Source organism: Cucumis sativus, chromosome 3 (assembly GCF_000004075.3).
Source record: "Cucumis sativus cultivar 9930 chromosome 3, Cucumber_9930_V3, whole genome shotgun sequence".
In the NCBI taxonomy this organism is placed as follows: domain Eukaryota; kingdom Viridiplantae; phylum Streptophyta; class Magnoliopsida; order Cucurbitales; family Cucurbitaceae; genus Cucumis; species Cucumis sativus.
The window spans coordinates 22,603,866-22,675,954 of NC_026657.2; the positions used below are offsets into that span (position 1 = coordinate 22,603,866).

General features: G+C 33.2%; 4 protein-coding genes, 2 long non-coding RNA genes and 1 other non-coding gene across 10 annotated transcripts; 4 read left to right on the forward strand and 3 right to left on the reverse strand.

Moving 5' to 3' along the window:
• Window positions 1-7,788: 7,788 nt before the first annotated feature.
• LOC116402449 lies at window positions 7,789-10,667 on the forward strand. The gene is made up of 2 exons (XM_031881697.1): window positions 7,789-8,019; window positions 8,214-10,667. Exons 1-2 carry the CDS (start codon window positions 7,789-7,791, stop codon window positions 10,665-10,667), a joined length of 2,685 nt encoding a protein of 894 aa, XP_031737557.1.
• A 9,892-nt stretch (window positions 10,668-20,559) lies between these two features.
• Window positions 20,560-26,753, reverse strand: LOC116402858. 2 transcript variants are annotated; one of them, XR_004215526.1, is made up of 5 exons: window positions 26,350-26,753; window positions 25,357-25,378; window positions 25,207-25,275; window positions 24,516-24,620; window positions 20,560-20,609 (listed from the first exon to the last, which is right to left on the reverse strand). It is a non-coding gene; the product is annotated as an uncharacterized LOC116402858 (long non-coding RNA). The 2 variants fall into 2 exon arrangements; XR_004215525.1 differs by lacking the exon at window positions 20,560-20,609 and having other exon boundaries at window positions 21,980-24,620; window positions 26,350-26,752.
• On the forward strand, window positions 21,727-23,168 carry LOC116402859. The gene is made up of 2 exons (XR_004215527.1): window positions 21,727-22,463; window positions 22,768-23,168. It is a non-coding gene; the product is annotated as an uncharacterized LOC116402859 (long non-coding RNA).
• Window positions 26,754-36,387: 9,634 nt separating the features above from the next.
• LOC101205702 (transcription factor MYB108) lies at window positions 36,388-37,904 on the forward strand. Its single transcript, XM_011653230.2, has 3 exons — window positions 36,388-36,680; window positions 36,785-36,914; window positions 37,018-37,904. Exons 1-3 carry the CDS (start codon window positions 36,563-36,565, stop codon window positions 37,442-37,444), a joined length of 675 nt encoding a protein of 224 aa, XP_011651532.1. The 5' UTR covers window positions 36,388-36,562; the 3' UTR covers window positions 37,445-37,904.
• A 3,590-nt stretch (window positions 37,905-41,494) lies between these two features.
• On the reverse strand, window positions 41,495-45,520 carry LOC101205466 (gibberellin 2-beta-dioxygenase 2). Its single transcript, XM_004150854.3, has 3 exons — window positions 45,087-45,520; window positions 42,135-42,486; window positions 41,495-41,981 (listed from the first exon to the last, which is right to left on the reverse strand). The coding sequence occupies exons 1-3, from the start codon at window positions 45,281-45,283 to the stop codon at window positions 41,727-41,729; spliced, it is 804 nt and encodes a 267-aa protein (XP_004150902.1). The 5' UTR covers window positions 45,284-45,520; the 3' UTR covers window positions 41,495-41,726.
• Window positions 45,521-52,682: 7,162 nt separating this feature from the next.
• Window positions 52,683-52,785, reverse strand: LOC116403006. The gene has a single exon (XR_004215736.1). It is a non-coding gene; the product is annotated as a U6 spliceosomal RNA (small nuclear RNA).
• A 1,658-nt stretch (window positions 52,786-54,443) lies between these two features.
• LOC101205226 lies at window positions 54,444-60,165 on the forward strand. Of its 3 annotated transcripts, none has more exons than XM_031883215.1 (6): window positions 54,444-54,880; window positions 54,985-55,103; window positions 55,181-55,369; window positions 56,145-56,196; window positions 56,290-56,440; window positions 59,758-60,165. In XM_031883215.1, the coding sequence occupies exons 1-5, from the start codon at window positions 54,587-54,589 to the stop codon at window positions 56,407-56,409; spliced, it is 774 nt and encodes a 257-aa protein (XP_031739075.1). In that variant the 5' UTR covers window positions 54,444-54,586; the 3' UTR covers window positions 56,410-56,440; window positions 59,758-60,165. The 3 variants fall into 3 exon arrangements, with proteins under 3 accessions (XP_031739075.1, XP_031739074.1, XP_004150901.1); XM_031883214.1 differs by lacking the exon at window positions 59,758-60,165 and adding an exon at window positions 58,350-59,000; XM_004150853.3 differs by lacking the exon at window positions 59,758-60,165 and adding an exon at window positions 57,648-58,144 and having other exon boundaries at window positions 54,445-54,880.
• Window positions 60,166-72,089: the final 11,924 nt, after the last annotated feature.

Here is a 72,089-nt window from a genome sequence, read left to right on the forward strand (position 1 = left end):
ATGGGTTCAGCCCACTTTGTAGTAAGTACAAACGAGGTGATCCTGAATCGTTCATGTAGATATATGAAAGTGGAGGCATCCTATGTAAAGTGTTTACATAAGACTGAACCATGAATTAGTCACTTTTACGTTATAACACCGTTTACTGTTTAAAACTGACTATCTCGATTATTGGTGATCTAGGTAACTTAATCTTAATCTTGAACTAACTATGAACTCCTGTTCACACGAGATTATCCTTAAATCTGCATAGGTGAGGGTAGCTCATCAGCGTTGGCCCAATAAGCCTCCCATTTCAAGGGTAAGATTGGGTGGATAGCTCGGGACATAGGGTGCATTACGAAATTCAATCTTATCCGCTTTAGGGTTAGTAGATAGGTTGTTCTCTTAAGCTTTAAATCCAAGTCTTGAATAAGGGACCCCTCCCTCTCATTGGCCCAAGAGAGATTAAGATTATAGGTTGGACCTTAAACCAATTGTTCAATAATGGATTAATAGGACTTAAGGAAAAAAATGTAATCTTGGGGGTAAAACGGTATTTTGACCTAGCCAAGGTTACGAACAACCTATGAAGGATTAACTTACTGATTATTATTTTATCAAATGGATATAAATATATCTATAGTGAGGGGAGTGCAACTACGGGACTTTAGTGGAATGATCAGTTAATTAACGAATGTTGATTAACTTGGTCTAAAAGAGTTTTGCTAGTTAATCTTTGAATCATTGGAGCCCATGATCTATAGGCCCATTAGGTCCTTCTGCTAGCTCATATGGAATAAACTTATAACAGTGTGATGGAATAAGTCGAATTGAGAGAAGAAAGAGAAACCGACAAATATAGTGATACAATCATCGATCTTCTAATTAGAAATAGAGCTTTATGTTTAAATAATATTTTAATATTATAAGTATGAATACGAATTCATACTAAGAAGCTCGGAATTGATGGAAATGGTCAAAATTGTAAAAAGTCAAAATGTTGACTTTTGACTTGAAAAGCCAAACTTTGACCGACCTTATATTCATGTGATTTGAATTTTAGAAAAATGAATGCAGATTCATGCTCGGGAGGTCGAAATTAATCGAGATGAACAAAATGGTAAAAAGTCAAAATATTGACTTTTGACTTCGAAAGTCAAAGTTTGACTTTTGACTTGAAAGGTCAATTGACCATTTTATCCTTGAACTAAATGGAAAAATCTAACATTTTGTTGGATAATGCCACTAACTCTTAATGGGATATGTGGCTACATGAGATGTAGACACCTAGCCCACTAAGTTCCATTAATTGTTAATGGAATATTAGGTATTGAGATTTGACAAATTAATTACATGCATTTTTGCATCTAATTAGGTTATAAATAAGGGTGTTTTCAAATTGTTGAAATTTTTTTGCCTTTTTCTAGTAATTAGAAATTACTATTTTTTCATACTCCAATATCTCAAGCAAAAATTTCTACCTTCCAATTTCCTTTTATCTCCTTTATTTTCTACACCAAATTGGGTCCCACAACCCGGTTCTTTGTCCAGAGGGATAGTAGGTGACTACTAGTGGTGGTCTCGGTTTGATTTGGTAAGGAGATATCGAAGATTTTCGAAAGTTTCAAAGGAAATATTTCCTAAAACCCTAATTTGATTAGTTTAGGGTTACATGTTAATTAGGGGCAATTATGGTAGAATTTTGATTCTATTTTCGCTGTGCATGTCATAGTTTTATCAGTTCATTGATTGTGTACTAATCAAAAGAGCTTGAACTCCGAAAATCTACTCTAACCTATCTTTAGATATTATGTCACTCAAAGGGATCATTCAAGATGGGTTTCAGAAATGGTGACTCAATTGACTCCTCTATCTTTTCCCTATATGGTTCCCTCATAAGTAAAGTAAAGTCATCTTAGCCTCAATGAACAAGGACTCGAGCCGCCCTTTTCATAATAGAAGTCGCTATTGAAACCATCAGATAGTTCATTATAGCATTTAAGAAAGAAACTCGGTTTGAAATCTAAGATTGACAACTATTTTTTCCATTAATCAGTCGTTCGTTTTTTTAGTTCTCTCATCATCAAATTTCATTGATCTATCGCTCTATATGAGCCTAATGGAGCGGTTTTGCAATATACTTTTTGCCTCTGGACCATCCGAAACACTAATCTTTCTTCCTTTGCTATGCCCATATGAACTAATAGATTTTTGGCATTTCCCGGCCGACCATTACAATGCGAGTCAAAGGATTTAAAAGTCGCGCGCTCAATGGAGACCCTTTATGGGGGATTCCAGTTAGACAACAAGTGAAAAGAAAGCAGCAACAGGTTGATCGCTAACTCATGAGCCTTTCCGCTTGGGTGCTTTCTTCATCCATCGTACAAAAGTACTTGAATTCATAGAATGTGAAAAACTCTAAATTATCCGAAAAGGAAGAACGAAAGCAGAATCCCCATCCCAGTCGAATTTCTACATAAATAGACATCTTTGTGAAAGTTATTGTTTTCTTTTCCCATTTTCGACACACAAGAAGCCAAAAATACAAATATAGTGTACAACAAAAGGAAGATGAAAAAAGAGAGACTAGTACAGAGACATAATGCAACAAACAGATACACAAAAACTTTTTTTCCAATTTCTACACATAATAAGTGAATGAAAAAAATATAAGCCACTGACAAACAAATGAAGAAAGAAAATGATCATTGACAAAGACAAACGATTGTGAACATTTTAAGATAAAACATGGAACAAAATAAAACCACTAATAATGAAGATCAAAGAGAACACATGGAATGATCGTTTCAATCAAAACAATATGATATCCAGAAAAATAACTAATCATCGGCAGACAAATAGAAGGAAGAAATATTACCTCGGCCCTACCTTGCTCGGAACCACCAAAGCCACAACCCTCAGTTAGTATCCGTCACTCATCATTGGAGGGAAGGTCGTCGCAGCCACAAAGGTTAACCGAGCGACAAGGAAAATACAATGAATAATGTCCAAGAAGCAAGTCCATAGGACAAGCCATGCAAGGAAGTAGTCACCTAGTCGACCAACGTCCGATCAAAGATAAGGCATCAGAGGCCGTTTATTTATAAGCGTAACCTGTCAACGACAACCACACCCATGGGGACATCAGAGACCGACGAACAATAGGGAAAAATGTAAGGTTTAGAAAATCGATGTAGATCAAAATACCGTGAAGAAGATGATGTTGAACGATGGAGAAAAACCAGTAAGTGCCGAATAGGGTAAAAATACTGTAAGATCTAGGGAAGTAGGTTGAGAGATAGATCGATTTTGGGGAAATAGATTTGGGCAAAATAGAGAGAGGAAAAGTGTATAGAAGAAGAGAGAACCATTGGTCGAGCGGATGTAGAAGGAATAAGGATGATTAAATTTAGTCATTTTTCGTGAGCCAATTTCTTTGGAATAACAAGAGATATATCAACGTTTTTAAGGGTCATTTTGAAAAATGGCAAAACTACTTTTTCTTTTGAATTTTAGCAAATAGCATTTTTTGCACGTGCATTATATTTTATAAAATACTAAAATATCCCCTTCTCCAACTATAATTATTTCGTTTCTACATTGCAATTAATTTATCTGCTTTTAATTATTTTTTACCTCGAAAAGATACAACAACCCATATCATAACTTTTTTTTCTTAATATCTCGGGACTCAACTAATTGATTCAACATTTTAATAACTTTATTCAATCTTTACTAATTTCAAAATAACCAAATTGACTTTGAATTTCAAAATAACGCAATTAAATTTCTAAATAACAAAATTATTATTTTTCAGAATTTGAGAATCTCAATGATAGATTTTGTATCAAAATAACCTTAATTAAATTTCAAAATTAAAAAAATATCACTTTGTTTGCTATCTTATCTCAAAATAACATTAATGGCTTGAATACCAAAATAACTCAATTATTATTTTGAAATGGAGAGAATCTCAACCTTTATTTTATTTTAAAATAAATTTCAAAATAACTAATTTAAAATTTTGAATTGGAGAATCTCAACTATTGATTTTAAAACGCAATTTCAAAATAACCCAATTATTATTTTGAATTTAGGAGAATTTCAACCATTGATTTTATTTCAAAACAACGTTTTAATACCAAAATAACATTGAGTTCAATCACAAAAATAACCAATTTATTATTCTGAATTAAAATTTTATTGTCATTTTTTTCAAGTGAGAACTTGCTTATTTGTTTGTTTCCAATGTTTCTTATTAAATTATAATTAACTTATTCTAAAAATATAGCATATTATATATATATATATATATATATATATATATATATATATATATTATATATATAATTAGTTTAATGGCATTAATACATACAATTGTGTAAATGAATTAAAATTAAAAAAACAATTACTTTAATTGTGTTTAGGAAGATTTTTAAGCCATGTTCATTTGACTTAATAACATTAATTAAATTATAATTTCTATAAATATTAGTTTAAAAGTGTAATTATTTCAATATATTGCGGTCTTATCAAAAGTATTTTTTGTGTAATTAATTTGCAATATACAGTTATGAGTGTTGAATAAGAAATTTTGAGACCAATCACAAGTTGCCACATCATTTATTAAGTTAATGATGAAAAGTACAAATAATTAAATTTGGGGACTAATTAAAATTGACACATGCTCCAAATTAAAGAGTTAAAATAAATAAATTGGTCATTCTAAGAATGCCACATGTTTTCATATTAATCGTTGGATTAAGTTAATCATTTTAGTTCAATTAAATATTATTTACTTGGACTAAGTTCAATTAAGCCAAAAAATAAGCTTAATTAAGCCCAAAGACTAAATATAACCTAAGTCCATATGGTTGAGCCCATGGGTCTGGTCCATGGACCAACCAAGTTCAAACCCATAAAGCCCACCAGTGAACTCTATAAATAGAGGAATTCTCCTCATTTGTAGAGGTTGGAAAATTTTGACTCTAGAAGATCTAGAGAGAATTCTTCCAAAAGCTAGAAGACTCCCTAACTTCTGAAGTTGACCACCCTCGAAGATTGAAGCTGTTTTGAAGATACAAACTTTCTTCCAAGACTCCAACTTCAAGAACATCACGTGCTCCGCTTCCTCAAATCAAGCGTAAGCATTCAACCAACTTGAAGAACATCACGTGCTCCGCTTCTCCAAATCAAGCGTAGACGTTCAACAAACTTCAAGAACATCACGTGCTCCGCTTCCTCCAAATCAAGCGTAGACATACAGTTGAGAGAGAATCAGAGGATCAAATTCTAGAGATTGAACCGCATCGCATCAAATCAACAAAAATACAACATCAACTCCAAGTTCAAGTCCACGAATTAAATTTCTCCGGAAATCTCGTGCGAACAAATTGGCACGCCCAGTGGGACCATCTCTACCTCTCATCTCTCTCTCATCATCTAGATCTACAAGCAAATCAATGGCATCAAAGAAAGCTGCATCCAAATCTTCAGCTGCAAGCGACACCTACACGGGACCTATCACCCGTAGTCGTTCCAAGGGGATCATCCAAGGGCAAGACCAAGGTTCCGCCATCGCGCAGAGCATCCTGAAGCAATTGATGGAATCTCCTAAAGCTGGAATTGTCATCAAGGAAAATCCTCTATATAATGATTATGATTCTGCCTCTAGCAGGTCACTGAAAGAAGCACACCCAGATGTGATGTCCGTCATGATGGCTGATGTAGCAGTCGAGACTGCCATGGCGGAGATGGAGAGAAAAATTAATCTCCTGATGAAGGTTGTTGATGAACGAGACCACGAAATTGCAGCTTTAAAGGAGCAGATGCAGACTCGTGAAACTGCTGAATCGAGTCAAACTCCTGTCGTTAAAGTTGATGACAAAGGGAAGAACGTGGTACAAGAAAATCAGCCACAACAACAATCAACTTCTGTGGCTTCTCTCTCGGTTCAACAATTACAAGATATGATCACAAGCTCCATCAGAGCACAATATGGAGGCCCATCTCAGACTTCTTTCATGTACTCTAAACCATACACCAAAAGAATCGACAACTTGAGAATGCCGCTTGGATATCAGCCTCCAAAATTCCAGCAGTTTGACGGAAAGGGCAATCCAAAACAGCACGTTGCTCACTTCGTCGAAACATGTGAGAATGCAGGATCAAGAGGAGATCAACTAGTCAGACAATTTGTTCGAAGCTTGAAAGGAAATGCTTTTGAATGGTATACTGATCTGGAGCCAGAAAGCATTGAGAGTTGGGAACAACTAGAAAAGGAGTTTCTCAATCGCTTCTACAGCACCAGGCGTACTGTAAGCATGATGGAGCTTACAAATACGAAACAAAGAAAGGGAGAACCAGTCATCGACTACATCAATAGATGGAGAGCTCTAAGTCTTGACTGTAAAGATCGGCTCACCGAACTGTCGGCTGTAGAAATGTGCACCCAAGGCATGCACTGGGGACTCCTCTACATTTTGCAGGGAATAAAGCCCCGCACATTTGAAGAACTGGCAACTCGAGCTCATGATATGGAGTTGAGCATCGCCAGTAGAGGAACTAAAGATTTTCTTGTTCCTGAAGTAAAGAAAGATAAGAAAGAGATGAAAGGTGCTGAAAAGATAGTGAAAAGCACCTCGAAAGAATCTATGGTCGTAAACACAACCCCGCTGAAATTCTCCAAAGGAAAGGAAGCGAGGGTTGAAAAGAAGGATGATGGAAGCGAAAGGCGACGTCTGACTTTAAAAGAAAGGCAGGAAAAAGTTTACCCATTTCCTGATTCAGATATCGCTGACATGCTAGAGCAACTACTAGAGAAGCAGCTGATCCAGCTGCCAGAATGTAAACGACCTGAGCAAGCAGGAAAGGTAGATGATCCCAATTACTGCAAGTATCATCGGGTCATCAGTCATCCAGTAGAGAAATGCTTCGTGCTGAAGGAGCTAATTCTAAGGTTGGCTCGTGAGAAAAGGATTGAGCTAGATTTGGAGGAAGTAGCTCAAACAAACCACGCTGAAGTGACGATAATGTCTGAGGCTTCTTCGTCGAGATTGATTTTTGAGCAAAGGAAAAGCTTGGTCCAGTTCGGGACCTTTGAGCCTATAGTTGTCCAATTCTTTCAGGAAATCTCATACGAGGATCCTCAAGGAGAGAAAAGACCAATTGAAGAAGACGATGAAGGGTGGATAGTGGTGACCCACCGAAAGAAAAGACAGTCGATCCCGACCCAAAGAGAGTCTCGCTCTTACCAAAACTATAGAAGAGGAAATAAGACTCAAAAGAATAAGAAAAAAGAAGAAGACTCATAAGCTTAAGCTCGTACATAATGAAGACATGAATTTCTCTCGACCTCAACGCTTAGTGACCTTGGCAGACTTCCTTCCAAAAAGCTTCCTTTGTGATCATCAGGATGAAGACCCAGAAGTCGTTGCGTGTCATGCTATCAAAACACAACGAGGAGAAGAAATAATCCCTCCAAGATCACTAGAAGGAGAGGGAGTATCAAAAGACCTTTCAAGGTTTAATGTAGAGGATCTATTATCACTTCCTCAAAAGAGACCAAAACCATCCTTATTGATGCATTGCTAAATTCAAGAGCATCAAGTTCGAGTACTCCGACTATGACATATGAGAGTGGTTCTTATTGTATGTCTATAGACTTCTCAGATGAGGATGGTTGTTGTTGGGATCTAAACTTCATAATAGACCTTTGTATGTTTCTGGATACGTTCGAGAACAGAGAGTCGATCGAATCCTCATTGATAATGGCTCGAGCTGTCAACATAATGCACAAAGTCGACTATGTGGCAATTAGGCATCTTGATGGACGAGCTCTCAAATAGCAAGCTAGTAATTCAAGGTTTTAACCAAGGTAGCCAAAGAGCAATAGGCATGATGACGGTTAGAACTCATAATTGGCGACCTAAAGGCCAGTGCATTGTTTCATGTCATAGACTCAAGGACTACTTACAAGTTGTTACTAGGGCGTCCTTGGATTCATGGAAACGGAGTAGTAACTTCAACACTGCATCAGTGCTTCAAATTTTATCAGGACGGTGTAAAGAAGGTTGAAGCGGACTCTAATCCATTCTCAAAGAAGCTGAGTCTCACTTCGCAGATGCAAAGTTTTATTCAAAGAATAATAATATTTTAGAAGTTTTGCCTGCAGAAACCCTTCTTACAAAAGGAGAAGATAATTCACAATTGAAATCACTCGCAACCGACAGAGACCACATGAAAGTGCGAGAACCTTTAACTCTGGAAAGGGTGAAGCATACACTAGCAGCACAAAGGGTATGATCTTGAAGGATGAAAATGCTGCAAACACACAACTAAACCAGGTTTTGCGTTATGTCCCTCTGTCAAGGCGCAAGAAAGGCGAATCACCATTCATGGAGTCTCCAAAAGGTTTGAAAGTTGGTGACATCGAAATCATAAAAGAAAGCTTCACTACACCACTAACTAAGATAGCGAAGCAAGAGGTAAAGGTAGATCTGGTGGAAGCAAACTTGCCCCAAAGGCGAACGAAAGACGGATTCGACCCCAAGGCTTACAAATTGATGGCGAAAGCAGGTTATGACTTCACAGCTCACACCGAGTTTAAAAGCTTGGAAATTCATGACCGACCTGAGCTCTCCTCAACTCAAAAGAAGCTTCTACGGGAAGGACATTCTATACCCGTGTCGAGAAAAGGACTCGGATACAAGTCGCCAGAACCGATCCGTATAACTAAAAAGGGGAAGGAAAAAGTGGTTGACATCAATCATATAACTATAGAGGAGGATGACAATACTGACGTAAAAGAAGGTGATAATCAGAGAATCTCAGTATTTGATCGAATTAGACCATCTGTTGCACGTCCCGTAGTATTTGAAAGGCTAAGCATGACAGAGGCAGAAAGAGAAAGGCTCCAGTCAGTACCAAGCCTTGAGAGACATTCGGTCTTTCGAAGGCTAACTACGACTCCCATAAAGGAAGAAAGCACATGCCATGCCTTGACAACTACAAGACCATCAGCCTTTGAAAGGCTAGGTGTGTCTAAAAAGAAAAATGTACAAGCACCCCGTGCTCCGATTTTTAATCATCTCGGGGATAAAGGATCACACGACAACATTGATTCCAACATAGATACAAAGAAGAAGGAACCAATGTCTCGTGTGAAAGTTTGGCGTCGAATTAAGCATACAGATGTCGATAATTATCGTAGTAAGAAGTTTCCTTGCGAGACAAAGGAAAATGGAGAAATTCATAGCAACGTTCCTTCTCGCATGAAAAGAAAAACTTTTGTTACTCTCAATACAAGTCAAGGTTCGTTAAAGGTAAAAAGACATGATGTTATACTAACGAATCCTGAAAAAGAAGGGTCGGAACAAGGGGAAGGTGAAACTTCATGTCATCACATCACCATTATTGAGGAATCAGAGACTGGAACTCATGAAGAAGACGCAGAAAATGCCCCACAAAGTTTAGAGGATGGTGGTCAATCTACTGTAGACGAGCTAAAAGAGGTGAACCTTGGTACAATAGAGGAACCACGTCCGACTTTCATTAGTGCGTCCCTCTCTAACGAAGAGGTGGATAAATATATGAGTTTGCTCACCGAATACAGGGACATCTTTGCGTGGTCGTACAAGGAGATGCCAGGACTTGACCCAAAAGTAGCAGTCCATCATCTTGCAATTAAACCCGGATATCGACCGATTAAACAAGCACAACGACGTTTTCGACCGGAGCTTATCCCTCAAATCGAGGTGGAAGTCAACAAGTTGATCGAAGCAGGATTCATTCGCGAGGTCAAATATCCAACGTGGATAGCAAACATTGTCCCTGTTAGAAAAAAAAATGGACAACTTCGCGTTTGTGTAGACTTTCGCGATCTGAATAATGCATGCCCTAAAGATGATTTTCCCTTGCCCATCACCGAAATCATGGTTGATGCAACTACTGGACACGAGGCGTTGTCGTTTATGGATGGGTCGTCTGGATATAATCAAATACGGATGGCCCTCTCAGATGAAGAAATGACAGCTTTTAGAACTCCAAAGGGAATATACTGTTACAAGGTGATGCCCTTTGGATTGAAAAATGCTGGCGCTACTTATCAACGTGCCATGCAGAAAGTGTTTGATGATATGTTGCACAGGTATGTTGAATGTTATGTTGATGATCTTGTAGTCAAAACAAAGAGACGACAAGACCATTTGAAGGATCTAAAAGTCGTGTTTGATCGCTTGCGAAAATATCAGCTAAGGATGAACCCTCTCAAGTGTGCGTTTGGTGTAACTTCAGGAAAATTTCTTGGCTTCATTGTAAGGCATCGAGGGATCGAAATAGACCAGTCCAAGATTGATGCCATTCAGAAGATGTCAAGACCTAAAAGTTTGCATGACCTAAGAAGTCTCCAAGGACGATTGGCTTACATCCGAAGGTTCATCTCTAACTTGGCCGGTCGGTGTCAACCTTTTCAAAAGTTGATGAGAAAAGGAGAAAATTTTGTGTGGGATGAAGCTTGTCAGAACGCTTTTGATAGCATAAAGAAATACTTGCTTACTCCCCCAGTGCTGGGAGCTCCAGTACCTGACAAACCACTAATATTGTACATTGCTGCACAAGAAAGGTCCTTAGGAGCATTACTGGCACAAGAAGAGGTAAAGGGAAAGGAGCGTTCTCTCTATATCTAAGCAGAACATTAATTGGGGCTGAAGTTAACTATTCTCCTATCGAAAAGATGTGTCTTGCACTTTTCTTTGCCATTGATAAGTTGAGGCATTACATGCAGGCCTTCACGGTTCATCTAGTGGCAAAAGCAGACCCTATAAAGTATGTTCTATCCAGGCCAATCATCTCTGGACGCTTAGCCAAATGGGCGGTTCTACTCCAACAATATGACATTGTCTATATTCCCCAAAAGGCGATAAAAGGACAAGCGCTAGCAGACTTTTTAGCAGACCACCCAATTCCTTCGGATTGGAAGTTATGTGATGACCTACCAGACGATGAGGTTTTCTTCACAGAAGTTATGGAACCTTGGACTATGTACTTCGATGGTGCAGCTCGAAGAAGTGGTGCGGGGGCAGGCATTGTCCTCATTTCTCCTGAGAAGCATATGTTGCCTTATAGCTTTGCACTTTCCGAATTGTGTTCAAACAATGTGGCTGAATATCAGGCTTTGATAATTGGCCTTCAAATAGCATTAGAAATCGGAGTGTCATTCATAGAGGTCTATGGTGATTCAAAATTGATAATCAATCAACTCTCGCTTCAATATGACGTGAAACATGAAGACTTGAAGCCATATTTTGCTTATGCTCGACAATTGATGGAAAAGTTTGATAATGTGATGTTAGAACATGTCCCTAGAGTAGAAAATAAGAGAGCGGATGCATTGGCAAATTTAGCCACGGCCTTGACCATGCCAGATGATGTAACTCTGAACATACCACTTTGTCAACGATGGATTATACCCCTAGTTAGGCCTGAATGTCAGGAAGTGAACATAGCAACATCCTATTTGATTGATGAAGAAGATTGGGGTCAACCCATCATAGAGTATCTTGAACATGGAAAGCTTCCAAAGGATTCTCGTCATAAAATTGAGATACGAAGAAGGGCAGCACACTTCATTTATTACAAGGGAACTTTATATCGCCGTTCTCTTGAAGGGCTCTTCCTTCGATGTCTCGGAAAGGAAGATTCGGTAAAAGCTCTAAAGGAAGTACATGCAGGTGTTTGTGGAGCACATCAATCGGGACCAAAGCTTCAATTCCAGCTAAGAAGAATGGGCTACTACTGGCCTAAGATGATCCAAGATTCAATAGACTATGTGAAGAAGTGTGAGCCTTGTCAATACCATGCAAACTTCATACACCAACCTCCAGAACCTCTTCATCCAACTGTGGCTTCTTGGCCTTTTGAGGCTTGGGGACTCGATCTGGTTGGCCCCATTACACCAAAATCATCAGCAGGACATTCTTATATCCTAGCAGCAACAGACTATTTTTCAAGGTGGGCTGAGGCCATTTCCTTGAGAGAAGCCAAGAAGGAGAACGTGGCAGACTTTATTCGAACACACATCATCTATCGATACGGTATTCCACATCGAATCGTGACGGATAATGGAAAGCAATTCTCCAATAGTATGATGGACAAGTTATGTGAAAAATTCAAATTCAAGCAATATAAGTCATCCATGTACAACGCAGCTGCGAATGGACTAGCAGAAGCATTCAACAAAACGTTGTGTAATCTTTTAAAGAAAATTGTCTCCAAGTCAAAGAGGGATTGGCAAGAAAAGATCGGCGAGGCATTATGGGCTTATCGGACGACTCATCGCACCCCTACAGGGGTTACACCATATTCGCTTGTTTACGGTGTGGAGGCTGTCCTTCCTCTCGAAAGGGAAATTCCGTCACTAAGAATGGCAGTACAAGAGGGATTGACTACCGAAGATAATGTGAAGTTACGTCTTCAAGAATTAGAAGCACTTGACGAAAAGCGATTAGAGGCTCAGCAAGCATTGGAATGTTATCAAGCGAGAATGTCCAAAGCTTTTGATAAACACGTTAAACCTCGCTCCTTTCAAGTCGGTGATCTGGTACTTGCCGTAAGGGGACCGATCATTACAACAAGGCATACAGGAAATAAGTTCACACCTAAATGGGATGGACCTTACATTGTTAAAGAAGTTTATACAAATGGCGCATACAAGATCGTTGATCAAGACGGACTACGAATTGGCCCAATCAATGGTAAATTTCTTAAAAAAATTTATGCTTAATTTTGTTAGGTAAAAAAAAAAAAAAAAAAAAAAAAAAAAAAAAAAAAAAAAAGTTAAACTAGTGACTTGATCCCTACATTATAAAGGGTACGTAGGCAACTTAAAGAAAACTTTAAGTTCAGTCCACCATTATAAAAAAAAAAAAAAAAAAAAAAACCTTGAACTACGTCGTGAGTTAATTCTTTTCTTCAAAGGGTGTTCATCTCTACTAAGGAATCATAACAAATTGGGGGCAAATCCCTAAATTCAAGATGTTCATCTCTAGTAACAATGAGATGAAATAAATTGAAGATGTACAAACTCCATGCAAAGACTATGTACAAGTTGAGTGCATGTAAAAAGAAAAAAAAAGAATCTCAAAATCAAGCTCAAATGCGTCATTAATGATCCCTCATATTCAAGCATAAAGGTTTCATTGATGATTCCTTATATTCAAGTTTGAAGGCTTCATCGATGCTGCAGCTCCAGCTCTTTGAGAGGATAATGATGGTACAACTTCGATAGGACGACGATCGGGCAGCTCTGCCTTCGCCTCTCCAAGATGAAAACGACAGTGTAACATCGTTTCTGCCTCTTGAAGAAGATGCATACAATGCTAAAGCTTTAACCTCTGCTTCATCTTCAACTTATTGCAACCGAGAGGATTCATCTTCATCTTCTCCTAGGAACCGCAATCGAGAAGATTCATTTTTATCTTCTCTCAGGTGTAGCAACTGAAGAGGATTCATCTTCATTTGCTCTAAGGTGTGGCAAGTGAGAGGATTCATCTTTTTCTTCTCCCATGTGTTGCAATCGAGAGGATTCATCTTCATCTTCTCTTAGGAATCGCAACCGAGAAGATTCATCTTCATCTTCTCTTAGGTGTTGCAACCGAAGAGGATTCATCTTCATATTCTCTTAGGTGTTGCAACCGAAGAGGATTCATCGTCATCTTCTTCTAAGTGTTGCAATCGAAGATGATTCATCTTCATATGCTCTAAGGTGTCGCAAGTGAGAGGATTCATCTTTGTCTTCCTCCATGTGTTACAACCGAGATGATTCATCTTCATCTTCACCTAGGAGTCGCAATCGAGAAGATTCATTTTCATCTTCTCTCAGGTGTAACAACCGAAGATGATTCATCTTCATCTGCTCTAAGGTGTCGCAAGTGAGAGGATTCATCTTTGTCTTCGCCTATGTGTTTGCAACCGAGAGGATTCATCTTCATCTTCTCCTAAGAATTGCAACTGAGAAGATTCATCTTCATCTTCTCCTAAGAGTCGCAACCGAGAAGATTCACCTTCATCTTCTTTCAGGTGTCGCAACCAAAGAAGATTCATCTTTATCTTCTTCCAGGTGCTGCAACCAAAGAGGATTCATCTTCATCTTCTTTCATATGACGTAGCCGGAAGGATTCACCTTCATCTTCTTCTAGGTGCTATAACCGAGAGGATTCATCTTCATCTTCTCTTAGGAATCGCAACCGAGAAGATTCATCTTCAGCTTCTCTTAGGTGTTGCAACCGAAGAGGATTCATCTTCATATTCTCTTAGGTGTTGCAACCGAAGAGGATTCATCTTCATCTTCTTCTAAGTGTTGCAATCGAAGATGATTCATCTTCATCTGCTCTAAGGTGTCGCAAGTGAGAGGATTCATCTTTGTCTTCCTCCATGTGTTACAACCGAGATGATTCATCTTCATCTTCACCTAGGAGTCGCAATCGAGAAGATTCATTTTCATCTTCTCTCAGGTGTAACAACCGAGAGGATTCATCTTCATCTTCTCCTAAGAATTGCAACTGAGAAGATTCATCTTCATCTTCTTCTAAGAGTCGCAACCGAGAAGATTCACCTTCATCTTCTTTCAGGTGTCGCAACCAAAGAAGATTCATCTTTATCTTCTTCCAGGTGCTGCAACCAAAGAGGATTCATCTTCATCTTCTTTCATATGACGTAGCCGGAAGGATTCACCTTCATCTTCTTCTAGGTGCTACAACCGAGAGGATTCATCTTCATCTTCTCTTAGGAATCGCAACCGAGAAGATTCATCTTCAGCTTCTCTTAGGTGTTGCAACCGAAGAGGATTCATCTTCATATTCTCTTAGGTGTTGCAACCGAAGAGGATTCATCTTCATCTTCTTCTAAGTGTTGCAATCGAAGATGATTCATCTTCATATGCTCTAAGGTGTCGCAAGTGAGAGGATTCATCTTTGTCTTCCTCCATGTGTTACAACCGAGATGATTCATCTTCATCTTCACCTAGGAGTCGCAATCGAGAAGATTCATTTTCATCTTCTCTCAGGTGTAACAACCGAGAGGATTCATCTTCATCTTCTCCTAAGAATTGCAACTGAGAAGATTCATCTTCATCTTCCCCTAAGAGTCGCAACCGAGAAGATTCACCTTCATCTTCTTTCAGGTGTCGCAACCAAAGAAGATTCATCTTTATCTTCTTCCAGGTGCTGCAACCAAAGAGGATTCATCTTCATCTTCTTTCATATGACGTAGCCGGAAGGATTCACCTTCATCTTCTTCTAGGTGCTACAACCGAGAGGATTCATCTTCATCTTCTCTTAGGAATCGCAATCGAGAAGATTCATCTTCATCTTCTTCTAAGTGTTGCAATCGAGAGGATTCATATTCATCTTCTCCTAAGAATCGCAACCGAGAGGATTCATCTTCATTTTCTCTTAGGTGTTGCAACCGAAGAGGATTCATCTTCATCTTCTTCTAAGTGTTGCAATCGAAGATGATTCATCTTCATCTGCTCTAAGGTGTCGCAAGTGAGAGGATTCATCTTTGTCTTCCTCCATGTGTTACAACCGAGATGATTCATCTTCATCTTCACCTAGGAGTCGCAATCGAGAAGATTCATTTTCATCTTCTCTCAGGTGTAACAACCGAGAGGATTCATCTTCATCTTCTCCTAAGAATTGCAACTGAGAAGATTCATCTTCATCTTCTTCTAAGAGTCGCAACCGAGAAGATTCACCTTCATCTTCTTTCAGGTGTCGCAACCAAAGAAGATTCATCTTTATCTTCTTCCAGGTGCTGCAACCAAAGAGGATTCATCTTCATCTTCTTTCATATGACGTAGCCGGAAGGATTCACCTTCATCTTCTTCTAGGTGCTACAACCGAGAGGATTCATCTTCATCTTCTCTTAGGAATCGCAACCGAGAAGATTCATCTTCAGCTTCTCTTAGGTGTTGCAACCGAAGAGGATTCATCTTCATATTCTCTTAGGTGTTGCAACCGAAGAGGATTCATCTTCATCTTCTTCTAAGTGTTGCAATCGAAGATGATTCATCTTCATATGCTCTAAGGTGTCGCAAGTGAGAGGATTCATCTTTGTCTTCCTCCATGTGTTACAACCGAGATGATTCATCTTCATCTTCACCTAGGAGTCGCAATCGAGAAGATTCATTTTCATCTTCTCTCAGGTGTAACAACCGAGAGGATTCATCTTCATCTTCTCCTAAGAATTGCAACTGAGAAGATTCATCTTCATCTTCCCCTAAGAGTCGCAACCGAGAAGATTCACCTTCATCTTCTTTCAGGTGTCGCAACCAAAGAAGATTCATCTTTATCTTCTTCCAGGTGCTGCAACCAAAGAGGATTCATCTTCATCTTCTTTCATATGACGTAGCCGGAAGGATTCACCTTCATCTTCTTCTAGGTGCTACAACCGAGAGGATTCATCTTCATCTTCTCTTAGGAATCGCAATCGAGAAGATTCATCTTCATCTTCTTCTAAGTGTTGCAATCGAGAGGATTCATATTCATCTTCTCCTAAGAATCGCAACCGAGAGGATTCATCTTCATTTTCTCTTAGGTGTTGCAACCGAAGAGGATTCATCTTCATCTTCTTCTAAGTGTTGCAATCGAAGATGATTCATCTTCATCTGCTCTAAGGTGTCGCAAGTGAGAGGATTCATCTTTGTCTTCCTCCATGTGTTACAACCGAGATGATTCATCTTCATCTTCACCTAGGAGTCGCAATCGAGAAGATTCATTTTCATCTTCTCTCATGTGTAACAACCAAAGATGATTCATCTTCATCTGCTCTAAGGTGTCGCAAGTGAGAGGATTCATCTTTGTCTTCTCCTATGTGTTGCAACCGAGAGGATTCATCTTCATCTTCTCCTAAGAATTGCAACTGAGAAGATTCATCGTCATCTTCTCCTAAGAGTCGCAACCGAGAAGATTCACCTTCATCTTCTTTCAGGTGTCGCAACCAAAGAAGATTCATCTTCATCTTCTTCCAGGAGTTGCAACCAAAGAGGATTCATCTTCACCTTCTTTCATATGACGTAGTCGGAAGGATTCACCTTCATCTTCTTCTAGGTGCTACAATCAAAGAGGATTCATCTTCATCTTCTCTTATATGTCATAGCTGAGAAGATTCATCTTCATCTTCTCTCAGGTGCTGCAATCGAAAATGATTCATCTTCTCTCATATGTCATAGCCGAGAGGATTCATCTTCATCTTCTCCCATATGTCATAGCCGAGAGGATTTATCTTCATCTTCTCCCAGGTGCTGCAATTGAATAGGATTCATCTTCATCTCTTTCCATATGTCATAGTCGAGAGGATTCATCTCCTTCCATATGTCATAGCCGAGAGGATTCATCTTCATCTTCATCTTCTCTCATATGTCATAGCTGAGAAGATTCATCTTCATCTTCTTCCAAGTGCTGCAACTGAAGAGAATTCATCTTCATTTCCTCCCATATGTCATAGCCGAGAGGATTCATCTTCATCTTCTACTATATGTCGTAGCTGAGAGTATTCATCTTTATCATCTAACAGGTGTCGCAACCCGATCGATGGAATTCATTTTCATCAGCTCTAAGGTGTCGCAAGCTAGATGATTCATCTTCATCTTCTCCCTGGTACCACAACCAAGAAAGAAAAAAAAAGAAGTATGAAGAAGAAAGAAGAAAATGATGAAGAAGAAAGAAGGAAGAAGAAAGAAAAAAAAAAGCAAAAAGAAAGAAGAAAAAGAAGAAAAAACAAAAACAAAAAAACAAAAAGAAAGAAGAAGAAGAAGAAAACAAAAAAAGAAAGAAGCAAAAGAAGAAAAAACAAAAAGAAAGAAGAACAAGAAGAAGAAAAAGCAAATGAAGATTGAAGCCCGACGATGACAGAGTCGATCTCTCCTACTAGGGCGATAGATCTGACGGCAAAAGCCCGATCGTCCCTAGAAGAAGCTCAACAAAGTCATTTCTGCAAACGAAGATCGAAGCCCGACGATGACAGAGTCGATCTCTCCTACTAGGGCGATAGATCTGACGGCAAAAGCCCGATCGTCCCTAGAAGAAGCTCAACAAAGTCATTTCTGCAAACGAAGATCGAAGCCCGACGATGACAGAGTCGATCTCTCCTACTAGGGCGATAGATCTGACGGCAAAAGCCCGATCGTCCCTAGAAGAAGCTCAACAAAGTCATTTCTGCAAACGAAGATTGAAGCCCGACGATGACAGAGTCGATCTCTCCTACTAGGGCGATAGATCTGACGGCAAAAGCCCGATCGTCCCTAGAAGAAGCTCAACAAAGTCATTTCTGCAAACGAAGATTGAAGCCCGACGATGACAGAGTCGATCTCTCCTACTAGGGCGATAGATCTGACGGCAAAAGCCCGATCGTCCCTAGAAGAAGCTCAACAAAGTCATTTCTGCAAACGAAGATTGAAGCTCGACGATGACAGAGTCGATCTCTCCTACTAGGGCGATAGATCTGACGGCAAAAGCTCGATCGTCCTTAGAAGAAGCTCAACAAAGTCATTTCTGCAAACGAAGATCGAAGCCCGACGATGACAGAGTCGATCTCTCCTACTAGGGCGATAGATCTGACGGCAAAAGCCTGATCGTCCCTAGAAGAAGCTCAACAAAGTCATTTCTGCAAACGAAGATTGAAGCCCGACGATGACAGAGTCGATCTCTCCTACTAGGGCGATAGATCTGACGGCAAAAGCCCGATCGTCCCTAGAAGAAGCTCAACAAAGTCATTTCTGCAAACGAAGATCGAAGCCCGACGATGACAGAGTCGATCTCTCCTACTAGGGCGATAGATCTGACGGCAGAAGCCCGATCGTCTCTAGAAGAAGCTCGACAAAGTCATTCCTGCAAAAAAACAAAAAAACAAAAAAAAACAAAAAACAAAACAACACAAAAAAAAAAACAAAAAAACACACAAAAGAGAATAAAAAAAAAACACACAAAAAAAAAAGAGAAATGGAGAAGAAAAGTTTTCTATACCTTTCTGCCGATTGGATGAGGAATAAGCGTTGGATGAGGTATAAGTGAGTAGGGTATGAGTCTATTTATAAGCCCAACAAATCCAATTCCTAAAAGGATTAGGAATGATATTTAATTATTTTTTTAAAAAAAAACAAATCCAATTCCTAAAAGGAATAGGAATGATTTTTAAAAAATATATATATATAAAGAAAAGATAATCCAATTATCTTATTTTATTTTAAATTATTTCTTTTTTTTTTGGATAAATCTCAAGTTTAACTTTTATTGAGATATTTAAAATATTTAAAAATGTTCAAATTTTTAAATATTTTAAATATATATATATATATAAATATTCTCAATTTCAAAATTCAAGTTAAATTAACTTGCATATATGACCTCCTTTTTATCATGAATTTAAATCGGAGCCATAAATCCAACTTTACCTAAGATTGAGGACCTGATTTTTTTTTTATCTCAAATTAAAATTGGTCATTCCAAATTCTTATGCATCCCCAAGATAAATTAAGGTACGGTAGAAACCTTATCCTTATTTCAAAATTAAAATTTTGGTTATATTCCAAATTTTACTTAAAAAAAAAATCATCATATTAAATTTTTTTTTTTCCCTCAAATAAAATTAAGTGGGAAATAAAACTTTAAATTTTGTTTAAGGTTTGGCCATATTCCAACCCTTATTTTAAATTTAAATCAAACTCACGTACTAAATTCATAGTTTGATTAATTTGATATGTTGAATTGAGTAAAAACAAAAAGGCTCGTACTTTGACTTCAAATTTATCTTTTCCGAGATTCATTCACCCATATACGTGCATAAATCTCGAAAAGGGGCATTTGTTGAATAAGAAATTTTGAGACCAATCACAAGTTGCCACATCATTTATTAAGTTAATGATGAAAAGTACAAATAATTAAATTTGGGGACTAATTAAAATTGACACATGCTCCAAATTAAAGAGTTAAAATAAATAAATTGGTCATTCTAAGAATGCCACATGTTTTCATATTAATCGTTGGATTAAGTTAATCATTTTAGTTCAATTAAATATTATTTACTTGGACTAAGTTCAATTAAGCCAAAAAAATAAGCTTAATTGAGCCCAAAGACTAAATATAACCTAAGTCCATATGGTTGAGCCCATGGGTCTGGTCCATGGACCAACCAGGTTCAAACTCATAAAGTCCACCAGTGAACTCTATAAATAGAGAAATTCTCCTCATTTGTAGAGGTTGGAAAATTTTGACTCTAGAAGATCTAGAGAGAATTCTTCCAAAAGCTAGAAGACTCCCTAACTTCTGAAGTTGACCACCCTCGAAGATTGAAGCTGTTTTGAAGATACAAACTTTCTTCCAAGACTCCAACTTCAAGAACATCACGTGCTCCGCTTACTCAAATCAAGCGTAAACATTCAACCAACTTGAAGAACATCACGTGCTCCGCTTCTCCAAATCAAGCGTAAGCATTCAACCAACTTGAAGAACGTCACGTGCTCCGCTTCTCCAAATCAAGCGTAGACGTTCAACAAACTTCAAGAACATCACGTGCTCCGCTTCCTCCAAATCAAGCGTAGACATACAGTTGAGAGAGAATCAGATGATCAAATTCTAGAGATTGAATCGAATCGCATCAAATCAACAAAAATACAACATCAACTCCAAGTTCAAGTCCACGAATTAAATTTCTCCGGAAATCTCGTGCGAACAATGAGTTTATAAAAAAATTTCATTATAATTAATTTATGATATGCAATTATGAGTATACGTGTTAATAACATAGAGAATCATATCCTAACCTCTTCCTAATATCTCGAGATTAAAAAGATATCAACAACTTTATTCATTTTTTTATTTCACCAGTGTTAAAGTTCTTAACAACTTTATTCATTTTTTAATTTCAAAATAATCATATTATTAATTTTTATTGGCTAAATCTCCATCTTTCAACCTTCAATAAATTGTAAATTAAAATTAGTTTTCTAATTAGATCTTAATTTACTTTTAAATTTTGAATTTGAAAATTAAAATTAGTTTTTGTATCAAGATCTCAACATTTTTTTTATTATTTGGAAATTAAACCTCATCTTTCGATCCTTAATAATTTAAAAATTAAAGCTAGTTTTCATATTATATCTTAATTTATTTTTCCAAAAAAATAGCCTAAGATATTGTGTTTTTGTATAAAATCTATCAAATTCCATCTACATTTTATTAAATAATTAATATAAATATATATATTTTTTAAAATCAGCTAAAATTTTTCTAAGAAACGAGGAAGATAATTTTTGTATCTTTTTGTTCTTAGTGAAGGTTTTTGTTTTTCCACCCCAAGCGTTTGAGATTGCGGTTGTAGACTTGAAAATCAAAGATGGAAGATGGAAAATGAAGATAATATTTGCATGCTTCAAATGTTTATATTATTCTTTTTGAAAATGCATGATGAAGTTTCTTTTTTAAAATACATGATGGAGTTGAAGATGAATCCCAAACTTCAAATGGAAAAGGGTAGAGATTGGAGTTTGCCGCTTCAAGGTGGAAAGATTAGGGTTTGTCCGTTCAAGAAAAATGAGATCAAAAAAGAAAAATGGAAAATAGATACAAAAGAAGATTTTGAAAATGGAAGATGAGAAACGAAAAACAAAAAATAAAAACGAAGATCGTTGCAACGAGTCTAGAAAATGAAGTTGAAGGGTTTTGACTCTGATTGGATAAGTATGATGAAGGGTTCTGACTTTCATTGGACAAGTATGTATTCAAGATTTATTAAAATATATTTATTATATTTTAGCTTTAAGAAAGTAGTTTACACTTTATCTATATAAGGGTATTTTGGGTTTTTGTAAATTCTTATTTATTGTTTTTTTTCTTCATTTGGTCATTTTTTAACTTTAAAATTGCTATTATTCTAGTTGAGCCAATTTCTTTCCTCTCGTTTCTTTTCCCTCTCTCAAATACCATTAAAAGTATGTTTTTGTAAATTTTTTAAATATCAACGCCAAGCACCCGGTGAATGTGCTACAAAAGCTCAACTTCATTTCACAAAACCCTTCCGCCATTCACACTCTCAATCTTTCTTCCCTCCAATTTCTCACAAAATCCTCTCTCGTCGGACTTCCATCGACACAGAAAGTAATCGAAGCAACTCTCCAAATTCTGAAGCCCAAGCCATTTGTCGGAGCTAATGTGTTCCTCTCTCGTAATCTTGTCGCACCGGAGATGTTCGATGCTTTTCACGACACTTTCAAGCAGAATGGGGCTGAGGTTTTCCTCTGTTGCGATCCCTCTCAAAACGCCCCTAACGATTATCATGTTATCTCCTCTGCCAATCACGTACGAAACGTCTCATCGATTTCTTGTTCAATTTATATGGCTACTTCGGATTTGCAATGTGTTTATTAGTTGTTGATTCCTGCTTTCAGGCAAAGTTCGAGGATCTTCGCGCCAAGGGATGCAACTTGTTAGGTATAGTTAATTTGTAGTTCCAGCCTTTTCTTTCTTTCTTTTGCGGAAAAGAATTGGAGAGAAATTTTGGACTGGAGAATGAGATTAACAGGAAATTGAATGTCTCCATTAATTTGTCAAAGGTATAGTTACCGAATTGCAGCTAATATTTGTCAGTGCATGCTGCATGTACGCAGTAGCCGAGTAATATATACTTCACTGCTCTCTCTTTCCGAATAGCCAAACCTAGTTGGTTGAAATTCTCATTTCAGTTCGACGTCGTGGATTTGGTGCGTCGCTGACAACTTGAATTTCTGTTGGGAAGGTCCTCAGTGCGTGATGTCATGTGCAAAAAGAGCACAGACCTCTTCCTCAACAGGGTTATACTTGCTGCCTTGCCATGGATGGTGTGAAAATCTTGGCATCCGATTTTCAGGAAGATGAAAAGGTACGTTGCAAATGTTCTTATTAGTAATTAGTAATTTTATTTTTGTAGAACTAATGACACAAAGTTGCATTGCAGGTTGAGATAGGGAAGTTAGTTAGTGCAATGGGGGGAGTATTGCATACGAAAGCATCACTAGATGTCAGTTTTGTTATCGCGAAGAATACTTTGGCTGCGAAATACAAGGTCGTGTTGCTTGAACTTTCGATTTTCTTGACGTGATATGTATGTGTATTTAGACCATTTCATGAATATCACGTGAATCATAAGATTTGAGTCAATTAAACTCCACAAAATTCAATTTTAAATCAATTTAGACCTTTAATCACGGTTACCTTTAAATTGATCTAATTGATATAATTATAAGTTTCACACGAAATTTTTCAAAAAAGAATGTAATAGAGGGCGTAAATTGATACACTAACAAAAGCCAGGGTTTAAATTGATACAATCTCTAAGGTTTAGGGGTATAAATTGATATTCTCCCTTAATTTAATTGTTAAATGTGTAATAGACTTAATAATGGTTTTTAGTTTTATTCTACCTGAAATGTTATTGCAAAGGTTTTGACAGATACTTTCATATTATTTTCTCTGTTTTCAGTGGGCACTAAACATTTCAAAGAAACCAATCGTGTCATTTTCTTGGTTACAACAATGCTGGATTGAACATTGTGTTGTGCCTCAGGAGGGATATCGGGTCCTTCCATTTTCTGGATTGAATATTTCGGTATCTGGAATTCCTGCAGGTTGTGTTTTATAATATTTTATTTATTCTCAGAGAAAATTGTTTTCTTGTATTTCTTCTTATTTATGGTGCTCTTGGGGACATCCGATGAAATTGTGTTAGTTCCATCATTTCTGGGTCTCAGGTGAGCGCAAGGAGATGTCAAAGCTTATCTTGCAAAATGGTGGAAGATATTCTGCCGATCTCACAAGAAAGTGTACACATTTGATATGTGATATATCCTTTTTTCACTTTTTTTTCTTGGCGTTACTTTTGATCTTTTCACTTCTTCTTGTTTGAAGCACTAAAATTTATGTGTTGGAAAAACATCTTACTGTAGCTTAAGTTACAGAATAAATGGATAAGGATAATAAATACTACTAAAAAAATTAACTTTGAACAATATGTCTTGGGATCTTTCATAAGGGCCTCTATTTATTTTCAAGTGCTATTATTGGCAGTATTTGACCGTAATAGCTACAACTACTTTACTTTGTTTCATTGTATTTTGAGCATTAGTCTCTTTAAATTTTACCAAGGAAAAGTCTTGTATCTTATTTATTTGAAATTGGATCAACACTGATTATATGATTATTAACTCAATCATTCATTATTCCTTCTCTTCCGGTAGTAATGACCCTTCCCAGTGTCGGGCGATTCACTTATGATGATAACTATTCTTTTAATGATCTTTAATGGCTGTATTTTTTTTCCATATCTCTTAGAACAATCCTAAAAGGATGTGAGATTGACACGAATGAGGTACGGCCTCATCCAAGAACAAAATTGATCACTTTTTGTCCCTTGACAATCTCTCTAGTTTCTAGAGACGAACAAATAGTTTAAATATTGTGTACATGCATATAAGAATCAACACTAAATGAAATACTAGATTAACTTACGTGTCAGTGACGTATCTTGTAGTTGACTTCGATGTTGTCCTTAGTGAGTCGAGGTAAAATACTGTATCATCATACGCATTTATGGCCAGCAGTGCCCAATGACCCCTAATTATACAAAATATTAGTACTAGTTTTTTGCAATGCAAGTAATAAAATAACTTAATGGGTTATCAAGTAATATAATCAATAAAAATAACTCGTATGATATTGAATTATTATCTAGCCCACAATTTTCATCAAACCACAACAGTTATAATTACTTCAATAAACCATCTTTTATGAATACGAAAACTACTGGAAATAGTTTCAAAAAGAGAAATTTGCCCAAGTTTTCCTAAATCTTATGAACCATATAAGATCTTATATTGAAATACTATACCAATATAAGATTTGTAATTATTTAAAAACTCATCTACAAAACAAACCAAAAAGAACTTCACCTCCGTTGGACGGTTGAAACCCTCCAAACTTCTAATCCAACCCAAAAATAAAATTAAACCAATTATTATTTTTCTTTGGGTAAGCGTCATAAAAATAATGTCTCTTGGGACTTCTAAAACTATTTATCTTACCACACAAGATAGTACATCACGAACCAATAGAAATTGTACAAGATCTTTTACGCTCTAGATGGTTACTATCAAAATTTCTGAAAAATTAATTTATGAAGTGAAGATGTAGCTAAAATAACCTTTTGAGGAGCTCGTCGTATGCTTTGTCTGGAATCTTCACAACACTTGGTGACCAGCTTACACATAGCCTATAGAAATGTTCACCATATAGGCATTATAGAACCAAGAAAAGGATAACAAGGAGAGATGCAAAATGATTTGGAGATTACCTGGATATGTTCTTTGGTCAATCTGGTATAGCAAGCATAAAAAAAGAAACATTAGGAAAAAATATTTATCAAAATGTGAAGCTCAAGCTATGATATGCTTTAACATTTAAAGAACAACCATAGAGATAGTGGAAGAGAAACACATAAAAGCTTACGGTGGCATGACTGCAATTAACCTCTCTTCGTCTACTCTTGGTGCTACATCTAAAGGAGATGAGATTATAGCACTCTCTAAATTCATTAGTGTCTCCATAGAAAAGTAATTATCATAAGAATGACAATTCAAATACCACTTTTCAGCTAAGAACACTAACATACGTGTTGATAGTGTTTCGATAATGACAATAATAAAAGCATAACTTAATTTGATATATTTCAAGAGTTGCGAAAGATGAAAAATGAAAGATTACATGCAACATTTGCTATGCTAAATGCACAAATCTATGGAATGTTTGGATTGAATTTCTAATTACTTAAAGAAATGTGTTAGTACGTACTATTGCTCCAAGTCAAACATGTTTATAATTTAAATTTCTGTTGACATGTTTCTTGATTAAGGAGTTGCAACTAGAATTTTAAACTTCTAAAATTTCATAACACACATAATATAATTAATTCGAGTACCTACCAGTTTCTAATTATGTTAGCTTTTTAACTTGTGGATTTGGAAGGAAAATATGTGAAGAAGTTAGTTTGGTATTAAGATAATAGAAAATGCAAAAATTATATATAACAGATCACATTGTCTTTTTTTGTATAATATATAATGCAAATACACATATAACCCCATCTAATTCACCCAATTTCTCTCGGTCTAAATCCAATAATAATGCACAGCCACATTCAATTTGAAGTTTTCACATCCAATAACCTTCATAACTCAAATATTATGCACAGCCACATTCAATTTGAAATTTACACCTCCAAATAACCTTCGTATCTCAAATATTATGCACAACCACATTCAATTCGAAGTATATATAAAAGTCTAACCTCAACTTAGTGGATGATGGACGGATGAACGGACTGACTATGAAGGGGTGGACAGACGAAATTTGAAACGGCAGAAGTGAGGGATTCGAAGAGGTGTAACTGACTATGAACGTGGAAGTCGTACAGACGGCGTTGACCGACTACGAACGTAGAACGAACAACGTTGAACTGACTATGAACAAGGAACGGACGGCGTTGAACTGGCTACCAACACGGCGAAAGTCGAACAGATAGCGTTGAACAGACGAGCATTGAACGGATGGGCGTTGAATGGACGGAAGAACGGTTTTGCGAATGGACGGCCGGTGAACACCATTTTCGCAGGAGAAGGATTTCGACTGTGGAGAGGAGAAGAAGTACGCGTGGGCTAGGGCTTGCGAAATATGATTATTAGCACAATATATTTTTTTCTATATATATTTAACAATACTTGATCTCTTCTAAATGTCAAAATAATAAAAAAAAAAAAAACAAAAAAACAAAAAAAAACAAAAGACGCTAGGGATTTAAAAAAATGGTATTAGCACAATTTTTTTTTTTAAATTTTGAAGAAAGAATATTAGCACAAAATGTTATATATATATATATATATATATATATATATATATATATATATATATATATATATATATATATATATATATATTTAAAGAGATTTTAAATAAAATAATATTAGCACAATATTTTTTTCTATATATATTTAAAAGGATTTTGAAGAAATAATACTAGCACAATATTTTTTTCTATATATATTTAATAACACTTGAAGTTTTTTTTTTTCTTTTTTTTTTAAAAAAAAGATCTTACTTGACGATTAAAAAATGTCAAAAAAATTTAGAAAATGACTCTCTTCCACCTTTTTATAAAAATTATTGATGTTTTAAAACGTCAAAAATTTAAAAGATATTCATTAACGTTCTTAAAACGTCAAGAATTAAATGCTTGAGAATGGTGAAAGCTTGAGAACGGTGAAAGGGGAGAACGACGAACGACGAATGCAAAAGGGAAGAAGCTTCCCTTCGAACGCGCGACAAATTAGGTTTTACAGAAGAAAAAATGTACTTAAATGAAACGACGTCGTTTTACGATTAAATTCTTGACGTTTTTCAAAAACGTCAAGATATTTTCAAAACATTCTTGACGTTTTAAAAACGTCAAGCAATTTTTACAATAATCTTGACGTTTTAAAAACATCAAGAATATTTTATAAATTTCTTGACATTTTTCAAAACGTCAAGGATTTTTTTATAAATTTCTTGACGTTTTTAAAACGTCGAGTAAAATTTTAAATTCTTGACGTTTAAGAAACGTCAAGCATGTCGAATTCATACGTTTCTTGACGTTTTAAGAACGTCAAAAAATTAATAGATATTTCTTGATGTTTTAAAAACGTCAAGGAAAAATTTATTTTACTTGACGTTTAATAAACGTCAAAAATGATGTTTCAGAAAAATTCTTGACATTTTTTATTAAAAATGAAATCTTTCTTACATTTTTTATTAATAAACGTCAAGAAAGGAAAACTGGAAACGTCAAGAGAGCCTGTTTTTGTAGTAGTGTAAGTTTCAACTAATACGCTCAGTATTTATCTTTGTGCTTATGTGATAGATTTGTTATGCACTGTATTGATGTGGGGTGTTTCCTTATTTTCTGCATCTTAACTACCTTATTTTCTGCATCTTAAATATCTTATATTCTGCATCTTAATTATCTTATATTCTGCATCTTAATTGGTACTGAAATTTGGTTTGTTTCAGTGAAAGAGGCACTATCAGCATTGACATGTACATGTGATTTTAAGCAAGAACCAGGAGAGTGAGAGTTTTAGTGTGCCGTGTTTAGAATTTGTCGATATCTTTTTCCCGTTCCAGCAAGTATTCCTGATAGCGGGGGTAACTCTCAAGTCTGTTGTCTTTTCTTCATGAAATTTGTAGACTATCTAAGAATACTAATATCATTTAATGGTGACATATTTTTAGCAACTTTTCTTAACCTCACTTTCTGAATTCCATTAAGTTTACTCTTGTTGAATTGACAGATTCTTCCAGTAATGCTAGATATTGGTTCTCACAACGAGAAGTCACTTAATGATCCTCTTTTTAGGTGAAAGGGAAACCTTCATGTCTTTTATCTCCATATTTTCCTTGTACTGTATTGTGCTTATATTGCTCTGTTTCTGCTGTCAATGGCGATATATTTGGGCTTTTTGTTGTTGTTGTAGTGGTTGTGGTGAAATATTTTATTTAAGCCTCTAGTTAATATTTATGTTTACTTAACAGAAAATTTGTTGCTTGAGCATAATGAAGTTAGCTCATACCCTGTCCTAGTTTCTAAACTTCCGTTCAATTAGCATCACGTGGGAGTTGTAACCTTTACGAGTTTGGTTGAAATTGAAGCTTATTTGATGTGCAGGAAACAGATAGGAGGTACTCTTTAGAAATTGAGATGGTTTTAATAGAGTTATGATTTAAATTAAAATTTCACTTTAGACTATGTACTTCTTAGGAGATATAGTTCTTATCAATGTTTTGATCAAATCTCACTGTGGCTGCTTGTGATGTTGGTCTTCCTGTCACAGGAGATAAAGTTGGAACGGGGCAAGGGCTTAGCTAAAAGACGAGAAGCAAAAGCTGAACTTATGGAGTTAGAACTCGAGAAAGATAGACCATTGGCACGGTCAAGGTAAAACTGAGCACTCTTGGTTTTCAATTTTATTTATACTTCTAGAATATCAAATAAATTAATCGGAAGGATACAAACATTATTTTACTCTTACCGGTGTGCCACTCTATTAGCTACACGTTGAATGGTTTAGGAAATGATACTCTCCAGTTTTATGTTTATTATCTTCTTTATCCTCTTTCCTTTTAGCATTGAAGAACTTTTGGACTACTGTTTTTAGCCATACAGACAATTTCCCACAAAATTTTGTTGTTTTTATTTGTTGAGTGATGCTACTTTTTCAAACTTTTATTATTTTATCATGGATTAGATTTGAGGATGCTTATAATATAATTTGTGTCCATTTTTCATCCTGATTGGTGGTTAACCTCAAATCCCATTTAGTCCTCGAAGCACCACAAACATTCTTGCTAAAGCAACCTTCTTTGTTACCCATTTTCATATTTGTTCTCATTTAGGTAGTTGGTCACTATGAATGGAATTTTATTCAATTTAGGAATTGATTTTATGGAGTACATGTACTTGCATTTTTCTGGAGTTGGGTTCATTTGTGAATGAGACTTGAATTATTGAAGTGTAGACTTAAATTATTCCTTACTGTGTCAATCTATATTTATGTTACTTTGTGGATAAATTTCTAAAGGAAATTTGGTTTGTTTTAGTGAATGAGGCACTATCAGTATTGACATGTACATGTGATTTTAAGCAAGGACCAAGAGAGTGAGAGTTTTAGTGTGTCGTGTTTCGAATTTGTCGGTATCTTTTTCCCGTTCCAGCAAGTATTCCTGATAGTGGGGGAAACCTTCAAGTCTGCCATTTTTTCTTCATGAAATTTGTAGATTATCTAAGAATACTAATAACATTTTTTTAGCAACTTTTCTTAACCCCACTTTCTGAATTTCATTAAGTTTACTCTTGTTTAATTGACATATTCTTCCAGTAATGCTAGATATTGGTTCTAACAACGAGAAGTTACTTAATGATCCTCTTTGTAAGTGAAAGGAAAACCTTCAGGTCTTTTATCTCCATACTTTCCTTGTAATGTATTGTGCTTATATTGCTCTGATTCTGTTGTCAATGGCGATATATCTAAGCTTTTTGTTGTTGTGGTGGTGGTGGTGGTGGTGGTGAAATATTTTATTTAAGCCTCTAGTTAACATTTATGTTTACTTAACAGAAAATTTGTTGCTTGACCTTGCTTCATTTCATCCTTTTACTTGTTTAAGTCCTCCTCTAACTAATTATACATTTCGTCCTTTTACTTGTTTAAGTCCTCCCGAAAGTATTCACTACTTCAATAAATTCCCTCACCAGCATCACCTCTTAGTCAACAAACTGTTTTTTCCCAAAATCAAAAAAGAAAAAGAAAAGAAAAAGATAAAAATAATCAGGAAATATCTTTCAAGTAATTGTGCTGAAATATCCTAAGATTACCTTCTTAGCTGACTTAGATCTTTTATAAAAATCATGACTGGCAACCCTTGACCACTCAGCTTGGGTTTGTGAGTGAGGTAAAAATCTGATTATTGATGAGTATACGTGCTGAAATTTGAGAATAAGCTGCTGTCTTTTATAGTTTAAGCCCCTTTTTAGCGATATCTTATTGAGACGCGAATGCATGATTGAGAAAATAATGTGTGTTGTGAATGCTTGATTGCATGTATATAATAAATAAGTGCATGGATACTTTTCTAGCTTTGTCTTCCTTTATTACTTTGCTGTGAGTTACCTATGATGCACTTGGTCCAAACCTAGCCTAGATAGAGTTAAAAAAGGATAGGAAATACTCTTTAGAAATTGAGATGGTTTTGACAAATTTGTCTTGTCAGGCAGGGTTTCTTTTTACGTGTTTTTTTTTTTTTTTTTGTGTCAAGTGTTATTTATGGGTAGTGCTCTTTAATTACTCAAACATTGTTCTTATTGGCACTTTACAGAGGATGCCTTTTAACTGTACATTTTGAGAGTGCTTTAAAATGTATTTATTTATTATTTATTATTGCTTATTCCTTTCAACCCCTTGACAAATTTTCTCTCAAATTTTTTAAATTGTCTGCATCTCTGTTATTTTTAGATGTTAAACAAAGAGCATTTCCACAGATCGGGGAGCATTCCTTAAAGGCGTTCAAATCAAAGGTTTAATGATATGATGCTCAACAAAGCTTTACACCTCTTTTTTTCACCAATGTGACATTTGGTGAGTAGGCTGGCACAGTGACCAAATTTAGAATTTAGTCTATGGATTGGATGGTTTTATCAAACCATAATCTATGGATTAGATGGTTTTATCAAGCCATAATCTATGGATTAGATGGTTTTATCAAACCATAAGGATTATTTAGAGATTTATCAAACCATAAGGATTATTTACAGATTTATCAAACCATAAGGATTATTTACACATTTATAAAACCATAAGGATAAAGTTCTAACTTTTACAACCAAATGGAATAAATTTATAGTGACCAAATTTGTAATTCAACTATTTCTTCTCCTTTATTCTTTTAGGTGAGAAATTTTTCTTATAATGGATGATTCTTCATACAACTTTTTAGCCATTTCAATTATCTCCACTTACCGACCTCTATAGGAATGGAGCTTGCATTTTGATTTTTGATAGTTGTTGTTCAGATATTGAAGATTATTTTTTATCTTATTAACCAAGACTGTTTTAAAATTTTCACGTGGATGTGCTAATTAGAGATTTGTGTACCTTTCAGGCCTCAAGTAATAATTGCAAGTGCCACGATGTTGTGCCGTCGGTTCTATATGCGTCAATCCCATGCTAAAAATGATATTGTTTAATATTTGTTTCCAAAGTCCAATCCTAAAGTAGTTGAAAAGCAAAAAAACTAAAGCATGATAAAGAACCGGTGATTGTAGCGGGATAATTTTTTTCCTTTTCACCAAGAAGTTGCCATATAGTGTTTGATGATCTTGAATGTTTCCTCATACTGTGCTTGCATTCTTCTAAAAATTATATCATCTCTTATATATTTGAAGAACCCACTAAGACTGTAGCTTTGACCATGATAATTTAGTCATCCCAACTAAATGCCACAAACCTCAAGAAAAACATTAGCTTTGCTATCATGTTGACTACCCATGTGAAATCGAATCCTGAAATACTGCTGCCTGAAATTTCTCCTATAAAGTAATGGGGGAATGCATGATTGTGGTTCTCTTCTTGGTTCCATAATTAGAGAAGGCTTTCTTCTTTGGGTTCATGATTAGAGAAGGATTTCTTCTTTGGAGTTCTATAAGAACCACAGAGGAGCCAAGCCATTGGTCAAGAGAGTGGTTGCCTTAGGCTTTGAAAAATATTTGAGTCTTTTTCCTATCTCTCTTGAGTTTAGACTTGTTTCATCATTATTCATATTGATAATTCTTGTATTCAGGTTATATGATATTAATAATTCAGACTTGTTCCAACTTCTTGTTCTATGTTTATTAGTAGTTGGTTGAATTAAAGAATAGTATTGAAGTCTTAGGGTGATATTCCAGAGTTATGATTTAAATTAAAATTTCACTTTAGACTATGTACTTCTCAGGAGATATAGTTCTTATCAATGTTTTGTGAGACGGAACCAAAAAACTGAGTCTGGGGCATCACCGTTCGGTTTTCATGGGCAAAAAGCTTTAATATTACTCAAGACAAGGTCACCCAGTAGTTAGATGCGAACTTTCGAGACCTTTAACACCGCTCTAAGTCAGGTCGTTCCTTACTAGGCCATCGCATTGGTCCTTTTATCGTCGTTTTGGGACGGAACAAAAAACCTGAGTCTGGGGCATCATCGTTCGGCTTTCGTGGGCAAAAAGCTTTAATATTACTCAAGACGATGCCACCCAGTAGTTAGATGCGAACTTTCGAGACCTTTGACACCGCTCTAAGTCGGGTCGTACCTTTCTAAGTCATCGCATTGGCCCTTTTTTCGACGTTTTGGGACGGAACCAAAAACCTGAGTCTGGGCATCACCGTTCGGCTTTCGTGGACAAAAAACTTTAATATTACTCAAGACGAGGCCACCCAGTAGTTAGATGCGAACTTTCGAGACCTGTGACACCGCTCTAAGTCGGGTCGTTCCTTTCTAGGTCATCGCGTTGGCCCTTTTTTCGGCGTTTTGGGACGAAACCAAAAAACTGAGTCTAGGGCATCACCGTTCGGCTTTCGTGGGCAAAAAGCATTAATATCACTCAAGACGAGGCCACCCAGTAGTTAGATGCAAACTTTCGAGACCTTTGACACCGCTCTAAGTCGGGTCGTTCCTTTCTAGGCCATTGCATTGACCCTTTTTTCGACGTTTTGGGACGGAACCAAAAAACTGAGTCTGGGGCATCACTGTTCGGCTTTCGTGGACAAAAAGCTTTAATATTACTCAAGACGAGGCCACCCAGTAGTTAGATGCGAACTTTTGAGACCTTTGACACCGCTCTAAGTCGGGTCGTTCCTTTCTAGGCCATCGCATTGACCCATTTTTCGACGTTTTGGGACGGAACAAAAAACTGAGTCTTGGGCATCACCGTTCGGCTTTCGTGGGCAAAAAGCTTTAATATTACTCAAGACGAGGTCACCCAATAGTTAGATGCAAACTTTCGAGACCTTTGACACCGCTCTAATTTGGGTCGTTATGTTCTAGGCAATTGCATTAGCCATTTTTTCGATGTTTTGGGACGGAACCAAAAAACTGAGTCTTGGACATCATCGTTCGACTTTCGTGGGCAAAAAGCTTTAATATTACTCAAAACGAGGTGACCCAGTAGTTAAATTAGAATATATATATAGATAGAGAATACAAGAATAGTACAACAATTAGTATGTAGTACGTACATATACAATTAAATATTAAAATAGAAAGGATAACGATATCTTAAAAAAATTATTAGAACAACAAAACATAAAGGTTGTTTGAACTCAGCTTGGTGAGAGAAGAGTAAAATATAATTTGAAGATGTGAAAATCGGAATCCAACTATATATTTGTAAGGACGTTGGGTAACTTAACTTAGAATAAAACGAGAACAGGTTTTGGATTTATTCACAATCATTTTAGTTTGAGCTTAAAAGAAGCTTCGCCTAGCTTTGACCAAAATAAGGGAAGAAACAGTCAACAAAGACTCTTTCACAACTCGTTTCCCACATTTTCTTCCACTTCCACTATATCACTTCTAATTACTATTTTAATCACCCACTCACTACAATTTTAATTTCTTTCATTTAATTGAAAATATTAATGGTCGGTTGGTATAAATATACTTTTTTTCAACTGTTTTTTCACCAACAATAATAAAAAGAGCAAATCACTAAAAAAAACAAAAATTATATTTCACCATTTTTCTTTTTTGAATTTCATTTTGGAGACGAAGATATGGAATGCTTTGTCTATCTATTAATCTTTTTGTTCATTCTTAAATATGCTTTTATAAATTTATGATTCAATTACTTGCACCTACTAATTTCATACAACAATACGATACACGTTCCTCCAATTATGACATTTGAATGTTATAAAAATTCATAGAGATATTAAGTTGGGCAAAAAATCAAACTCATTCTCTAAAGAATGCATATGACTCATTTTTACTACAAAAAGTGATGTATAATTGTGATAAATAAAATAATTAGATTTATCTTCATCCACGTCGGCTTAAGCATTTAGGTCAATTGGTAATTTTAAATGGCAACAAAGTAGTGATCGTTCAAAGATCTCAAATAAGTCATAATTAAATTTACATTCACTCACTAGCTTACGTTTTTAAGTGAATTAGTGAATTAATTTTATTTTTTTTAAGAATTAAAGATGGAGTGTGCACGTATAATCAACTCATTATAAGTTGTATATATTTTCTTTATCAAGAAATCATATGTTTTAAATTGTCATATTCTACCCGTCCTAGAATGTAACCTTGTGATAAAAAGGAATGATAATGAGAATTGAAATTATTGAAAGATGGAAAAGGAAAAAGCCAATTGACTCTAATTGCAATTTTATCTTTGGTAAACCAACTAAAGTTTTTGCATAGGTGGTTCTAAGAATTTGATGGTGTTGAAAATGGGTTTGAATTATTAGAAAGAAAGATAAAAAGAAAGTAAAGGGTTTGAATCAAGGAGACAACATCAACTTCTTTCCTTTCTTTCCTTTTAATTTTTTGGTCGTTGCTCTCATTTTTCTTATAAAATTACAAGACTTCACTAACCTTTTACATCCTCAAATTAAACTTTCATAAAACCAAATAATCCCCCCCAAAAGAAAAAGAAAATTAATTATAATCACAACTATGTTAGTTTAGTGGAAAAGGAACAAAAAATATACTAAAAGGAAAAACCTTTGCTTTTTCTAATATTATAGATAAGGATAAAGTCATCTTCAACTCATTCTTTCTCTTCCAATTAATTTTGATCATTTATGAAACCATGTGAAAAAATATATACTAATTAGAATATAGTTAATTATAGGTGTTCATTTTCACTGCTTACATTTTATTTGAGTTCCTAAGTTTAATTATTCTTTTTTTAGTTTCACTAAATATCGTATCTAAAGTTAATAATAATTTTAAATATAGTAATATCTTTTAAAAAGTACAAATATAGATAAACCAATGTTTACTATATAATATTTATAATTTTAAAACGTTGTTTATATATAAATAATTTGCATATAATTTTTAAAACGTTGTTATATATATAAATAATTTGTATATAATTATTATATTTACAACTATTCATTTGTTTTTAAGGGATGAATTAGGATGTTATTTAATAAGCTTAATATATTTAACAAATTACATCCTAGGGTTTTAAGAGAAGAAAAATGGGGTGTGGGTAATTAAAATGATATGATTTTTTTTTTTCGATTTAGTTTTTCTGTTTCCTAAGATGGTTGATTTTGGCTTCTAAACAAATTACTCACATAATGTTTGCTAATTGAATATTTTGAGGTTGTAAGATTATTTATGCTTTCATTCATTTAAAAAGTTAAAAAATACTCACGATGCTTTCATACGATTTGGTAGTATGGAAATTAAATAGTTACAAAAAGTAAAGAGTATTTTAAAAATTGGAGGGAGTGAATAGTTAGCAATGGTTAGAAAGGTGAAGTATAAAAAGTGAATGGATGAGGAATAATGAGGGAATGGGAATGGGAACGCAATCTCGGAATATAAGAATGTTAAAAATCTGATATTTAAGGAATAAATTAAAGCGTGTGTGTATAATTAAGTATCCTCAAATTGATCGGCATGAACAAGTCAAAGTCAACTCCAATAATTCCACCAATCTCATCCCTTTCTCTTTTTATTTTAATGCCCAAAACTTTGACTCTTTTTTCTTTTTAATTTGGTGTAACATAACATTGTACTATAAAAAACAACACCACCATGTTCATGTTACGGCAAGGTTAAAAAACTCTTTTCTTCTTTTAAATTGCTTTTCTTTTTGTGTCTCTGTACTGTGTATATAATATAAATACACATCATTAATTAAAGAGACTTTACTTAGACTTAATTAAGGATATAGGAGAGAAGCAATAATACTAACAATGGGATCAGATGATGATGTGAAAAAAGGGCCGTGGACGGCCGAGGAAGACTCTGCGCTTTACACTTATGTTACTGTTAACGGCGAAGGGCATTGGAACTCTGTTGCTCGCTCTACAGGTAAAACCCATCATTATTATTGTTAAGTTAATCATTTTTAACTAATTAAGTCCTGTAAATAACAATCTAATTAATTAATTTGGGTCTTTATTTATTTTCTTAAGGGTTGAAGAGAACTGGGAAAAGCTGTAGATTAAGATGGCTGAATTATCTCCGCCCTAATCTCCGCCGGGGAAATATTACTCTTCAAGAACAGCTCCTTATTCTTCAACTTCATTCTCGTTGGGGTAACCGGTCAGTTGTCTTTTCTTTTCTCATTTTAATTTATTTTTTTTATTTTTTACTTTTTAATGGATCAAAAACTAATAAATAATTATACATACGAACTTTGATTCAGGTGGTCGAAAATAGCTGAATTTCTTCCGGGAAGGACCGACAATGAGATAAAGAACTATTGGAGAACAAGAGTTCAAAAACAAGCTAAACAACTCAACTGTGATGTTAACAGTCAGCGTTTTCGAGATGCAATGAGACTTGTTTGGATCCCTCGCCTAGTGGAGCGGATAGAGGCAGCCACTTCTGCCCAATCTCCGCCACTTCAACCGCCACCGCCACCGTCATTGTTGTTGCCACCATGCATTGCCACGGATACCTCAACGTCGACGTGGGAGCAAAAAAGTATCATCCCAGAAAATGTGTCAGGGTCATGTTCAGACACGTCAGATTTGAGGGGAGGGTGGTGGGAAGGAGACGGAGTTGACTCATCATTTGAGAGCTTGTGGACCGAAGAAAACATTTGTTTCTTACAACACATTTTTAGTTAAACCGAAAGAAAAATTGATTGTTACAAAGTTGGAGAATTCGACGATGCAGTGGAGCCCAAAGGGTGAAGGGACAAAACTATTATTCTTTTTTTTGTCTTCTTTTTTCCCTTCTTAAATTGATGACCAAAGAACCAAATATTTTTCTCTACATTACTTCTTTCACATGTGGCCTTGCCTTTGAAAAATGCATATTACAAGGAAAAAAAAAAAAAAGAAGATAAAAACAAATTAAGTTGTATCCATTTTTATTTGAATTTGCTACCTTGTAATTTCTTCATTGCTACAAACAAAAAATACTTAAAATTTGTGGTGTTGATATACGGAAAGTTGGTACTATGTGTGAATTAGTAATAGTTGGGAGGAAACAAACAGTGGTATTTAGCCATCAATCAAATAGTAATGATTTAAAGAGAATGTAGTACTCATAATTAGTAATGATTTAAAGAGATCAAATCTAGTACTCATATAGTGTTTCAAGTGTACCAAGTTTTCAAAGATTATTATTGAAAATGATTTCGTGACTAATTAATCTATCCAATAATTAATTTGACCAACTCTTTGATTTAACTTAACCTTCTACAAATCAACAAGTTAGAAAGACGAATGTTATAATAAACCTTATGATACAACGTCATAGTCCTTGTTGATCTTTTGATTCATTATTGTAAATCGACCTTCATACTTAGTCAAATAACTCATTTCTTTTTAAAGTTAATATTTAGTTATATTTTTTTACGCATACCAAGTAAGGTTAAAGGGTTAAAAGTGTAATGAGACTTTCTACTTCTTGCACTATTACATATGTTCTAATTTAAAATTATAATTATTATGTCTTATAAATTTATACATATGACTTTCAAATCATAAATTAAAAACAATATCATATCATTACAAATGATAGGAGAATGTGTTGTTATCCATGTTAAATTAATAATTAACATGTTATAAAATTGTTGAATATGTTATATATTTGTTCCTAGTATGAGTACATCAAAAACCAAATTAGACCATATTATTTATAGCAAACTACTGTATTTCATTCATTGTTCTTTTTTTTTTCCCTATTTTTAATCCAACCTCATAAATAAAAATTGGAATAATTCCACAAACTGGATCACATGACCACTGATCGAAAAGACATTATAAAACCAACTATGGTTGAGGAGAAAGGAAAAAGGAAAATAAAAAGGAAAAGAAAAGAAAAATAATGTTTAATATTGAAAGTGTAGAGCCACTGATGGCCTAAGTTGAAAAAGAAACCTAATGTACACACAACACATAATTTCAACACGTTAAGAATATAGAATTCCAAATTGCTACATAATTTTCTTTAGTTAATTGAATGGGGAGGGAATTTATGATGAGTCAAAAATCAAACTTGTGTGTTGGACTTTTTTTGGGCAATTTTTCTTTTCCAAAATCAATATTTTATAAATAAAGCAATCAAAAGAGCTCTTTCGATTAATTCGTAATTTTGATATTTTAGGGCAAATGGGTTCTTCTTCTTCTTCTTTATTTTTTAAAATCAAAGATGATGATGATGTTGATTAAATGATAGATGATCATAATGGATAATCATTTTGCATTCTTTTTCCTTACCTGTGAAATGCTTTTTCTTATAATATATTGTGTCTAAACAAATATCAAGTAGTTATACTCTAAACTTGATGTGCTCATCTTTTCCTCTTCCCTTTTTCCTACTAATAATTACATGGCTATTTTTTTTTATTACTTTTGGAGATAAATAATTTATACGAATAACTTTGACTTGATTTTTTAAATGAAATGACTTGATTGCATAGGTTTTATGTTTAAGAGTCTTTTTCGTTCAAAAATCGAAACATTACGAGTAAAATTGAAATACAATAATCATGAATGGAGTGAAAGAAACAAAAACCAAGGGAGAAAAGAAAACCAAGAAAACAAAAGCTATGGAAGCCGAGCGACCTAATATGTCCACCTCATCCTCAAAGAAAGTTGATATTGATGTCATTCATTTTCCTTCACAATAGTCTACTTTTGGGCCATAGTCTTATTAACTCCTATATCGACTCAAATTAGCATCTTCGTTTCTTTTATGGTATAGAAACCTTAGGGTTTCTGCTCTTAACTTGCTATGAACCTTTTATTATATCAAAATTACAACTTTATCTGAATACACGTGAATGTTAAATAAATTATACGATTAAATTTTACCATGAATGATTTAAACATATAGGTATGATAATTAATTTGAAGTTTGGAATTTGAAACCATCAATATTTTCTCTACAATCATTTTTGTTTATAAATTAGGATGGGGTATGATTAGTTTTGATGATAATGATAAATAAAATTAGGCAGCCAATAGAGTTTAATGTTAGAATTCAATGGTTCTGCGTCATCCATGTCGTCCCATCCAACTTCCTTCTTATCTCATTTTCTTTCCTCAATCTTGTAATTGTTCACTCTTCAATCATTCTTTTTCGGTTTGATAATTATTTAAGTTTTTTCTTACCGATCGTGTATTTAAAATTTTATTTTGTTATCTCATCTTATTTTATTTTCGTCCTTGACTTTTTAAAAAAAATCTTACTTTCATTTCTAAAGATAGGATTATGTTAAATTTTTTTAAGAAAATGATGAAGTGATATTTGAATAATTAAGCTTTAATTCATCATATTAATTAAATTTATAAATATTCGAATTTTTTTGCTAATTTATTTTATAAATTTGTATGGCGACCTATAACTTATTTTTTCTTTTTCTTTCTGACTTAAATCTCTCACATCTTCTTCCGATTCTCTACCATTTATTTATTAGATTGAAACCTTGAAGCAAACGAGAAGAATGACATTGAGTAGAATATAAAAAATAAAACAAGTATGACACTTACTTTAAAATAAACTCTACGAAATTGTTAACAAATATTCCCACAATGAATCATAAAACCCATAAGAGAAGAAGAAATAACTAAGAGGAAGAAAAAAAACACTTCAATGAATCACAAAATATCATAAAATTAAGGCACTTAAAAAATTTATATGTGGATGAATTGCATCAAGTATAGGATTTAGAAAGTGAAATATAATGAACAATGCGTCAAGATGGCGACAATTAAAATCTAGAAGACAATGATTTTTCGTGTTTTTCGATAAAATATTAATTATCATCTAGCATTTAACTAAAAATTAAAATTCTAGATTATTAAAAGTGATTATCTTAATTTTTGCATATTACATTAGATGACAAAAAACTTAAAAAAGAATAACTCATGACATATCTATTTTGCATATTACAAATATGATATATATGATAAGTAATTAGATATATAGCTATAAGAAGTCTATTTACTTCTAAATTTAATATTTTTACAATTTAGAAAATATAATGACATCAAACTTTTTGCTATTTTTAAAAATATCCATTTCAAAAATCAAATAAGAATTTACAAACTAAAAATTAAAAGTGGTAGGCTTTTATATTTTTTTACTTTTTGAAATTTGACCGGTTAAGATTTTAACTTTTATACTTAAAGATGATATAGGGCTTGTAAAATATAAATAAAGAAAGAATTTAATTTTCAAACATAAAAATAAAAAGTGGTTTTAGTTTTTAGTTTTCAAAAATTAAGAACAAAAGCACCTCTTCCACTTTTAAATTTATCCCTTTTACCTATGTTGTAAATTTAAAAGGAAAGAAATTTAAAGCTTATTTTTTATTTGAAATTTGGTTAGAATTTTGATATGAAAAATTAGTTAGATTAATTTTTTAAGAAAATGAAAAAACGAAATGAATAATAAATAAACAATTAACTATAAGGTTGAGGTCTCCACTCTCTACCAAAATCATTATATATTTTTCTAAAAAATTATAGTCATAAAAATGCGTTTTTTTTTTCAAATAAAAATATGAAAAAAAACTATGGTTACATGAAGAATGAATAAATTTTAAATAGTAATAGACGTTAATAAAAGTCTATTTCTCATTTAGTATTAATCATAAATAGATTTTGAAATTTTGTTATTAACGTTTTTTTATTTTTTAAGATAAGAATATAATTAAAATAGGAAAAGAAACAAAGATAGAAACAATACATATAATAAACACTCATATACATTTTTTTTTGTTCCTCTCATATTTATATGCTACACGAAATTAAAATAAATATTGAACAGCTAGATAGAACATTAACACAAAACATCACCAAAATGTGTTTTGTTTGAATATTATACTTATATATGATGAGATTTTTATTATTTATTGTATTGATATGTAAGGTAACGTAACATAACTACGTGCAACTAATTAGGTTTAATCTTGAAGGAGTCGAGTTTTGAAGAAGCCAAGGGGAGTGAATAAAGGTGGCTCCTATATTCACCCCAAGTGAAAGGCCTATAAAGGCATGGTTGATTAGAAGTGGCCATTTCTTTTAGAAGAGGAGAGATCAATGCATTTAAAGACGGTGCTGCAAAATATGCCATTGACATTCTTGCCTTTGGCCCTATGTTTGTCGCCACCCTATGCTTTGGGTTCACAAACCTTCCATTTGTCAATACCTTCAAACAATTGAATACATTTTATTAGGTAAATAGAGACGTTATGCATATAACAATCAACATCATCTGAAATAACAACATATATATATATCAGGATTACAATTACATAAAAATTTAGATGCATTGAGATAAAAAAAGTTATGAAATGATTACCTGAAAAAGATCACCAATGATGATGAAGTAGGCAGTGGGATCAGGAGAGACGGGGACCCAGGAGCCATCATCCAATGAGATGTGGAAGCCACCAACGTCGTTGGATCTTAGGATGGTCAAGATCTGAGGGTCAGTATGCTCGCTAAAGCCAATGGTATTGGGCGGTGGGTGATTGATGATATCCTCAGCAAATGGACGGTAGCGATTGATTCTAAAAAGTGAGTCATTTTGATCGTCTAAGATCATACGGCTGAAAATGGATGCATCTGAAATCCCTAACCCCTCAGCCACTAGATCAAGAACCTCACATGCCACATTTTTTATTTCTTCTATGTATCCATTCAAAACACAACTGCATTATTTAAAATAAATGTAATTACTGAATATCTTTTTTCAAGGGAAGTCTAGATAAATCATTTCATGAAATTGTGGCTGGAATTGATTGTTGGAGTGATTTAATTGTGTGTGTGGAAAGTGATAATTATAAGAGACATGAAAATTAGTTTTTTTTTTTTTTTTTTTATAATTGGAAAAAGGTATGTGAATTAAACTATCCTTTTTCTGTCTGTTTTTTATATATTCGAAATATGTAAAAATTAATCCATATAATTGTCTAATTAAGATTATGAACTTTTACTTTGGTGTCCAGGTAATTTTTTTTGTTTTGTTTAAAATGATATGTTAGACATGAAATTAAAAAAGTTAAGCAATATTTGTTCTATCCCACAATTTATTAACTATTGCTTTGAAATTTGAATTTTGTAGTCCAATTTTAATATTGAAAAGATATCTACTTTTTGTTGCTTAGTTTCAAGATTTTGACTTGAATTTTAGAACGAATACAAGTGAAATGATGATTATAGACTTGATTTTCAAATACAAAAAATGAAAGGTAATAAATCAATGTCTTAGTTACTCACTAAATACTTTTTAAAGTTCAAATATTCATTGGACACATAATTGAAAATTAAAAACCATAAATATAAAAAATTAAGATATCAAATAAATATAAAATTAATAGTTTAGAGACTAAACTTATAATTTAGCGATCTACTATATGATAATTATACCTTTAAATTAAGATCTACCTATACAATATAAAATTGTTGCTATAAATACCAAAATGATTGATATAACACACAACATGCTAAAAAAAAGACAATGATATCGTAATTAGCAAGGATTTGAAACAATAGGGCATGCTTCATTTTGATAGTGACCTTTTTCTATATCATTGTATTTTATGTTCTTTGATCACCAACTATATGCCATTATTGACAAAGGAAATCAAATATATGATGGGTTGGCTTTCAATTAGCTATTAAGAGTAAAAACCTTTGCTATAGGAAAAGCTCTATTTTCAAGTAAGATTTTGCTCCATGCCAGCACACACAACAGAAAATATATGCGTATGTGTGGGTTTTGCTAATTCTCTGCCCTCTATATCTAAATATATTGAATTGGCCAAGCTAGCAATATTATTCCAGCTACCACACTAACTAGAATTCACTCCAACTAAAATAGAATCTTTCCACATCACAACCAAACTGTCTAAAGATAGTTAGTTGAAAAAAATATTTCACTCGACTTCATATAACAACGGTCGAAAAGTTATTATTAACTTTCGATCTAGTAAAAATATCAAGCTCCTAATGTAGAATATAGGGAGATCAAAAGATAGTTTGAAACTTCCAACCATTCGTTAATTTGTCTGAAATTAGATATATAACTTCGATGATTTTATAATTACGTTGGCAGATAAAGTTTTAAAACTTCATCTTAATTTGAGAGGTAAGATATCATTAACATTTTAAAAATAGATAAATTTGAATCTTTAGATTAAATATGTGTATCAAAGGAAAAAAAAAGGGAGTATGGTATAGATTTTATTTAGTCAAATATTGTTTTTTTTTTTTAGTGAATCATTTTATAAGGATATAGAAAAAGATGTCCTTTTCTAGAATTGGAAGCAAGCAAACAAATATTAAAGAGACAAAAAAATCCCATAAAACTAAAATGATAATATATTTAAAATAACAAACCTCTTTTGAGGCAAAGAGCATGGATCTAAATCTAAAAAATAAAATTTTTTTTGAACAATCAATAAATAAATAATAATATTTAAGAAAAAAACAAGTTCCATAATTTCAGCTTCAACTCCGGAGCCTAATTGTTTGAAACTTCAACAAACACTAAATCACACCTCCTTTTTTTCTTCTACATATTTTTGTTTATTCTTAGTTGACTTGTTTCACAACCTTTTTCCAATTTTAAAAATGTTGACAACCACAAATTATCTTTTAACATATGGTGTTTCACTACCACTATATGAAACCTACATATTTATATTTAACTTTGAATAAACTATAACATATGTATATTTATTTTAATTTACTATTAGTAGCTATGTTTATTCTACAATTCATGAAATTTAAAACGTGTATCTTTTGTTAGTTGCGTTCAATTAATTATAAATAAAGAAAAGTTTGGTGGATAGAAAAATAAAATTTTGATTTTGTTTTTGTAGTTTTTTTAGATTATTATTCTAATATAAAAACTTAGTTGAACCATGTATTATATATTATTATTAAATTTCAAAAATTGAAAGAAAGGAAAAAAAAAAAAACTAAAATTGTAAGGCTTTTTTCTTTTCTTGAGATGATTTATTTTTTTTTTTTGCAAGAAATTACAATAAAATTACTATTAAATGCAAATGTTCTTCTTGGTCCCATCCATTTATTTAGTTGAATATTTTCTTTTTACGAGAAGTAACAGGTGTCTTCTTATCTAGTTAGCAACGGTTACATGTATTTGTGATCAATTCTAATATATATAGTTCAGTAAACTAAAACTATCCTTACAAAGTGGACTTTTTGATGATGTAAACATGCAATGGATTGAATTTAAAAAATTAGAAATACATAACATATTTTTGAGAGAGGAAAATTAAACCTGAAGTTTGATGGGCTTTTGGAGAGGGAGAGAGCGAGTTGAGAAACAGAGGAAGGTCGAGCAGAAAGAAGAAGATATTCAATCTCTCCCATGTCACCGCTGCAGCCGATGTTTCTGATGCCGTAGCCGATACGAGTGGTGGAGTTGATGGAACGAGCGTTTTGAGGGTTGGTGGCGAGCTTTTCAGCGGTGGGCATCGCGAAGAATGAGCGGGCTTCTTCTTCAACTCTTGAAACAGAATCCTGAGGGATTCCATGGTTGATGAGCTTGAAGAATCCATATTTTTCACAAGCCTCAACGATGAGCTTCGAGAGGGCTTGCCGGTTGCTCGTGATGGCGGAGAGATCGATGGTGGGGATTGCAGTGGGGGGGGGAGGACTTGGAGTTGGGTGGTGGTACAACCATTGTGAAAATTACGGGAGAAATGAGAGAGAGGAGATTTCATGTGTTGGGGTTCAAAGTTGAACATTGCCTCTATTTATAGTGTTAAAGAGAGAATTTTGAAGGTTGATTTATTTATATATTTATTATTATAATGGAAATTATTATTATTATTATTTTGAGGTTTTGGAAAGATAACATTGTAGTTTTCTTAAAAAAATATATTTATAAAATAACCCGACCCCTATGTTTATTTATTTATTTACTTACTTTTTGCTTCATTTTATGGAAAAATTTTGTCTACCATGTTCCTTTTTGGTTTTTTTGTTCTCATGTTAAATTCATCCACAAGTTTACAATTTTAGAAATTACACTAATAATTCTAATAACAGGTTTTAGAAATTACAAACCATAAAAGGATGATAATTTGATAAAATAATTTTGTAAGAGAGGAAAAAAATCTTATTTGTTAAGAGTCACTTGTTATCCAACAAACTTTCACAAACAAATTATTATTTTTTGTTTTTTATTTTTTATGCAATTTTTAAATTTACATATTTACGTTACTTATGTATATATTTATTTTATTTTATTTTAGAATTAAACGATACAAGATAATTTTTTTTTCGTTTATCGTTAGAATATAAGTATCGTATCAGTTCACTAGTAAGTTCAAATTCTTCTTAATATTTTTTAATTTTTACTTTTTAATCTATGCGATAAATCATAATACTTATATTGTTTAATACTAATTTTTGTTGAGTAAACATATCAATATGGAGAGATATTTTAAAAGAAAATCAACAATAGAAACTATAGAGACATCATCTTCAAACAAGAGACAAATACCTGATTCTGATAGATCTTATACATAAATCAATTTAGAAGAACTATCATAAAGAGAAATACATTGGCATTGATTTTACGGGTTGCAACAGCTACCGTATAGAGAACATTTTCTGCTATGAATATTGTGAAGACTCGATTGCGTAATTGAATGAAAGATCAACGGATGAATGATTATCTTATAACTTATATTGAAAAAGATTTATTGGATAAGTTAGATAATAACTTATCATAGATCGATTTCAAAACATGAAAACTCGTAGAGAACAATTGTAATACGTATTAAATTAATTAATTTTTAAAGCTAATTAATATTTTTTTAACATTTTTAGTGTCTTTGTTATATAGTGTCCTTATATAAAATTTATGGATCCGCCACTGATTCCGGATGAGATCGACCCCAACAAATTTTCAATTTTATTGATCGTTTTAGTCTTCTAGGTGCATCTGGGTAGAGATCACTCAAAATTCTAACAATCTTTTCAAATATTTCATCTAAAACAAATTAAAAATTAAAAATTTATTGAAATTTAATATAAAATTAGCTAACATCTTATATAATATTGGGTAAAGATATCCGAATTTTTTTAAAAAAACAAATATGTAAGATTTTGAATATTTTAAAATTTTACTAGAATCTCGATCTAGTTTTGTAAGACAAAATCTCAAATGCATTATTAGTTCTAAAATTTTTCAAAAATGGCCAATGTTGTGTTAGATATTCCTTTATTAATTAATTTTTGTAATGTATACAGTGGTGTGCATATGACTTTTATAGTCTTTTACTAATTTTTATATTATTTATGCAATTATTTTATTTTTGTGTTATATGTTTTATTTTTTATTTTTTAAATGTCATTTTATGCCAGTGATCCACTAATAAATGTCATTTGTGTGATAACTAACCCAACAGTGTCAAATATTCCAATAAACTATTGGAATTTTGGGATTATTAAATAATAAAACAAAGTTTGATGAATAGTATTAAATTTTCCTCAAATTATTAAAATGATCTCTAATATAATTTGATCATTTGATACAATATTAGGATTTGAGATTATTATAAAATAAAATAAATTTTGATTGCCTTTGATATCCACGTAACGGTTGAATCACTATTATATCATACAAAAAACAAATTCATAAAACGTAATAACTAATTTATTAGCAACCAAATATATCACCAATATAAATTATGGACAAGTTATTGGAATAACAATAAATATATCAATTAATTAAATTCAAATATTAGCATATATATAACAATATTTTAAATTCTATTATCAATAGACCGAGAGTGTATCAAGAATAGAAGTCCATCATCAATAGATCAAGAGAGTGTATCATTGATGGACTTTACTATATATTTGCATTTTTTTTCAATATGTATTGTTATACACTTGATTATTATCCTAAAAATTGCTATCAATTATTAATTATTCTACCCGTAATAATTGAGCAATCAAATATGACCAAGGTAAATATAATATAAATAATTGATATATTATTGTTATTTTCACTATTTTCAACTAAGTATAATATTTAAAATACATAATATATATTAAACTTTCTTTAATTGGCTTTTAAACTACAATTTCTATTGACCGTACAGTGATTTCATATTTATTTAATTTTTAGTTTCTTTTTTCAAGTGTGTCATATATTATTACAATTTTTAGTTTTTATTTTTCCAACTAAACATTTCCATTGGCCATATTTTAAAATCAATTAGATCACTTTTTTTCTTTTTACTTTCCAAAACTTACGTTGTTTTCTAAAATCACTAACGAGAAAGTGAATAAAGAAAAAAAGAATTCATAGATAGGAAGAGTGTTAATAAATAAATTTAATTTTCAATGAATGATAGATTCTAAGATGACTTTTTAGTCAAATTTTAGAGATAGGGTTAAAGACAAAAATAATTTTGACTTTCTAAAGCTAATAAAAGGTATATTGAATGAACCTTTTTAATTAGAATTTGAAAATTAATTAAGTTACGGTAAATTTTGGCTTGCTTTTTGTTTCTCATAACACTTATTTCTTTTAATTTCATTTACTCTCCATACTAATAATTACCATTCAATAAATTAGATTTTTAATCTCAAAATTGTCACCATATTCAAATTATTTTGACTAAAAGTTAAAGAACAATGCAACCCTTTTACGTAAGGGATATATTATATTTTATAAAGAAAATTGAATAATTTTTTTTTTTTAAAAAAAAAACTTTCAAAACTTGTTTGTAAAATGATTTGAGAAAGTATGATACATTCCTCAATTATTAGTTTTTATTTTCAGTTACATCATATTTTGATTGTTAAATTTCTACATGATTTTTGTATTTTTTAAAAATGAAATCACCATACTAATTTTGAATTTATTAGTCTACAAACTTTATGATATATATAATTAATCATATTGTTAAATAAGAATTTATGTAGATGATGTGGTACAAATGACAAACACATATCACGTATGATTTAATATTCAATAGTTGAGAAAAAAAAATCAACAAAAGGACTAAAATGGGTTGATATGAACTACTAGTAAGCTACCTCAAATTAATATATATATATATATATATATGTATAGGTCTGCTCACATAAGATTTCGACAGAAAATATGATTCATGGTGGTTAACTTTATTTTATATTGATCTATGTAGTTTAAGGGTTACTTTATTTTATTTTTATATTCTAATTCTTTTTCGTCAATGTACAAATTTTAATCTTTAACATTTTCTTTTATCTTCTTGGATATTGATTGATCTTTAGATTTGATAATCTCTTCAGAGGATTGACCTAATTTGAATTTTTTTGTATGAAATATTGATCAACAGATAAACCCGACATTCTTAAGAATTACTCGTCTATGGTCGTTGCTCCGGTTGTAGTGGCATTGAGATGGAGGAGGAGGAGGTCGAGAGAGTGGGGAAGCAACGATGAAGAGACAAAAAGGGAGGTTAAGATTTGTGCATATTTGTTCAGATCAAAAGAGAACTGTGTGCTATATATTTTTAGTGTCCGTTTTAATTGACATTATAAACACCCCTAAATTAGAATCGATATTAAAAATCCTACTTTCTTTCTTTTTTTAATATAAAAAAACTAATATTATATATTCGTTTTTTAGTTTTTCATATGGGTTTTGATGCAGTGAGATAGATGGAATGTGATTTTTCCAAATCTTACATAATCTTTTTCAAATCTTATATACCAAACATTAATCTTTTTAAATCTTTTCCAAACTCCCAAGTTTTATATACCCAATTTTTTTCCAAGTTAGTCTTAATTAATTCGTATATGTATTTTCCAATTAATTATCCAAATAGATTTTGGGTGATCATTTTCAGCAACTTAAATTTGAAGATAGATCAATTTTTGAAAAAGATATTTAAGAGAAAGATATACACAATTCCGATCTTCATTTGATTGAGAGTCTATTGATTAAAGCTGAAAAATTTTCATGTTATATATTTTTGCAATTTTCCAAACTAAACCCCACTCATTAAAATTAGAGTTGGATTACTAAGAAGAAGAAAAAAAAATACAAGAATCAAAATGAAACCAATATAAACCTAAATTCGAGACCAAGACTGAGGATTATAATGTTAATTCAAAAACATAAAAATGAATTGATTATCCAAACCTACAAAATATATCTAATGTATTGATTAAATTCATAGTTAGAAACTTTAAATTGGATTTGAAATTAAACTATTAATTAAAATAGTTGATGTTTCATCTATGAATTTAATTTGAACAAGTTATGCTCAATTTTTGTAAAAAGAAAAAAGACTCAGTTTTATAAAATTTGAAAAATATTTCAATATTGTGTTCATTTGATATCTTGCAGAGTTCTAACATTTAAATAGTAACTTGTTTCTTTACAATTTGGATATAATTCCATTCCAACTTGGAGTGGGTTCTCTTCTCTTATATCTTTTGATTTTGAGCTAACAGCAAATATCCAAAGTTTTTCAAATCTAAGTAGTTTGATATATTATTATTACGTTGTTCTACCAAAATTAAAACAAAATCAGTCGTTGTATCCTACTAAAACAATTATTCTAAGTCATGATTTGAGTAGAGACGAATATTAGAAGTAAGCAATCTTCTAATCTTTCATTTCACTCTTGAAAATTGTTATATAATACCATATCTAAAATTTTATACTCCAATTATTTGTATCTAGTTGAGTTGCAATTACTTTGCCCTAATGTTGTTGGATCATCAGAAAGTTGACAACTAATTCATAGTTTGGGGAAAAAATGATAAATGGTAAAATGTTGCCATCCACAATTTGATTACTAAAACATAGTTGTAAGATGAAAACTAAAGAATTTGAATATATATGTGAAAAGTTTTACATCTCATCTTCTAGCTTTTTTAAATATAGCAATCTAATTAAGAATTAGCTATGAAATTATTTGGCACATTCAATTAAAATGGAGCTTTTTCCTATATGATTTAGGGTTTTGTCTTCCCCTTCAAATGTTAATTTCTATATAAAACCCTCTTTTGTTTTTATTGTAAATCAATTAACTTCTAATTTTGATTACTAGTTGGCTTGACGCACATTATTTCCCTCAAATAGTTATTCTTTTAGTTTTACACATCATTGAATAATTTAGTAAATTTAGTGGACAAAAATGTTTCAAAGGGCTGATCTAAATTGTAATTAATCGTGCCTTTTCAACCATGTTTATTTTAGTATCAATGTGAGATTTTATTAAAATGATGTTTAAGATAAGATTTTCGTAAGTAATATGGATATGTGTATTGGTAAGTTCAACTATTATTAGTTCATTAATAGAATTTTATAATTTTCTTTTTTTCTTTTTTTGGTTTTAATGTACATCACACAACTTTATGAATCATAAACTTCTAATGAAACAAATTATCCAAATCTAGGTCCTAAAACCCATCCTTTGCTTTGTCAAGGGTATGCAATTAATGGACATTTAACTCCTTCTCATTTACTATTTATGCTGCTTATCCTTTTGAATCTTGATACTCAATTGCCTAGACCCACCATTATTAGCTATATATTGGGTTGATTAAATTTTTTCCTTCTCAAACAGCTTTAAAATAAATTTTAGTAAAATGTGGTGGATACACACTAATACTAATACATGAATCAATGTACAAAAATATAATAATATTTGCTAGCTAAATAGTATTGATAAAATATAAAATATGGTTATATTTTATAAATATTTTGATTTATATTTTATGAATTCATTAAATACAATTAAATATTTAGAGTTTTTAAATAGGTAAAAAAAGAGAAAGAATTTATTAAACATAAAATTAAATGGTTAGGAACCTATAAAACTTTATTTTCGACAATTTAGGAATGGGATATAGACAAACTTCAAAGGTTAGGGACTAAGGTTCTAATTTAATCATAGTTATTTAAAATAAAGAATTATTGGGGCATTGATGTGATAATTTTATAAGAGCTCAGTAGATGGGAAAAAACAAACAGCATGTCATTTTAGGGTGTGGAAAATGATTGTTAATTCTAAGTACATACATAAGACACAACTTCTTAAGGGTTAAGACATTTGCTCATATCATTAAATTAACCACTAAAATTATATAGTTGGAGATGTTACTCTTCTATCTTCAAACATTTCTTTTTATACAGAAATCAAATGAGACATTCACACACCCAAACAATTACTCAACAGTTTTAGTCTTTATATTTATCTTTTCATATGTGGATGTATGATTCTTGTAATTCCGTAATTATAATTGTTAATAATAGATTAGCTCAACTGACGGTAGCGTATGTTGAGGATTTAAAGATCTATGCACTACAAGATCTCCTAAGTTTGTCCAAGCCATTGCCTCATTTAAAGGTAGTTTTAGTGCTATTAAAGTTGACATCTAATTCCTTGTTTTGGGTTAGAACCTAATTCTCTTATAAAATCTCTTGGTTAATAGAATTAGATAAATAAACTAGATCCATGTATTCGTTGATTTCAATGATGATCTTCATCGTCGAAGTTCCATCTAGGATTTTCTCTTAGTTAACTATCATTGTAACACTACTCTTTCAAAAAGTTTGACTTGAAAATTTTTATAAATTTATTTTGATTTATATATTATAGTAAAAAAACTAATTTAAACAGGTAAACATTCAAATAAACATCTGAATCTTTGTTAGAAAGAATATAGTTTGAAGAAATCGTTAAATGATTATGTTATTAAAAAATTTACTTAATAATAGTTTGAACTTTTGAATTCACGAACTGGTGATGGTTAGAGGGGCGTAAGTGTAAAATAAGGTGTTAGAAAACAGTAAAGAAAAAGGGATATATTCGTAAATACAGGCAGCGTGGGTAGGGCCAAAGATGGAAAAAAAAATTTGGACCATTTCTCGATTTGTGCGTGTCATCCTTGCGCAGGGGCCATGCTAATCTTCTCTGTATCGTTCCAATTTTATCGGATGTCCCCGAAGGGACAATTGTCCACATGTGCGTAATCTTATTTAAACAAAGAAACACAACTAAAACTGATCGATGTGGGACAAAAGGCTGCTGGGAACGACAAGTGAATGACAATTCGACGGGTATTGATGAGACTGTAGCAGTTCGACACGTCGAAAATTAGATATTGGGAAAACGCGCTGACAGTTATCAATCATTCTCCTTATTTGTGTTATTATTAATTTAATATTTGTTTAATGTTTAGGTTTGTAAATCGTAACTGCGAAAAGTATAACCTTAAATTAATTCTATAAACTTCAATTTTAAATATTTCATAGTTTTATAAATTAACCTCAATTTCCTTTTTTAATTTTCAGTGAATCAATTTAAGTTTTCAATTAAAATTATTTTTAAAAATTGCCTATCCATTAATTCTAGTCTCTCCTTTCATTGATATGAATTGAATGGACCAATGATTCTAAATATAATTTTGATGAAAGTTCTAAGTATTTATATATACCCATTCAAAATTTTAATTACAATAGTTAATGATGGATTGATTAGTGAAAAGTATTATATATTTAACTCTTCTATTACCTATTTAATTTAGAATTAATATAATTTATTTGTAGTTATGATCAACTAAACTAATTCTTCCGTATTATGTAGTTATGGTTTGAATTTTATTCAAATAAAATTAATATAAAAATATATGTTTCAATAATATTTTTTCATTTTAGTTGGTTCGTGATGAGCTAGCAATGGAACTTTACTAACTAAATTATTTAATTAACCTTCACTCATTAAAGACAATCAAAACCATTATAAAATTGATAGTTGAAGTCTTATGCACAGTAAGATATAATGAATATAATATAGATGAATACTAGATTAAATGTCTACCTACGTGTTAAACTACATACTATTCAAAGCTACATATAAAATTTAAAACTTTTAACAATTAATGGACAATTTAATAATGCATATTTAATAGTTAAACTAACCAACTAATTAATTACAATGCTTTAGGATACACATTGAAACATGGTGATCAATTAAGACAAGTCCAACAGAATCTGGTAGTCCAAAGTCGTTCCTACCACAAATATAAGAAAATAGGATAGAGAAGACAAAATGACCATTTGTAGTCATCTGCTCCAATACATTAACAACTCATTGTTTGATTTGTTTGCAATAGAAAAAATAAACAAAGTTATTTGAGACACTTTAAAATTTAAATATGAAAAAGATGATGTAAGCTAAAGAATTATATTATATTTTGTAGCAATAATATATCATGGATAAACTTCTAACAAGTCTAAGTCACGGATAAACTTCTAATAAGTTATGAATGTAAATGTATATCATTGATAAAATAAACATTTTTTAAAATAACAAAATAAATTAAAATATTTACAAATTATAACAAAATTTTGGATTCTATAAATGATAGAAAGTGATATGACTGTCTATTAATGTTACAAATAGAAATATATCTAGGTCTATTATTAATTATTTATAGAATTTAAAAATTTTGTTATTGTCAAATTTGTTATTTTTTAACATTATTATTATAATATATTTCGTAAATATTTTGTTTTATCTAGTTTTCCATTTTTAAAATGGTTTATTCAAACATAAAATTCAAATGATTATATTTGTGAATTTCCCTACAACAAGAAGTCTCCAACCCCTTAACTCATGTTTGAAAACCTGAATTAAATTTCATGTTGACTCCATGATCACTCATGAAAAGTCATAAATCCATACACATTTGGCCTCATCAATCCTCTAATTTCTAAGATGAATTCTTGTGGCTCATAACAATTCAAGAAAAATGCAATCAATCTTTGCATTAGGCTTCTCCCAATCTCTCCAATTTCCCCATTCCCATTCCCATTTCCACTCCAACTCCAGAATTTCTGTGCAAAAGCCTCACTGCAGCAGCCATGGAAGCAAGAAGCCCAGAATAAGCCTCTCTCTTAGAACCACTTGGCCTTCCATCTCCATCTCCCTCTTCGCCTCTGGATTTCTCTTAGGCCCTCTTCTCGATGGACTCCATTCTCGCGTTAATCTCGTCGTTTATCGAACAGGATCCATCCACATCGGCCCTCTCCACACTAACATCTGGGTAACATTTTTTAATCTCCATTCTAGAACCCTAATACTTTCCGGACTTTTTTTTTCCCCTTTCCATAGGGCACTTGATGATTGAATCTGAATGAATGCTATTAGGTTCCTTTCTTGCTGGGATTGTTTTACTGTACAGTTGGTTTGATTCAACTCTACTTAGATGAGAAATTTTCGCTAAAACAATCACAGGGGAGCTTGGGGAAAACGGTAGCTTCCTTAATGTGAGTGTTATTTTTCATTGGATTTCTCTGGAGAAAGTGTTGCTTGTTTGATTCATATGTATGTATTGTTTGACCAGAGCATTGGGCTTGTTTATTGAATTGAGTGCTGAAATGTACAAAGCTGGAGTGGCTGATAATATTGAGGCCTATGCATTGTTTGCTGGGGCTGAGTTTATATGGGCATTGCTTGATAGTTCTTTGCTTGGATTCTCACTGGCTTGTGTTCTTGGCCTTGGTTGCCCTCTGGCTGAGATTCCCATTATGAAGTATGTGAACCTCATCCTTTTCAATTCATATACTAATAGATGATCATAAGTATTGGTTGGTTGTATTATTTTGGTTCTTGTACTCTCTCATGTGATGATTTGTAGGCAGAAGTTAGTTCCCTTATTTAGAAGTTTGGTTATTAGTGAGATGCAGAAGTTAGTTCTCCAATGCTCGTATACTAGTAGTTTATGATATGCATTGTATTGGTTTGTTTAAATTTTAAATCATAATTATAGATTTTCCTTATTGTACATTCTTATGTGATGATTTCTATGCAGAAGTTAGTTCTCTAATGTTAGAAGTTTAGTTGTTGATGAGACATAGGAATGAGTTTATACTTGGACATATATTTGAGTTTGGATTATAGAGTGGTTTATCTAATGTACCTTATTCACTTGGCCTAACCTCAAATACACAAGTTGGCAATTGATGAGATTTTAAATGATAATTTGAATGCCAAGAATTTAGGCTCTATTTCATAACTATTTATTTTTTACTTTTTGTTTTTTCAAAGATTTAAGTAAATAAATACTACGTCCACGAAGATTGAAACTTCATGGCACTTTTATAAAAAGAAGATTCAACCATTTGCAACTAACATGTTTAGGTACTGCGGATTTTACCATAGAAACCAATTATAGTTAACTCAAGTCAGTTTACAGAAAATCAGTGAGGTGTTCAACTGACAATTGATTCGGGAACCAAAATTTCCACTTCGATCCTGTTTTTTGCTAACACAACGCTACTCTACTCCTTGATGTAATGCTTGTGCAGGTTCTTCCATCTCTGGGAATATCCCAAAGCCAACATAGACATATTTGGTGAAGTAAGTGATGAAAATCAAAGACCAGAAAGTGATGGGAAAGTGCAAGAATTCTTTTCCAGATTTTTTTCTTAATCTTGCATTTGTGTAATACAGGGGATAATCAGCTGGACGGTCACTTGCTATTTTGTGTACACTCCATTCTTGATTAATCTATCAAGATGGCTCAAGTCCGTGGTGGATGCTGCTGCTGTAAATGAAGATGAATCTGGATAGCCAAATAGATGGGAAGGATGAAACTGGAAAGGTAACGCTTGCTTTTATATAACCTTTTTGATTTTTTACTTATAAACACTGCTATTTATAAATTTCTTTGTTTTGTATACTGTACCGTCTCTTTTGTAGTTTTCAATGCTTAGATTCAATTTTATAGAATAGGGTATAAAATGGAGCATACATAAGTAACAACGATATTAGAAACAAATAGGACATTTGAGATGAGAAGTGACTTATAGTGTTATAATAGTAGGAGATTACAATAATTTGCGTTTGGGATGTAGATTATTAGTATGTGATATTATAATCTATGTTCATGCTATTATAATGTGTTATTATAAATTGTGTTTGAGTGCATACTATTATGTCAGGAGTTTTTGACTACTTTTTTTCTTTACATATATATAAAATGTGCATTTTTCTTAAATTGATTTTATTAAATATTTTTAAGGGTTTTTTAATAATAATAAAAATGCAATTTATTTACTATAAGATAAAAAGATCACTAAAGGACAAAAACTCAGAGTATATGGTTTTGCTCCTTTTAGCATTTTTTTAATGATGATATTTATTTCATAAATTTAATTCCAATCTTGGTTTTTCACTATTTTTTTTTGTGCGCATATATATATATTTTTATAGTACATCAAATAAAAAACTTCTTACTTACGAGGAGGATTGGACGAAACATGGGAAGGGATTAAGGGATTAGAAAATAAAAGTTATCAAACATACTACAGCATTTCAATTTTAAAATCAAAAGAAGTATTGTAAGAAATTTGAAAGGAATTCTACATAAACTCAAAGGCAAAGCTAATAGTCAAAAACGTAATTTCATCCCATTTTGAAAAAGATCCAATTATTCGATGTAAACAACATGAAATAGCCAAGTCTTGTTGACGGAGATTGTCATGTGCTTCGATGACTATGATGTCACCCTTAAACATTGCAATAAAGCAAGATCCAATTGTGCTAGAAGCTTTAGCCACTTCTTATTTAGGGCCATATTATGAAAATCCTAGGATATTAGGGTTTCCATAATTCCTCAACTCCCCCTAAATCTCTCCATAATCCCCCATGACCTGTTTCTCACTCCCCCTCATTCAGTTGTAATCCTTCCCGAAGACCCCCTTAATCCCTTCCTATTTCCATCCAATCGTCCTCGGTTTCTTCCTCTTTCTTCATTTCTCTCTTCATTTTCCACTCTAAATCTCAGTTATCTTTTTCGTAATTTTCAGGTTTTTGAGTCAGTAGAAATCATTGGCCATTCTCACGACTTAGGGACATTTTTCTTTGGTATCGGTGAAGGGAGGAAATAACATCACTTAGGAAATAACTTGAAAATTTTCCAAAAATAGGCTAAAAATGGAGAGATATAAGAGCCCTTCATGTTCATCTCCTCTTCTACATACTATTTTTATTAATTTATTTAAATCTATGATAGTTGTTGGGTGTTGCCTATTAGAAAGTTGAAACTAGTTAGCATTCCATAGGATCTTTTGTAAATTGAAACTAGGTAGGATTGAATAGCATCAATTTATTTTCTAAAAGTGGAAGATATGGAGTTGTAGTTTGGACTATATGTGTTGAATCCTTTGATTGGTAGGCATTCCTCTTACTAGTAATTCTTTAGGCTTGTTGGATAGGCTTGGAATTGTTTCCACTAAAATTGATTGTACTTTTCTTTAATACCAGTTAGCCTATGATTTTATGGATGGGTAGCCTTTTGTCTGAATTGCCTCATCATCATGTGTCGTCAGTAGTCTTGCACTTCTTAGAAATTTCAATTTCAGTTTATCCTATAAATTGCTACGTTATTTTAGAGCTTCTTAAAGAGACGTCAGGCAGCCTTTTTAGTAGAAACTTTGTTACATGTTTTTAGTATTTGTTTGGGTGAGAAAGATTCTTTAAAGAAAAATGCAACTTTTATATATGTCTAGGAATCGTTCAAGGTGTTACAGTATATGTTTAGGAGTGCAAACAATTTATGTTTGGTAAGCTTCCTATGTATTTATGTTTTATCTCGTACACATCTTGCATATTCCAATCTTTCACTATGCGTATTGAAATTAAATTGCTACTCTTCCTAAGCCATTTGGAGTGTTTCTATGCATGTTTACTAAGTTTATTGTGTTCTTATGTTTTATCCCACACCTATCATACTTACACTATGGGTTTCAAAATAAAATTGCTATCATTCCTAAGCTATCTAGAATGATTATATGCATGTTTAATAAGTTTATTAGCCTCTTATGTTTTATCTCGCACATTTCAAACTTTCAATATGAGTTTCAAAATGAAACTACTACTCCTCCTAAGCCAGTTAGAGTGATTCTATGCATGTTTAGCAAGTTTGTTCAAACTTATATTTATATTTGTATGCATGTTTAGTGATTCTACACCTCCACTACTACAAATTTGGTCTTTTTGACGCATACAAATTTTGACTTCTTGATGGTAATGGCAAAGGACCATTAAGAATTTTTTCTTTTTGATACAATGTTTATCTTGACAGTCATGTACATTAAGAAAAGTTTCCTTATTTTGTTGAAGAAATATGAAAAAAAAATGTGAATTTTTTATTTCCTTGATGGGCAAAGTTTCATTAGTTTTGTTGAAGGTCCACAAACACCAAGAAAACTATTTTTCAATAGATAATAAGCATGAAAGATAATATATTAGTTGACTGACAATGTCCATCAAGTTAGATAGATTTTCTTGATGAACGAGGTCCATTAAGGAATGATTTTTCTTGATTTGCAATAGCCATAATCGAAAAAAAGTTAACATATTTGTTTTGGATTTCTTAATGGGTTTAGAATTTTCTTGATAGTTCTAGGGTTTCTTGATAGACAAGAAAAAAATTATGGGCAAGGTCCATCAAGAAGAATGATATTTTGATGACATTGTCCATCAAGAAAAAATTTATAATTTTGGCTAAGATAAGATCATGGGTAAGACCGATAAAAAAAATGATATTATTGATAGACATTACCCATCAAGAAAAAACTATTTTCTACGAAACACGAAATTTGGACTCTTAATAGATTCAAAAAATACGATATTCATCAATAATATTCTTAAAGTTTTATTATTTTTTTCCAATTATTACTTGTCCATACGTAAATAATACAATATTATTTTTTAAAGAGTTAACTGTTATAATTATAATTAGATTGAAATAAGTGATTTTATCAAAATTAAATTAGTTATTGTATTCAACTTTAATGAGTTGAATTGAAAGATTGTAATTTATGGTTTTTTAAATTTTTAGAAGTTGTAGAACATGAACTTAGCTTAACTAGCACCTGTATATATCAATTTGGATATCAATGTTATAACTGTTAGTACAATCTTCATTGAGAAGGAAATCAAGATCATGAAGATGCAAATTAGCACGAACTTAAGGTGGGTGTGAGAAAATAAAAGGAAATAGAAAAAAGAACAGATTTTTTATTACATGTTTTGACCATCAAGAAAACGATTTTCTTGATGGGCAAAAAATCAAAGTCTCATTTCTTGATGGTATTGACCATCAAGAAAGAGTTTTTGATGACATGTTTTGACCAAACTAGTTTTCTTGATGGTTGGACTTTCTTGATGTCTGCTACTTGATGGATAAAGACTATCAATGTAGACATTTTTTGACGTGTTTTGTATATAAAGAAGACCAAATTGGTAGAAATGCTTCCTTATATTGTATGCATGTTTTGTAAGTCTTTTATACAACTATATTTCATTTGTTCCTTTTTGGTTCATCTTGCTAATTCTGAAATCACCACCACCATGTTTAATTAAATAACTAGGATTAGGTTAATTAAGTTACCACAAAAGTAAAATTGTAATCGATTATTCATTGTCTTTTAATAGCAAACAATTGTTTTTGGGATTAATTTTAACTATATTATTAATCATTAACTTGATATGATTCTTAAATGATTTTCGTATTAATTATTATTATTAACGAGATTCAAAGATTAAAAAAAATACAATAATCAACATTTCAGATCTCTCCCTTTTTCTTACATTAATTATTGTATATTACATTTCTTCATTTTATTTAAAAATTGATTGATTCAAATTAAATTTATAACTAATACTATTGAACTTTTTACTTGGCTAAAATCAAATAATTTAATGTTATAAATAAATAACAATATGCACATTTAATTCATTTTATTGATAAAAACAAACTAAATTGATGTAATTAAGAATATTTATTAAAAACATTAATGTGTTAATTTTAGTATTAATTTAATAAAAAATAGGGTAATTGTTTTAAATTATAAAATTATTGAAAATATTTTTAAATATAACAAAATTGGACGAATAGGTCGTATTCATAAATACTTTGGTTCATTTACTTTTAATTTGAAAAACAACCTTGAAAATAATATCATTTACTTTTAATTTGAAAAACAACCTTGAAAATAATATCTTTTAGTATTAAGTATTTAACGTAGTATAAATATTTATTTTTAATAGTACTTATAATTATCCAATTAAATTGGTCACTTTTTTTTTTTCCTTATGAAACTATACAAAGTTGCCCATATTAATTTTATTAAATGGTTACAAAGGTAACAATTTTTTGTATGACCAAACACAACACTCTTTATTCTTAACAAGTTTATTCCAAATGTGTTATTCCTAGTCTCCGTTAAGCTTATCTACAAGACCTTAAACCAAATTGCCCGTTACGGTATTGAAGATTCGAGCATAAAATGATACTCTTCTAACAAAAATGTAATAAGTAACAAACAATTAGAAAACAAAGTTGATATCTTTCTTCTTTCTTTGAACTAAATGAGAGTGATACTTTAACCTATTTAGTATTTGCTAATTAGATATCCAATTGACAAGCAGACTGCACAATTAGGTTCACAATTATCGCTACAAAAGTTTGTAAACTTGAGGTCCAATTTTTAAAATTGAAAGTTTGTTTAAATTTTAATAATGAATTGTGAACATTATGTATGAAAACGGTTGATAACTAAGCTAAGGTTTCAGAGATTGCAGCTCATTTTTTTTATAGTTAAAATTTATGAGCTTTGACAAAAATTATTCATTTAATAAATGGATTAATGACATTTAAGTTTGTACAAAAGTTGATATCATCCTCAAAATTAGTGGGGTAGATGTAATTTTAAATAGCCAGTAAAAGTAGATAGAAGTAAAAATTGATACAAAAGGTTGGTTTAAGGTTAATAATGTACGTTAGAAAAGAATATATGTGAATCATTATTTGAAAGGATCTAAATAAATCTCAACGAAGAAGATGAACTTATACCATGCAAACCAAAAGTAAATCTAAAATTTTGAATCCCAACCTAAATAAAAACATGTAATCGTTGGAAATGAATTTTGAATTTTGGATTTACTGTTTTATATACCCTTCCTTGAACTCAGATACCACAACTTCATCCTTTCACATAGTTTTCCTTCTTTCTTGTTTGAGCAGTCTTCAATTGATTCCTTTCCTTAATTATTTTGACAAGTACACGTTTGAATTTGGAGTTGTGTATTATATCTAAAACGAGACGTTTTGGTATTTATTTACTAAACACTATAACCTACTTTTCAACTTTAAACTGAAATTTATTAAACATTATTTTACTTTTTTTTTAACAGTTAGATTATTCTAAAAGTATAAATGATATCAATTATTTAAAATCTATCAATCGTATAAAATTCTTAAACATAACTGTTAAGGAAAATGAGTGTTAAATTCAAGTCCATTTAAGTTAAGATTTGTTGATACGCAAACAATATAATCTTATAGCAATCAAACCAACGATCTCAATAGAACAAAAGAAGAAAAAGAACCTTTTATTTTCAATCTGATACAAATGTGATCAGAGTATGAATCGAACTATCGACATTTTATAAGATAACAGAATGAATACGAACAATTAGAATGTAAAGATGAGGTGAGAAGTGGTAATGAAAAAATCTAAAAACCTAAACCCTAGAGGGAGGAATATAGATATTATTTTAGACCAAACAAATTGAATAAAAAATGAAAACTTAATTATTAAAGTAGTTTATATGGAGGTGGAAATAAATGTCCATGGAACCAATCCAACTTGATTCACATGCACCAAAGCAAAAACTCCATCACTATTTAAACCATATCTTTAGCCCAAGTTGGGTTACGTTAATACTATGCAAAGAAACAGTACATTATTTTACTCAACTTTTGCTCATATCATCTTCTTTTATGTGTGTCAACCAAATTATACTTCAATAAAATTAAAGCAACAGGATGGGACAATAATTAATGATAATAATATATAGTACATTATTTTCTGCAGGTTCAACCAATTTTTCATACACAAAAAGTAGTCATTCTCTTCATTGCCTCTCTTTTTGCTCACTTTACATTGTTTTAATTCAAAAGTTACGAGGATAAAGTGTTTTAACTTTTTGGGCTAAAGTACAACAAATAAGGGAAAAAAGCACCTTGTTATTTATCATTTTAAAATATAAATTGAGTTGGTTACAACAAAAAAAATCATAAATATTTAGAAATAACTTTGCTAGAACGTTTTGATGAGACTTCATTCAACAATTTTAATCATATTGTATAGATGATACATGTTTATTGTCGTGGTTTTAGATTGGTATGACGTTTATAGTAAGGTTGAAAATGTCCATTACAACAATTTAAAATGTTTGGGAAATTAGAAAAGGGAAAAAAAGGACAAAAGTTGTAATTGCTAAACTATTATTGATGTTTCAAAATGTTGCAAGACAAACAAGCATCTTTAACCTCATGAATAAGGAATGAATTGCATCAATATCTCATTTAATTGCTACAATAATTGATATCCTTATTGAACTGTTGCAAGTTATGGAGAGATGCTCTTTTTAAAAAGAAATATATCTACAACAATAATAGTATTCTAGGTTTTGGAAGAATAAAGTATTTCTTAAAAATTGTTGTATGTTCTTTTATTCCAGAGGTGGAAGGTAGGATCTCATTTCTTCAAATTTGTGGTCAATTTTGTTAGTGGAAAGGTGTTGAATGTGTAGTCTGAATAATAAAAGAAAAATAGTTTTAACTTAACCTAAATTTCTCTTTGTACTTGGTATGTCTCGTGATGGCCAGTTAATTATACTTTACTACTTCAATAGCTTTTAGTTTTATCATCAATTAATTGATTAGTCGAGATTCTTAATCTTACAATCTACATTTAACTTAACATATCATTGACTATCTGTGATAGAATTTACTATAAGTTGTAAATATTTTGTAAAATCTACTATATTTAAAAATTATCCTAATAATTAAGTGTATAGAAACATTTTATTTTAAAAAAACTTGCAAACACAATAAAATATATATGTAATAAACTCTTTTGTGGATTAAATTTTTATCACTAATAAACTTTATAGGTGATAAACTCCTATTAACGAATTAACGATCTATAGACTCGGTGAGCGCGCTAAATTTAAATTTTGCTATGTTTACAAATCCTTTTGCATTATATTATATCGATCAATACTTTAAACTTGTTTTTCCTATATTCGTAACTTACTCTTAAAATAATCAATCAATACTTTAAACTTGTTTTTACTATATTCGTAATTTATTCTTAAAATAATCTTAAACAAATAAAAAATTTGGTTGCAAATATGAATCTCCACATTTTGATCTTATCTTTACTTTTTTTCCTTTTCTTTTCTTCTTCTTGGCATTATGAATGAATTTAGTATCTTGAATTTTTCTTTTTTCGAGTGCAAGCATTCTAAAATCTCAAACCTTAAAATGTTGCCTGGTGTAACACACATACTTGTCTAAGGTGTGTTTACGTATGGCCGTATGCTTCGATTAGCCCCAATTTATCTTGTCTTTATGTCTTGTATGTAGTTTGGGTAGTTGCTTTCAATTTCAAGTCGATATGTTTGAGTGTGACGTTTCGGCATTTTTCATATGCAAACCTGCCAGAGATGAAAATGTTAAAAATGTACTATAGGGGAGGCATACTTGTTGAATCCCCCAAGCCTTGTCGTACTCTTTGCAATCTATGCTTTCTTGTTGCAATTGACAGTCTTCAATGCTTGTTTTAACAATGTTTTCAATCCATTTAATCATCTTTCACGTTTTCTAAAAATATTTTCCAAGAACGTGAGGAGAAGTTGAAGCATGTGTTAAAGTTGTCCGCGATTTGTGGATTTTGATCGGCTGACTTGTTCGTCGAGCTAGAACAAGTGCCGCACAATCGTTCACATCATGTTTGAAGGATTACGATTGTGACAAGTGGTATCAGAGCCAAGTTGGCTAGTTGACAGTGCGTGACAGAAAGATGTCGGTGGCGAAACAGTCTAGCAAGACCCATAATGAGCGACTTGTGGGAATCGAAGAGCAGATGCTCTACCTGGTGGAAGTTCCTAATTCCATCTGGTTCTTGGAACAACGGCTTGAGGATATTGCCAAGAAAGCTAATGGCATTGAAGTCGTGTCTAGTCGCCTTGACGGACTACCGATCCAAGAGTTACTGACTAGAGTCGACACTCTAGAGTCCCGAGTTATGAGAACGGAAAATGTCACCTACGAGCGTGGGGACAGTTCATCGAGCTCTGTTGCCCAGATGGAAGAACGAGTTATGGAGCTTGATAACTCGCAAAAGAACATGTTGGAGATGATCAACGGCATGATAGAGGATTTTCGAGCAACCCTCGATGTCGTGAGGAATGAGCTCGCAGAGGTAAACACGAGAGTGAACCTTACTATGCGAGCACTAGCAAACCAGGCTCCAGCTGGAGGAGCCATTCCTGTGGGCAGGATCAAGGTTCCTGAGCCCAAGCCCTTCTGTGGGGCGAGAGACGCCAAGGCATTGGAAAACTTCATCTTTGATGTCGAGCAGTATTTCAAAGCCACGAACACAATTACTGAAGAGGCCAAGGTGACGTTGGCAACCATGCATCTGTCAGAAGATGCGAAGTTATGGTGGAGGTCTCGATACATGGACATTCAAGAAGGGCGTTGCACAATCGACACGTGGGATGCCCTAAAAGGAGAACTTCGTTCGCAATTTTTCCCTGAGAATGTCGAAATTCTAGCCCGACGGAAGCTGCGTGAATTGAAGCACACGGGGAACATTCGAGACTACGTGAAACAGTTTGCGGGGGTGATGTTGGACATACGCGACATGACCGAGAAAGACAAAGTTTTCTGTTTTGTCGAGGGCTTGAAGCCGTGGGCTAGGACCAAGTTGTATGAGCAACGAATTCAAGACCTCACGTCAGCATACGCAGTGGCTGAACGGTTGTTTGACTTATCTAGCGAATCTCAGGATGCAAGACGGCATCAAGCTTCCTCACCTGGAGGAAACAGAAACAACCGCCCAAATTCCCCGAAGACTGCAGGGGGAGACAAGCGACAAGGTGGAGATCGCAGGCCCTTCCAAGCGAATACAGGAAACAACTGGCGAGGACCAAACAATCAGAACAACTCCGGTCGTTCCATCAGTTGTTTCATATGTAAAGGGCCCCATCTTGCCAGAGAGTGCTCCAACCGTACCGCCTTCAACGCTTTTCAAGCCACCCTAGCCTCAGACTCAGACGATAGATTGAGTCAGACTGAAGGAGACGTTGGACAGATAGAAGAGGGTGAGAATCCTCGGATGGGGGCCCTAAAGTTTCTGTCATCGCTCCAGAAGAAGATGGGGGAGACCAGTGGACAGGCAAAGAATGGTCTCATGTACGTAGACTGTTGGGTCAACCAGAAGCCACCCAAGAGCACTATGGTGGATTCTGGTGCCACCCATAACTTCATTGCAGAGGCAGAAGCCAGACGGCTGAATCTCCATTGGGAGAAGGACGCAGGAAAAATGAAGGTCGTGAACTCAGCTGCCCTACCTATCGTCGGGTTGGTAAAACGAACGACCATAAGGATGGGAGAGTGGAGCGGCCTCATAGATTTGGTGGTTGCAAAGATGGATGATTTCGATGTGGTACTGGGTATGGAGTTTCTACTTGAGCATCAAGTCATACCAATGCCGCTAGCCAAATGTCTAGTGATTACTGGAACAACGCCTACTGTTGTTCAAACGGAGATTTATCAGCTGGATGGGATAAAGATGATCTCGGCTATACAGTTGAAGAAAGGCCTTGCTCGTGACGAACCAACCTTTATGGCTATCCCATTGGAGTCGTTGGAAAGCTCAAGGGAAACAGTCCCCAAAGACATCCTGAGTGTCTTAGAGAAGTACAAGGATGTGATGCCAGACAGCCTGCCGAAATCATTGCCTCCGCGGAGAATGATTGACCATGAGATTGAATTGCTGCCAGGGGCAAAACCGCCTGCGAAGAATGCTTATCGTATGGCGCCGCCGGAGTTGGCCGAACTTCGGAAACAACTGGACGAACTGCTGAACGCAGGATTTGTGAGACCTGCAAAAGCTCCATATGGAGCTCCAGTCCTTTTCCAGAAGAAGAAGGATGGAAGTATGCGGTTGTGCATCGACTACCGCGCCCTAAACAAGATCACGGTCCGCAACAGATATCCGCTACCAATAATCAACGACCTATTTGATCGCCTTCATGGAGCAAAGTATTTCTCGAAGCTAGATCTGCGATCGGGCTATTATCAAGTAAGAATTGCCGAAGGGGATGAGCCCAAAACCACCTGCGTTACGAGGTATGGGGCGTTCGAGTTCCTTGTCATGCCATTTGGTCTTACCAATGCGCCTGCAACGTTTTGTACGCTAATGAACCAGGTCTTCCATGAATACCTTGACAAGTTTGTGGTGGTCTATCTGGACGATATAGTGGTCTATAGCTCCACGCTAGAAGAACACAAGGACCACCTCAAAAGGGTTTTTCAGAAGCTGAAGGAGAACCAACTGTATGTCAAGAGGGAAAAGTGTTCCTTTGCTCAAGAGCGGATCAATTTTCTGGGTCATGTGATTGAGTGTGGTCGAATCAGCATGGAGGAAGGGAAGATCGTTGCGATTCGTGATTGGGAAGTACCAAGGTCAGTCACCGACTTGCGCTCCTTCCTCGGGTTAGCCAATTATTACAGGCGATTCGTGGAAGGATTCTCTAAAAGAGCAAGCCCGCTGACTGACTTGCTGAAGAAGGACAATAAGTGGAATTGGACACTCGAATGTCAGGCCGCCTTCGACGAACTGAAGCAAGCTATGGTCAAGGGGCCAGTTTTGGGAATCGCAGATGTGACCCGACCTTTTAAAGTAGAGACTGATGCGTCCGATTATGCATTGGGTGGTGTACTCCTGCAGAATGGACATCCCATCGCTTATGAGAGTCGGAAACTGAATGCCGCGGAGAGGAGGTACACCGTGTCCGAGAAAGAAATGCTTGCCGTAGTACATTGCTTAAGGGCCTGGAGACAATACTTATTAGGGTCAACTTTTGTTGTGAAGATGGACAATAGTGCTACTTGTCACTTTTACGCAACCGAAGTTGACTTTAAAACAAGCTAGATGGTAGGAATTCCTAGCTGAGTTTGATTTTGAGTTTGAACACAAGAAGGGGGTGAGCAATCAGGCCGCTGATGCGCTTAGTCGAAGAGGCGACCACGCTGCTTTGTGCATGTTAGCACATCTCTACGCAAGCAAGATTGATGGCCCTATGCGCGATGTCTTGAGGGAGTTCTTGCAGAAGGATTTTGTGGCTCGGAGTGTCATGAGTTTAGTTGAGGCAGGTAAAACAAGGCAGTTTTGGGTTGAAGATGGGTTGTTAGTGACGAAGGGGAGACGGTTGTATGTCCCTAGGGGAGGAGACCTGAGGAAGAAGTTGCTACACGAGTGTCACGACACTCTGTGGGCCGGCCACCCCGGATGGCAGAGGACATACGCCTTGCTGAAGAAAGGATACTTTTGGCCTCGTATGAGAGACGACGTCATGCAATACACGAAGACGTGTCTTGTCTGTCAACAGGACAAAGTCGAGAAGGCAAAGGTTGCTGGGTTTCTCGAACCTCTGCATGTGCCAATGAGACCGTGGGAGAGTGTTTCTATGGACTTCATCACCCATCTCCCAAAAGTAGGCGACTATGAGACTATATTAGTCATCATAGATCGATTCTCGAAATATGCCACTTTCGTTCCCACTACGAAGCAGTGTTCGACGAAGTTAACAGCTCAATTATTCTTTAGACATATTGTGAAACTGTGGGGCGTACCGACAAGCATTGTGAGTGATCGAGATGGACGGTTCATTGGCACCTTTTGGACAGAGTTATTCACTTTCTTAGGGACAAGCCTGAATGTGTCCTCAAGTTACCATCCCCAGACGGACGGTCAGACCGAGCGGTTCAACTGTATGCTCGAAGAATACTTGCGCCATTTTGTTACTGCGAGGCAAAGAAATTGGGCTCAGTTGTTGGATGTCGCCCAATTTTGTTTTAACGCTCAGACAAGCTCATCAACTGGAAAGAGCCCTTTTGAAATTGTTTGCGGAAGGCAACCAGTTCTGCCACACCTTGTTGATCACCCCTATGCGGGGAAGAACCCTCAAGCTCACAATTTTACCAGAGAATGGAAGCAGACGACAGACATCGCTCGAGCCTCTTTAGAGAAAGCCTCGAAGCGGATGAAGAAGTGGGCAGACAAGAAGCGCCGCCCTCTAGAGTTGCGGGTCGGAGATCAGGTTCTCATTAAGTTACGACCAGGACAGATTCGGTTCCGAGGACGCAAGGACCAACGCCTCGTAAGAAAGTACGAGGGACCAGTGGAAGTGCTGAAGAAGGTAGGGAACACATCTTATAAAGTAGCGTTGCCCACATGGATGAAAACCACCCAGTAATTCATGTGAGTAATTTGAAGCCCTACTACCAAGATCCTGATGACATGCAACGTAATGCCATAGTCCGACCGACCATCAACCTCAGCCAGAAAGAGAGTAAAGAAGTTGAAGAAATCCTGGCCGAACGAGTGAGGAAGGGCCGAAGACCCACAAGAAGGATCCACGAGTACCTGGTAAAGTGGAAGAACCTTCATGTGGAAGAAACCAGTTGGGAACGTGTCGAAGACCTAGAAGCCGAGGCGCAGAAGATCGAGGAGTTCAAGCTTCACCAGTCGACAGGGACGTCAACTGTTTAGGTGGAGGAGAATGTAACGGACATACTTGTCCAAGGTGTGTTTACCTATGGCCGTATGCTCCGATTAGCCCCAATTTATCTTGTCTTTATGTCTTGTATGTAGTTTAGGTAGTTGCTTTCAATTTCAAGTCGATATGCTTGGGTGTGACGTTTCGGCATTTTGCATATGCAAGCCTGCCAGAGATGAAAAAGTTAAAAATGTACTATAGGGGAGTCATACCTGTTGAATCCCCGCCCAAGCCTTGTCGTACTCTTTGCAATCTATGCTTTCTTGTTGCAATTGACAGTCTTCAATGCTTAGTTTTAACAATGTTTTCAATCAATTTAATCATCTTTCACGTTTTCTAAAAATATTTTCCAAGAACGTGAGGGGAGGTTGAAGCATGTGTTAAAGTTGTCCGCGATTTGCGGATTTTGATCGGCTGACTTGTTTGTCGAGCTAGAACAAGTGCCGCACAATCGTTCACATCGTGTTTGAAGGATTACGATTGTGACACCTGACACTTGGTCCCTCAACAATAATAACTCATCTGTCATTGTATCTTCTATTAATATATATATATATATACACACCATCAATGATACAAGTTGAAAATGTTTGAAAAAGCAACAGGGTTCTCAACACTACAAACGCAGGCTATAACTTGGGTTTTATATTAGCCCAATTTAAAGCATTTAATTCAAAATTGGTATGCTCTTTGGTTTAACAGTGGAAGTGATATAACTGTTTTGAGAGAGTGATTTCGTAGCATATATAAATGTGTGATTGTAATAAAATTTTACATGGTAGAATTTGTATAATCTATGATTTTAATCTCTGATTTGGAGTTTTTAAAAATCCTAATTCTTGTGTTCCAAATTTATTGTTTTCTTTCATATAGAAATAGTTAAGGGAGTTTTAGCATTTCTTTTAAAATTATTGAGTGAATCATGACAAGTAGTAGAATAGATGAATATGAGGGTTGGTTTAGTATAAAAATTGACAAAAGAGAGTTGGGTTACAGCACAGAACTTCAATTTTGATGTTCACTTTCTCCCCTTTAAAAGTGAGCTAACAAAACAATATGAAATGGTCCACTTTCTAGACGTGTTCTCTTCGAGTTTGCCGATCCTCATATATTTTATTATCGAACAACTATATAATTATAAATAATAATTATTATCAATATTATATAAATAATAAAATTAGTAAAAATATATTTACAAAATATAGGAAAGTTTTAGAATTGATTAATAGTAGATATTAAGGAACTTCAATCAATATATTGCTATACATTTGAAAACATGGTGTGTGTGTATAATATAATAAAATAAAATGAGAAGATGGCCAAAGATGGTAGAGGGAGAAAAAGTGTAGATGGACAAAAAGTTGGATTAAACTTATATTTGACCTCTTCTTATTTCATGAATAGCTTTACTTTTTAATCTTCCAATTTTTATGAATAAACTTATATTAAGATTTTCGTAGTTCCCAATTTTTAAAAAGAATGATTCAAAGTTATAACTATTAGTATTATAGTAATTGTGTTAATATGTAAGACATGGGCACACTCTTCTTGGCCATAAATTTAATGTACAAAGGACAGGTAGGCATGTAGTAGAAAAGTGTCCCAACATATGATTTTCATAACTTTTATCAAATTCAGACATTTTCCTCTTATTTGAAATCAATTGGTCTCTACTTTACTCGCACCCTCTTAAATTCAAATTGAATTCTTTTTTTTCTCAATCCTCAGTTTAATTGTGTGTATATATAAATCCAATAAAATCAACCACCATCAACCTTTTTTTTTAAAAAAAAAAGCTATAGTACCTAAACAAAATTTAAAGAATTTTATGAGATTATCTTATATATATAATTATTTTTATATTTATTAAAACAAAATTTTATAATTTCATCCACTGTACTAGTAATTTTTATTAATTGAATTAATCTTTCACGAAGTTCTCTCATGTTTTATAGTTACTTTTCTATATTGTACTTGAAAAAAAAAACATCTACTCTCATTTTTTTTTTTCTTTAGAAAAAAAAACCTTCATTGCTTTTATAGATCAAAATTCATGTCCTGCACAAATATATATCCTTAAGCTGACTACATAAAATTGTTTTTCCATCGTTTAGATATGCTTTTACACTATATATAATACAGTATTTTTCTATGATATCAGTTGGATTTAATTTCATGAATATATGTGTATATATGAACTATATTATATTATTTTCATTTCTCTATGCTAGAAAGGGACTAGTTGATAAAGTTCATAATAACCATCTACTAACTAATTTTATGAATGAATATAAGATAACAACTTGACCATGTGGAAGCTAAGACGTGTAAAAAATCCTTCACTAGGCTATATATATATATTGGTCAGAGTTAATAATAGATCACTAGGTTTCTTATATTATCATTTATATCATGGTTGAGATAGATGTACTTGAATTTAATTATTTTAAAATAATATGTTGTCCGTAATTCAAATACTTTCCTATTTAACTTTTATGTACTAAATATGAGATAAAATGTTTTTTATACTAAAAAAAATAACTACTTTTGTCACTTCATTCTTTAAGAAGTTGAGTATATTATTTATATGCATTATTATATGA

Bases quoted from the DNA above. Each gene is read 5' to 3' on its own strand.
- LOC116402449 (XM_031881697.1), top strand. From the start codon at position 7,789: ATGTGGCAATTAGGCATCTTGATGGACGAGCTCTCAAATAGCAAGCTA. The intron at 8,020-8,213 runs GTGCTTCAAATT...CGCAACCGACAG, and splicing joins GTAACTTCAACACTGCATCA to AGACCACATGAAAGTGCGAG.
- LOC101205702 (XM_011653230.2), top strand. From the start codon at position 36,563: ATGGGATCAGATGATGATGTGAAAAAAGGGCCGTGGACGGCCGAGGAA. The intron at 36,681-36,784 runs GTAAAACCCATC...TATTTTCTTAAG, and splicing joins CTCTGTTGCTCGCTCTACAG to GGTTGAAGAGAACTGGGAAA. The intron at 36,915-37,017 runs GTCAGTTGTCTT...ACTTTGATTCAG, and splicing joins CATTCTCGTTGGGGTAACCG to GTGGTCGAAAATAGCTGAAT.
- LOC101205466 (XM_004150854.3), bottom strand. From the start codon at position 45,283: ATGCCCACCGCTGAAAAGCTCGCCACCAACCCTCAAAACGCTCGTTCC. The intron at 42,487-45,086 runs GTTTAATTTTCC...TAAATAATGCAG, and splicing joins AAAAGCCCATCAAACTTCAG to TTGTGTTTTGAATGGATACA. The intron at 41,982-42,134 runs GTAATCATTTCA...AATTGTTTGAAG, and splicing joins TCATTGGTGATCTTTTTCAG to GTATTGACAAATGGAAGGTT.
- LOC101205226 (XM_031883215.1), top strand. From the start codon at position 54,587: ATGCAATCAATCTTTGCATTAGGCTTCTCCCAATCTCTCCAATTTCCC. The intron at 54,881-54,984 runs GTAACATTTTTT...GAATGCTATTAG, and splicing joins CTCTCCACACTAACATCTGG to GTTCCTTTCTTGCTGGGATT. The intron at 55,104-55,180 runs GTGAGTGTTATT...TTGTTTGACCAG, and splicing joins AAAACGGTAGCTTCCTTAAT to AGCATTGGGCTTGTTTATTG.